Here is a 72,089-nt window from a genome sequence, read left to right on the forward strand (position 1 = left end):
CCTGGCTCGCTGCTCTCAACCATCTTCACAACCAAACGGAAAAACAATTTATCCGTAGAAGGTGGAAATTAGATGTCACTTAGGTGTCATTTGCCACGCGGCGGCGCCTTCGAAAACGCACCCCTTGACATATTCACGACGGTGGATTCCACAGCGTCATAGCGGTCGGCCCGTCGTCGGTCGTTGGAGTCGGTGCCAAACTGCCCCCAAGGCAGGAAGGCAACAATCCACAGCAGGTTCCGCGTCTCCGATAACAATAGCATCCGAGGAGATTCAACCGCAGAATTACTTACCGGGGAAAGCCGGTCCAACACTACCGACGTTTTTGTAAGCCACTTGGTGGGCCTGCCCACGGTACTACTTTCGGATTTCTGGATGGTGTCAATGCTGCTGTGGTGTAGTCGAAGACAGGTTTTTGATTACGTTTTTATCACTTGACTGCCTGCGGAGATTCGCCAATTGTCATCAAGAAGCTGCTGTCTGTAGCGGCGCAAAGGGAGAGGCGTGGAATGAGTCAGACAAACACACGCTTACCTTTAATTTATCCGCGTTCGTCTCGCAGAAGGGAAATATGTTTGATTGATTAAAATCCTCCCCAGAAAGCGGCAACACGTGCCCTCGGGGAAAGCGAAGTTTCGGAGATGCTTTTATGATCCACAATGAAGTCTCAAATGACGTTGATGATTACGGTGTCACCACACAGCACTCTACCTTCACACGATGAATGAATGTGATGAAAATAACAGTGTAATAACAGTCAATTACCAGCCTATTATACGTCTCTTGATACTTCACAAACAGTGGAAGAATATTGGCAAGAAAGTTGGAAACTGTCGGTACATCGGAGCCGGAAGCGGGCGTCCTTCAGAGAGAAAGAAAGTATAATAATTTCCGGCTTATTTAAAGTTTGTGAACAATTTTTGTTCCATTCCGTGAACTCAGCGCTCCACCTTTCACACAACGCCAACGAGTTCGAGAAGTTCGAGAAGCACATTACGAAAGTGATTGTGGTAATGGCGGAAGCATTAAATCAGGCATGGCGCTTTTCAGCGGCGATCTTCAAAGAGAGTGCGGAAGAAATTGCTGGCATAAAAGGGCGGCTTACCCATAACCCTAATCCGGGCGGAGGTATCACGTGTAGTTCTACTCGCGACAAAGTTTTTCTCTTGGGATAACTTCTCCGTGCTTTGTACCTTCGGAAGGGAGCGAATTTCTTTTGCTGATTTTTGCTATGGCCATGGCCATGGAGATGGAGAATCTCTAACGATGTGTAACGATACTCTCGTCCTGTGTGGCAGCAGATTCGGCATTCGGCAGACGATGTCGTTCAACCGGTCGTCGTTTACCGCTGCCATCCCAGGTTCCCAGGTCGAAAGTGATTTCGAAGTTTGGGGGGAAAAGGTCTTTCGCAAACAGAAGCGCAAAACTGTAGAGGCGAATGTGTGAGACACTCTACTACACGATGCTTCCGGTAATAGAAGTTCAATAAAAACAACATCGTTCACTTTTGTATGAGTTTTTCCTGTTTCCCCCGCATTCTTTTTGTTTGGGCAACCGGTAGTCTTTTGCTTTGTTGGTGAAATGCTTTCACTATGCTTTTACAATGGGCAAAAGGAAGTGTTTCTAGTTGACGATGCGCTTTATAGGAATTCGCCAATCAGAACGAATGCTCTCTGGCGGTTGAGCTTGTTCATCCATTCATAACCGTGATATTGATGTTCATTGTTTTTGATATATTTCCGGTCTTTTCGTTATTTTTTTATTACTTCTTATTTATTCATTTTCATCAAACAACTTAGATATTGATATTACAATGTTTTCTTAGGTTAAATATTATTTGTACGGTACATATTTATTTTCAGCTGTTTTTTGTTCATTGTTGTGTCAATTATTTATATCGCAGTGCTGATTGTATATACGCTTCGTGCGATTGATAGGGGCGTTGTTTACATAATTTGTTTTAGATGTTTTCATTAAAAAAAAGTAACGTGTTTTTAGTTGATGGCCAGGTACACAGAAATTAAGTTTTTCTAGTAATTCAGCTGTACTCGTTGCGAAATTAAGTAAATAACAAATGAAAGCATTGCTAATTTACGGCGTTCATTTAGTGCTCGAATGTTTATGAGCATGCAGCGTGCTTCATATGAAGGAAGTGGAAATGAGGTCCTGTTCAGTTTACGAAGTTCAAATAAGAGGAACCGTTTCTTGACTGACTCAATGCGACTCATGTTCGATATTATACGGGTTCCAAACGATTTTACAGTATTCCAGAATAGGCCTTATATTGGGCTGTCAAAAAAGTCCTGCGGTATTTCCGCAAGGTGTCGTTGTAAGCGCGTAGTTCTAGTTGTATTCATTGTATCGAGTCATACTATAGCTTGTTGGAAAGGTATTTTTGCGCGCTATAATATAGTCCTTGACAGTGTTTTGTTTGGTTAAGTCGTTCGTGAGTTATAGTGTCGCAAATATGGAGCAAAATAAAGAGAAAATCCGACATATTCTACAGTACTACTATGACAAAGGCAAAAATGCATCTCAAGCTGCCAATAAAATTTGTGCAGTTTATGGACCCGATACAGTTTCCATTTCCACCGCACAACGATGGTTTCAACGTTTTCGTTCTGGTGTAGAGGTCGTCGAAGATGCGCCACGCTCCGGAAGGCCTGTCGTCGAAAATTGCGACAAAAACGCTGATTTAGCAGAGAAAGACCGACATAGTAGCAGCCGTAGCATCGGCCAAGAGCTGGGGATAAGTCATCAAACCGTTATTAACCAATTGAAGAAGCTTGGATTCACAAAGAAGCTCGATGTATGGGTGCCACACACGTTGACGCAAAAAAACATCTTTGACCGTATCGACGCATGTGAATCGCTGCTGAATCGCAACAAAATCGACCCGTTTCGGAAGCGGATGGTGACTGGCAATGAAAAGTGGATCACTTACGACAACGTGAAGCGCAAACGGTCGTGGTCGAAGCCCGCTGAAGCGGCTCAGACGGTGGCCAAGCCCTCATTAACGGCCAGGAAGGTTCTGCTGTGTGTTTGGTGGGATTGTCAAGGAATAATCTATTATGAGCTGCTTCCCTATGGCCAAACGCTCAATTCGGACCTGTACTGCCCACAACTGGACCGCTTGAAGGTAGCACTCATGAAGAAGAGGCCATCTTTGATAAACAGAGGCCGCATTGTCTTCCATCAGGACAACGCCAGGCCACACACTTCTTTGATGACGCGCCAGAAGCTCCGGGAGCTCAGATGGGAGGTTCTTTTGCATCCGCCGTATAGTCTGGACCTTGCACCAAGTGACTACCACCTGTTTTTGTCCATGGCGAACGAGCTAGGTAGTCAGAAGTTAGCCACAAAAGAGGCCTGTGAAAATTGGCTATCCGAGTTTTTTGCCAATAAGGAAGCGAGCTTCTATAACAGGGATATTATGAAGTTGGCATCTCGTTGGGAACAAGTCATCGAACACAACGGCGCATATTTGACTTAAAACAGATTAAAACAATTATTTATAAAAAATGGAAATCCAAAATGACCGTCACCACAAGATGGCGCCATGTATATTTTGACGTAGGACTACGTCTAACCGGAAGATATAGGGGGTGAAATGGAAATCTAGGCACTGAACAAGTAGGAAAAAATGCAAGATTTGGAACGCTTATAACTCGAGCATTTCTCAATAGATCGCAAAGGTTTTTGCATCAATTGATAGGAAATATATCTACGCATTTATCATAACGAATAACATTTCATTTTTCTTGAGATAAATAATTGAATAATTGTGAAATATCAAGCATTGTCAAAATGCACTATGTGCCCATTTTTGATTGGTCCATTTTGTGCTCCTCAAATCGTACCGACCAAAACGGGCAACCAGAGCAGCAGCGAAATAGAATGAAGCACGATTGGAAAGGAAAAAGAAAAAAATGAACAAAACATTGGTCGCAGTCTCACACATGCGTAATTCTCGAGCCAGCCAGTCAGCTTAAAAATCCCCGCTTCGCTGCCGTAACGATCATTCTTTGTGTGAACACCGACTGGACAACATCGTTGCTGGACGAGCTGGACGGCGAGGGATCGAGTGCCTTTCTCAAGGCAAGAGGGTGGAGGTGGTAGCGCTGGAGTAGAGTAGAGTAGAGTTTTCAAAGGGCCTTTCTCAAGGCTAGAGACGAATGAACTGCAAAAGTTTAAAGTCTCTATAATACAATACCTTCCTTCCTTCCTTCCGTAACGATCATTCTCATTCAAACCGTACACCACATCGGCTCGCATCACAACACATCAACAAACCAACCCAAGCAGCCATGACATGGTAAAGGAGGAAAAGTGAAGGGAAAGGCAAAATCCCGCTCGAACCGTGTTGATCTGGAGTTCCCCGCAAGGGTAGCTAGGCCGAGTGCGTTAGTACCAGTGCACCAGTCCACCTAGCCGGCGTTATATAGTTTCGGCCGCCGAAGTGATCGAGTTAGCTGCCAAAGCTGCTCGCGATAAGAAAACCCGCATTCGGAACAGAACACATTCGGTTCGGTGGACATCAAGACAACAGGCAGTTGCAGCGAGTGGCGAGTGGCAAACGCAAAACGGCAGCTGGTAGCAGAAGAAAAAAGTTTGTTCTTTATACAAACTGCTTTGGTGGCAAATCCAGAACAAGGCGGCATCGCGGGCGTTCGAAATGGTTTTTTTCAAAACCACGAGTACTAAGTTTTCTAAATTGGAACCATTCCATAAAACAAGGCGCTTTTCAGGGCCATTAAACCTTCCAAAAAGCTGTAACACTGTCATCGCAAATGTTCAATTACAGGTTAAAATTACCTCCAATCCGATACTGAGTGGTGGTAATGCGACGTGCCATTGAATGTAATTTACTGTAAAATATGTCACAAGCTGGATGGGAAGAAATTTTCCAACTGTGAAAGCTGTGGCGAGTGGAAAATGCAATCGCTAAACAGAAAGGTTTAGCCGAACAAGATGGGTATATCGAGTGATAACAAAACAATAAACTCTTTAGATTGAAGATAATTTTGTGATCCTGAAAAGGACCCTTTTTAGCCTTCATGTGAATCCAACGAACGAACAAATCGTAATGAATGTATTTTTTTGCCATCGCTCCCTTTTAACGCTCATTCGTTCGTCTCGTTGGACTCGCCCCTCTGGCTGAGTCTGCCGATTTGTCTCTATCCTGTGAGTGTGTACCGCTAGAGTATAAAACATTCGGACCCCAAAAAAATATCTTTTTTCTTTCAAACCGTAAACCCGTGTGGTTGTACGGCATCGGCATCGTGAACGTAACAAAGGAGGACAAGTTAAGGGAAAGGCAAAGTCTCACTCGAACCGTGCAGGTCTCCAGTTCCCTGTTGGTCGCATTCACTGATTGCTCCGCAAGGGTAACTAGGCCGAACGGATTGGTGCCGAAGCACAAGTATACATAACAGCGATTATAGAGTTTCGGCCGTCGGAGTGCTCGAGTTGGCTTGCAAAGCTGCTCACGACAATCAGAAAACCCGCATCAAGAACAGAGCAGCTTCGGTTCGGCGCTCATCAAGGCAACAATTAGTTTCAGTGAGTGGCAAAGTGTTTCTCCGGCACGTCGCATTAAATGTAATTTAATGAACAATATGTCACAAGCTGGATGGGAAGAAATTTTCCAACTGTGAAAGCTGTGGCGAGTGGCAAACGCAACAGCTAAACAGGAAGTTTTAACCGAACAAGATGGGAATATCGAGTGATAACAAAAACACAACACCAAAGGTTCTTCTCAGAACCATCAACATATTCATAAAGAGTAAACAGTAAACTAATCCATTTTTCAGGTAGATAGGCAGGTATTCACGTAGGAGAAGAAAATAAAACAATATATTTAAAATATATATTTAACAAAAGCTGTCCCCTTTGTATAGTCCTACGTCACTCCGGTTATGTCCCCGACATTACCCACCCGTCTTTTTTCCAGAGTTTTTTAATGACAGTAGAATTAAAGGTGTCTTCCAGATTTCAGATCAATCAGTTAACATGAACGGGGTCAATTTTCTATAAATGTGGGACAACCCTACAAACATTCAAACATACATACGAACAGGTCAAGCTGAATGAAACTATTTAAAAAATAATAAGTTATTTGGGGACTGCGCCCTTCTTGGATTTGGATTTTTCGTGATCTGCTATGTTCTACTAGTCGAGCACTTTCATTTGATACCTATATTGATGAGGTTTTGAAAAAATATATTATATAGCGGCGGCCTTTTTGGATCTTCTTTTTTAATCAATAACTATGTTCTACTAGTCAAGCACTTTCATTTGATAACCACATTGAAGCGGTTCTGAGAAAATATGTAATCCGTCATTTTGTACCGGCCGCCATCTTGAATTTTTAAGATCATGGAATACGCAGTTTTATAATGACACCAGAGATAAAGATGTGTTCCAAATTTCAGATCAATCGGTCAACGGTAAGGGGGTTAAATTTCTATTAATGTGGTACAGCGCTATAGACAAAGTTACAAAGTTGCAAAGTCACAAACATACAAACAAGTCCAAGTTAGATAAAACCGTTTAATAAATAAGTGCAAATCATAATTATATTACGTTTACCGAGAGAAAATTGGTTTTTTTATGATTCGATTATTCTAGGATTCGATTATCCGGAGTAAAAAAAACCAATAATCCGGATAATCGAGTCCGACCTGTATTGCAATATAAGATCAATATGAGTGTGCAAATCAAGAAACACATTAAAACTTTTCGCATACTCTGCCACATACACGGTGCAGACCGAGATAGGTATAGATTCACGTTAAGCTCACTTTTTTCATCATGGAAGAGGAGAGGCGCAAAAATTATGCACAGTCACTTAGAAATTCCATTGTGTAATGTCCGCAAGTACGCTTGCTAAAGTGTTTAAGTTAGTTAGAAATAACGTGTGGCGCGTACTAAAAAAGAATAAAGAAACATTGGCGCAATTCGGAAGCCTTAAACCAAACGTAGGAATGGAGCTGTCGACCGGCACCTGCGTAGGAATGTCCTAAGGGTCATCAATAACATGCCCAATATTGTTAAACGGAGCGAAGAATCTGTGTCCGGGGAAGATTTTGACCCCTATCGAGCCAACAGGAAACCTAACCGATCCCTTAAGCAGGATAGAATTCGTGCCCGGAAGCTGGTGACCAATCTCGACGGGGGTTGCTCATGAACAAAGAAAGCTGCGTGAAGGTAGACTTTGATCAAACCTCAGGACAAAATTGGTGCATGGAAACGGCTAGAGAAGATGTTACTGCACCATAGAAGTTGTTTTTGCTGATAAATTCGCATGAAAATGCATTGTCAGGCCATGCATGCAGTTTCGACCATAAAACTAAAGTTTTTATCGTAAATAAGACACTAAACTTGGCTGTGTACAATAAGGAGTATCTTCAGAATCGAATCTTTACATTCATCCGGTCTCACGAGCATCTCGTGTTGTTTGGCTAGATCTGCCAGATGGGGACGATAGAGGAGAATGAACCTTGTTGTTTTAAGCCTTTTCAATAGAAAAAAATATAAGAGGTTGTGTTCAAGACACGACCGCATTGTTGACGTAGAACTACGCTGTAGTTTGATTAAAGTCGCTTGTTTATAACTGCGGATATTATTTTATTATGCTACGAAAATTTTAAAATGACCATTCTACCAGTTTGGTCGCCCTGAAATATTTTTACAAAATTTTAATTGTAGAATCATTTGACGATAATTGTTTGATAATTCATTCTTGTGTTCGCAGAACAACACATGCTCGAGATAAGCGCAGCTGTCATCCTTAGTGGAGAAAGTTTCGCTACTGGCAAGCGAAACCAAATCACAAACAAAATTCCAGAACGACTTTACTTTCTTGGTGACTAAATAAGCGAAATAAACTCTATCTGCACGCGAACCCTAATAAATTAATGACTTATTATAACTCATTGAATAACTTGGTATTCCCCAAATAATTTTTTGGTGCACCTGCTTCACCGTAGCGTCAATTCAATGCATTGATGCAATGTCAAAGGCACCAACGAAGCCTTCATGATGACAGAAAACAAACAATGTTAACTGCTTGGAAAAAGGTTGAATATCTGCCTCAGCAGAGATCTATCACTAATACCCTAGCGTAAATAATTCCCTCCCGCTATATCCCCTCCTTGTTTATATTTTTCATTACAAATGGGGTTTCAGCGTAGCGAAGATGCATTATTATTACGTACGGGTTATGAAGCACGCACGTACGCACGCAAATATCCGTATATCGATGGCTTGAAGCAACTAAATATACACACACTTTTCTCTGTTTTGCGCTCTTCTCTACAGAAGCCCTTTCTGTTAATATTGCCTGTCTAGATTAGCTCAGCTTTCATCATTTTTTTCATTTTTTTCAGTTTTCCTGTCGTCATGCGAAATCAAATCACTGACAAAACTCCAGAACATTTATTTTCGTGGTGAGCTGACGACAGCCTAGCTTGATGATTCCCCATACAATTGTGTAACTCAAAACATTAATGCAATGGCGTCAGTTTGATGCAATGATTGCTATGCCAGAGTCATCAGCGAGTGAGTAATTTGGTCACGTCCACAGTTCAGTCCGAAACGAAGACATGTGATGGCGCAAAACAAGGTAGAACAAGCGATGTTCATTGTTTCGTATCTAGAACGATACTGAAAGTTTGACTTTCCTTCCTTTCCTTGTTGAATTAAAGAGACTTTAAACTTCTTCAGTTCATTCGTCTCTAGCCTTCAAAAAGGCCCTTGGAAAACTCTACTCTTTCCTCATATTACTGCTCCACCCCCATTGCCTTGAGAAAATCATTCGATTCCTCATCGTCCAGATCGCCCAGCAACGATGTTGTTCAGTCGGTGATCTCACGAAGAATGAAGTTTGCCTCAGCAAGATCCACTGTTTATACTCTAGGCAAATATTCCCCTTCGTTCTGCTTGTCGAAGTTCACGGAGATTTCCCCTTCGCTGCTTGTCGATAAGTTACTCGTTATTGACAGCTCTGTTCGAAAAAGCACACAAATGGACAGAACAAATGTATGAGGAAATGCTTCCAATTTTCATCAATTTAAACCATACACAGAGTATTGGATTGTAATGTATAGCAAATCAAGCAAATCTTAGGGAATTTCCGATTCGTTTGGTATGTAAATCGCCAAAATTCGTTCGCGGCAAAAATAGTTATTAACGTTAACCTTATTTCATAAAAACGTGACCTGTTTTCTGATTTGGCACCCTTAATGAAAGACGTAGTTCTACGTCAAAAAATCAATCAATGGAGACGAATGAATCGAAAGTTTTGAATGCTCCGTCAAGAAAGAAAAGAAGAAGTAAAACTATCGGAATTGTCATAATTCACCACTAGCGGTCAGATGGCGGTGTCTCTCGAGGCTTTCTAAATAACCTTACTCGATCTTGAGCTCAAATTTTCCTGAACTCAACCTCGAGCGAATTAATATGTCGCGCCACGGGTTGAAGTCAGTAGCGTCAAGGTGCTCAACTGCAGCGTATGTTTTTTCAAAATCAACATGAACAAATACTCTAAAGAAGTGCTACGTCAAGTATCAGGTTATAATAACACCAAACAGCCTAATTAGCTTAGTTCCGTGTTTCTAAAATTCATCTTCGGCAGAAAAAAATGCTTTTTCCTGTACTGAAGGGTATGCTGAATTTAAAATATAACATAAAAGCACCTTTTTCCAAAGCTTTAAAATGTTTTTATGTTATGTATGTATGTATCTGCAAGTCTGTTTCACACGACTACGCTATCCACATAGCAACTGGTGCTGTCGAATAAATGCGTGATAATATTACACCTCATTATAAAATAAAGCTGGAAAGTGTTTTCTGAGAGTAAAAAGGAGAACATAAACGTGAATATTCATCCTTCTTGGTCTGGCCCGTGTAAGTGGCAAAGTATGCGAGAAGCTTTAACACGTTGAGATCCGCGTCGGTCCCTAGGGGCCAACGTTGAGCTTTTCAGTTGAAAAGTGCTGACTGACTGGGACTGACAGTTACAAAATAAGAAAAAAATGGCTAGTTTTCTGATGTTTTACAAAATGTGACTATCTTCTAGTCGAATTTCTAACTATTTTCTATTTAAACAATAAGTATCTTTGGGAGTAGGGACCGAACAAGGCATCTTCCCATTACGCCAAGAAGACGTTGGTGTACCTCGAGGAAAGATACCGTACGTACCCAAGGAACGGAACTCGACCAACTTGCCCCAGTGCCGTCCGGTCGGAAATTTTTTCGGTTCCCTCAGTGGCCAGGTGTACAATTGGCGGGCCACGGATACCAACCAGCTGACCACGAGGATCCGGAATTGCATCTGGAAGATGGACGAACAATTCCAAAGTTTTAGAAGGACCTTGGAGAAGATTATGCTAGGGAATGTTAGAAGATTCTTCTTCAATGGCACTAACGTTCCTAGTGGAACTTCGCCTTCTCAACGTAGAATTACTTGCGTCGTTTTTATTAGTACGTGGGTGAGATTTCTATTGCAAATAATACGCCTTGAATGTATTCTTAGTGGCAATCTCTAGAATATGCGTGACCACAGTGCAAGTCGAAAGAAATTTCTTTGACGAAACATCTCTCGGCCAGAGCGGGAATCGAACCCGAACTCCCGGTGTAATATGTATGTGCCAGTTTGACGCCAACCACTCGACCACGGAGCACTCTTAGAAAATTATATTCAATGAAAAATAAATTATCTATGAAACGTACAATATTCAGTTTAATTCTCTCGTTTGAAAATAGAAAAAATAAACTAAATAATTCCTCAAAATTACGTAGCAAAATTCAAAAAAACACAAATCCAAAAAAAATATCAACAAACAAACTTCAAAATCGTTTTACGATTCATTCTTAGCCAACTGACATCAGTTTTGCTCGCAACTTGATGAGCCTAAGTCAGCCATCCCGGATAGAAGCCTCGAATAAGAAAATAATAGAATCGTTCAGTTCTACCAGGTAATGTCAGGCCTCATGTCTCGCGCCTTTTCGAGTTGAATTTGCAACCACAGCCGTTTTATTCACCAGATGTATCGCCTCCAGTTTATCAACCGTGAAAATCTTTGCGACATTATTTTAAGGAAACTGGAAGTGGGTTATATCTGTGATATAACCGTAAGGTGGACGTAGGACTAACGTTGGCTTAGCAATCAATAAGCAACAAGCATATAACTCTTAGACATTTTATCTCTCGAATGAAGTGATTATCATACCACTTCGTTTAGCCGGAAAATAATTATTGACGCTCATTATCGGAAAGGATTCGATAATAGAACTGGTGTTTTCATGAAACAATGCGGCTCCGCTTAGTCCGACTGCAGAAAAGAAATGGAACTGGGAGAGAAGAGCATAATCCATAGGCGTGTGAGCGTGACCTTCCCCGGCTCACATCGTAATAACAAGCGTCAGCTTATATACGAATTTGTGTGATTTCAATAATCTGTTTTCAGAGCATTTTTTTGACTATCGAAACAAATTTTCGGTCAAAAATTAACAAACATATAACTCTTGTACATTTTGTCTTTCGGATGAAGTGATTATCATACCACTCCGTTCGGCCGTCAAAGAGGTATTAACGTTCAAAACATTGCACTCCAAGCGTCATTCTCTCGTTTTCGAAACTTTGAACTTACACCCTGGTATAGAAATGAAAGACGAAGCCCTACGTCAAACCTTCACTAGCTTTCCGATGACAAACCTAACCAAATCTGGGAAGGCGAAAATATCGAGCTGCGAATTGCGGAAGTTTGTGAAACAAAACGATGCACTGAAATATACTTTGCTTTTGTATTTTCTCATAAAAATCGGCCAACAAAGACTCTTCTATAGCACGCGGATGCTAAGTAAACTTAGAGCCCACTGAACACAATGCTTCAATTTTGAGTAATTCGAAATGAAATCGAAAAATGACAAAACATGAGTATTTTTGATTCGAATGAAAGTGTGTATTCCGTTTGGGTTAGAGGAAATAAGAGTTTTCCACAGCAATTGGGAATTTTTTGACTCAAGCGTAACCTTTGAAAAGGGCGTATCGATTTGACTAAGAGAAAGCTTTGATAATTTATATCTCAAAAACTATGAGTCGTACCGAAATAGTGTCTTAGAAAGAGTTATAGAGTATTGTTGGCTTAATTTGAAAAAAATATACACTGAGAAGAAATTTTTTTTTTATTTACAAAATAAAATTTTAATTTGCGACATCAAAAAATATGTATTTTTTATATTTTGTTCAATTTTTTCATATAAAATAGAACTAATGTAGAAAATTTAAAAAATGAGCCCAAGATGGTAAAACAATTTTTGACGAAATATGTGGAACATCGAATTTTTAGGAATTTTCGAAACTTCGAACAAATTATGAATTCTGATGTGATTTAAAACAAAAAAGGTTATTATCAATCTTCTTCTAAATACAACCATTCTCGAGATATTTAAAAAAATACTTCTAATTTATAATCTTGTTTATAGTAAATAATCTCTTTTAATATATTTGTCGTGTTGTACCGTCATGTTCACGAAATTTTATGAATTTTCTTATAATTTCCAACATTTTTTTTGATTGATTGAAGTTTGTATTGAGATAAAAAAGATTTTTTAGTTTCGCTACGTTTTGTATTAACCCACATGTCTTCGAATGTTTCGTAACGTAACTCCTAAACATATGTCTTTACCATAACGATGTATTTGGAAAAGTTGTTGGAAATTAAAAGCGTTTCGAAAATTCCTAAAAATTCGATGTTCCACAAAGTTCGTCAAACATAGTTTTACCATCTCGGGCCCATTTTAGAAATTTTCTACATGACTTCTATTTTGTATGAAAAAATTGAAAAAAAAATAAAAAAATACATATTTTTTGATATTGCAAATTAAAATTTTTTTTTGTAAATAAAAAAAAGAGTACTAATTTTTCTTCTCAGTGTATATATTTTTTCAAATTAAGCCAACAATACTCTATAACTCTTTCTAACACACTATTTCGGTGCGACTCATATTTTATGAGATATAAATCATCAAAGATTTCTCTTCCTCAAATCGATACGCCCTTTTCAAAAGTTACGCTTGAGTCAAAAAATCAACCTTAATGATGTATTTGGAAAAGTTGTTGGAAATTATAAGCAAATTCATAATATTTCATGAACATGACGGTATAACATGACAAACATATCAAAAGGGATTATCTATATATATAAAAATCTCGTGTCACGGTGTTTGCTACCGAACTCCTCCGAAACGGCTCGACCGATTTTGATGAAATTATACTCAAAATACTTGGTAGGTATGAGAGTAGGTTGTAAACTATATATGATACCGGTAGGATACCGATAACCATACATTTAATACCGAATAGGGTGACTCTATGCAGAAAAAAAAGCTGGATTTTTTTTTTCAAAAATTTGACCACATATAACCTTAAATTTTGACTCCAATTCCCTATTTTTAATTGCGATTTTATTATTTTTGTGTCAAAAATATTCTAATAATTTAACCGTTGTTCGTTTTTTCAACAGAAAGAATTCATTTAAGTTGTTCAATGACTGATGGCGTAACGCCCGCTTCATTGAACATCCATCTACAAATACACAAGTAACATCAATTCATCTAAAGCAGGGAGCATCTCCGACGAGCTGGAAGCCTTTTTGAATGAGCACAATGAGTTATCGAAATTCTTCAAATCACATTTGCTCGGATTACAAAATGACAATTACGCTATTGCCATCAACCCTGATAAAACATCAGCTGGAGAGCACGTGTGTAGATCCAAAGCACAAGCGCTGCTGGAATCATGATAACACGGTGACACGAGAAATTTAATGCGAAGAAAAAACAATAATCTGGAATTGCGTTCATACGACCGTTCATACGACCCTCGCTATGTTCTTCTTCAATGGCACTAACGTTCCCAAGGTGGCAAACCTTGGGACGTAGTACTACTTGCGTCATTTTTATTAGTAAATAGTTGAGATTTCTATGACGAACAATACGCCTTGAATGTATTCTGGAGTGGCAAGCTCAAGAATACGCGTGACTATAGTGCAAATCAGAAGGGTTTCTTTAACGAAAAATTTCTTGCATAAACATTAGACCAACGAGACCCCGTCACAGATACTTAATTCATTATGAACATCATTTCTCATTTTGATTGAATATTTATAAACATGCGACGAAACAAACAGAGGGCGCGCTCGATGGATTTTTATGTTTGTGATTATGATGGTGATTTGACATGGTCAAGAAACGCCAATTCAAGATATCGTAAGCTGTGCCAACAATTTATGGTCGATATATACGCGAAGGTAGAGATTGAGCGACTGCAATTCTTACTACACAATCAACAAAAGTGGTGCGAGGAATAATACATTCACTTGCGAGAAACTATCATGAGCAACGCCGACACAGCTTTAGTTATAGCCAGACCAAAGCGCAATGCACTGTCATGACATTGCGCGTGTGTTCAAACACAAAATGAAGTTCGATCGTATTCGTCCCCACATACTGTTGGTTGTATTCTGTTGAATGGAAAAAGCGCAATTTTGCATTCTGTTCAAGCTCAAGTCCAATTGAGTTGAGCAAACTTGCCACGCAATTCGACGTAAACAACATTGGTCTCCATGTTCCATTTCTATGAAGCAAAAATAGTAATGGTTTTTCAGGGGGAATAAACACGCAAAATTTAGCATTCAAACACATTCAAAACAAATTTAGCATCCAAACGAAATCGAATAATAATTTTCATTCAAATTTCAACAATTTAGAATTATTTCCGGAATTATGCCGATCAGATAGAGAATAAATTGAACCACAAATACGGAAGACTTATTTTGACCATTGTTTCGCGACAAGGCGACCGAATTTAAGAGTGTAAAAGTCGATTTCGATTGAATTGTAAAATCCGATCACTCATATGCATATATGAATATTGAGTTCTACAAATCGGTGAAGAGTAATAAAAACATCCATGAATAAAGGAAGCAATATGGCTGTGTTTCAAACTTAGATTACCGATGTGAATACTCCTCGATTGAACGACAACGATAAAATAAAGCGATTCCTAACAGTTCGATTAATCAGCTCCATTGAAGTTAGCTGGCGTATCGCTGTTTTCCAATTTATGAACGAGACCAAGCTGTTATAAACTAAGCCATGTTGAAAATCACATGCACGTATTTTCTAACAAGGAGACAGCAATAAATATTGATTTTCTATATTTCATTTTTTCTACTTTACGACAAACTTATATTACTTTTTTCAGTTGACGTTTAACTTTTGAAAGATCAAACATGTCAGTTACGTTAATGAAATACACCAAGAAACATCATATAACCTTCCGTTCAAATCATTTAATTCGTTTTTTTATCGGTCACATCCGATTTATTTTAAAGATCGTTAAAATATTCAAACACACTTACAATACATTAGTGTGTTTTATTCAACACTCAAAATATTCACTAGAAATAATTTATTTGGCAGAACAACGTTTGCCCGGTCAGCTAGTTTACTATAAAAAAGACAATAAATTAGAAATATTTTTTTAAATATTTCGAGAATGGCTACATTTAGAAGGAGATTGATAATAACCTTTTTTGTTTTAAATCACATCAGGATTCATAATTTGTGGCTAAAAATGATTGTTAACATACAAAAATTCGAAGTTTCGAAAATTCCTAAAAACTCGATGTTCCACAAAATGGTTTTACCATCTTGGGCCCATTTTTGTAATTTTCTGCATGACTTCTATATTGTTTGAATAAATTAAAAAAAAATTAAAAAATATGTATTTTGTATACTGCAAATTGAGTTTTTATTTTGTAAATAAAAAAAAGAGTACTAATTTTTTTTCTTAGTGTTTTTTCTTAGTGTAATTTTTTTCATATTGAACCATCAATACTGTATAACTCTTTTTAAGACACTATTTCGGAACGACTCATAGTTTTCGAGATATAAATTATCAAAGATTTCTCTTACGCAAATCGATACGCCCTTGTCAAAAGTTACGCTTGAGTCAAAAAATTCCCAATTGCTGTGGAAAACTCATATTTCCTCCAACCCAAACGGAAAACACACTTTCATTGGAATCAAAAATACAAGTTTTTAAAATCTGCATTTTCAGGACGATTTCATTTGGAATTGCTGTTTTGGAAGATTCGGAAGTTTCTAAAATCGAATGTGAGAAGAAGCTACACAGATCTAATAATCCGTTTACCAAATTAAAACTCATCACTCAAACAACCAAAGATCCTCGAAAACTCAGAACATTTGTGAGAAAGTACACTTCACACACATTTGATATCCAGTATGATCCTCGAACTCGCATTGCTAAACTATCTTGAATATATCCACATTGGATATCCAGGTCACGACATTTCCCCATGTTTTATGGGGATTATCTTGTCCTACCAAATTAATTTGCATATGTTTTGTTATTTTTTTTCCTGCTCTCCCACTTGCTCTACCTAGCCAAGGAGTTGGGGATCCACAGTGCGGCCGAAACAGTGCGCCAAGCCGTTGAAATGGATTCAACCACGCAAATTTATGTATGGCTTTTAGATTGCGATCGACATAATTTAGTCCACCGCTAAATTGTTAGTGAGTGGCTTCTGGTTTCGTGGCCATTTGACGGCGGGATTGGGTTCCGTTGGTCACATGCTACGTTCCGGCTTGAAATGAGTGGAAAGTAGTGAGATGGTTACGATAGTGAGAAATAAAAGATACGGAATTACACAATAAAACACACAAATTTAGAGCCTCGTAAAAATGGCATAAGATTGTAAGAGTCCGAGTCCGAGTCTAATCAAGTCGCTCGTGTGTGCATAATGTGTGTCTGCGGTTGGAAGGATAATTCCTTGGATTATATTATCACAAACCAAACTGGCGACTGGGTTACGCTAGTTCATATTTTGTACGGTGGCGAGGTCGAAGGGAGTCGTTTTCGCTTTCTCTCCAGGGAAGTCAGTCGCAATAAAAATCAAATCAAATCAATTCAAACGAGTTCGAGAAGCGATTCAGATATGTTGCGTGAAACGGTGTGAATTAGGCTGGGCGATTTTCCTTCACTCCTCTTTGAATGCTCGATTGCAAATAAATCATCTTAAAATTGAGCATGACAAAACTATTACTCTTGTAAACACCCAGTAAAACGCGTGTGCAACGTTGGTGAGATGAAATTGTAAAATCAGCAGTAATCATTCAACCGCTTTTTTTTATTTTGACTCACAATCCTCTCCTATTTCACCAACCTAACTTCCTGTTTGAGATCTGACAGGGTTAGCCAGAACAGAGGGGGAATCCAATAACGACCCTTTCAAGGTGTTAAATCAGTCTAGGCAAAATAAAACCTCCAACCGCCACCTGAACGCACGATAGCTGGCACCATTTGCGCGGCATGTCTGTTGAAATTAATCCCCGATGGATTTCACGCTCTAGACAAAACTTTTTGTCCCGACCGAAGGGGGTGAGACGGCTTCGATTTAAGGCAGTCTATTTAGTGAACCGGAGGAGAAAAAGGAACCTCCGTTGTGATTTAGGTACTAACCGATTCGTTTCGTCGACAAAACGATTTCCAAACTCTCGAACGGTGAATACTGCAAAAAACTATTTGCCTCTTTAGTACCGAATTTACTGCCACTTATTCGAACTATCGACTTCATGGGGATGCACTTTGTGCAGCACCGAGCCGAGGGAAGAAAAATAGCATCTTTTTTCCGGGGCGATCTGTTGCATCAGAGAGCCACAGCCAGCCCCCGGTAGAGCATAGCAAAAGTCATAAAGAAGTCAAATAAAATCGGGTCCCACTCGTGGGGCTTCCAACGTTGCATCCAGCACAAACTTGGAGTCGGAGTTAAAAAGCTTTTAGGTGAATATTTCCCAACCGGCGCTCTCTCTCTCTCACACACAGGATGAGGAGCAAATTTTCTGATAAATTCCTAGCATGCAGGAATTCGTGGCAAAATCATTCGCCAAGCTTTGCTTTTTTTTTTCTGTTTTCACCGGATAGACTGTGAAAAATATCGTTTAAATGCCGTGGTTCAATCGAAGCTAAACTTGAACGGAACAAGCGCAAAGCGAAAGGGGAACAGGAATGGAATGGTGAAATGTGGAAATCGGATGAACAAAAAAGTCCTTCCTTCCGATGTTGAAACTGTGAACAAACCAGTTGAAAAGCCGGATTGTGTGTGGGTGGATGTGTATACGGATCTGTATTTCAAGCCGGAGAGTCGAAATAAATATGTAAAACTTTAAATTGGTTTTCGCCACCAAACACCTGGGTGCTAAGAGAGTTCGAATCTCTGATTTAACGTATGTGGTCTCCGATGTTTGGGTGGGACTAGCTGACAATTACTGCCAGCGCGAGATGGGATCGAGAGGGGACATATGGCGTATGTTCGGAGTTTGATAACGAAACGCTCGGAGTTCAAACGTATTCCGAAATAGGGTTGTAGGAATGAACGACAGTTGGCCTTTACATTACAATATGTGTATCGCCGGTGTGCTTATTTTAAAGAATCATCACTTCACGTGGTAAAAGCTGAGCATGATTGAAATTCGTGCCGTCCAATAACTCTTGAAATAAAAGCAAATAAAATTCAGTTTGCTTACCAAATTGTAACTATATATTGGGTTGGGGAAAAAGAAATGTCGTATACTGTCAATATATGGCAACACTTAAACATATCTTGTGTTGTACTCATCGCATCGAGTCATACTATACGGCTATTTAAAGACGACAATCTGTGCTACAAGTGTCCTTTTGACAGTATTGTGATTGTCCTTTTCAGTCTCAAGTTATAGCGCGTCAAAGATGGAGTCCACCAAGCAAGAAATTCGCCATATTTTACGTTTTTACCTCGCAGGCGGTAAAACTGCAACGAAGGCGGCCGAAAAAAATCCGTGTAGTTTATGGACCCGATACTGTAACGATTCGCACAGCACAGCGTTGGTTTGATCGATTTCGTTCTAGGTATAGACCATAAAACCGTTTGGAACCATTTGCAGAAGATTGGGATCCAAAAAAGCTGGATACATGCCACCCGAATTGACGCAAAACATTTTTTTAGACCGAAACAACGCCTGCGATGCACTGCTGAAACGGAACGAACTCGACGACATTTTTGAAGAAGATGGTAACTGGTGATGAAAAGTGGATCACGTACGACAACCCAAAGCGAAAAAAGTCGTGGTCGAAGCGCGGTGAGCCGGCCCAAACCATCGCCAAGCCCGGATTGACGGCCAGAAAGGTTTTGTTGTGTGTTTGGTGGGATTGGAAGGGAATCATCCACTATGAGCTGCTCAACTATGGCCAGACCCTCAACTCGGTTCTCTACTGTGAGCAACTTGACCGTTTGAAGCAGGCGATTGAACAGAAGCGGACAGAAATGATCAATAGGAATGGTGTTGTTTTCCACCAGGACAACGCTCACACATCTTTGGATTTTATCGAGGCACTCTTCTCGATAGATTTGTTGGTTGATTGTCAGATCGCTTGGATGACTTGTCGCTGGAGTAGTAATTATCATTTCCTGAATATGCGTATTGGACAGCGGAAAATAGCTTTCGTCGTCCAGAACGAAAGACGTCCCGTGGTATTTTTTGGTCATCCACCGACACTGTGATTTAACCGTCTCAATCTGCTCTTCCGTGTACTCCGGCGACCTCGTCTTCTTCCTTCCATCTTGAGGGTCCGATGGATCAATACGTGGGAGCAGCCATATTTCCGACCGGCGTCACGCAGGCTGGTTGCGTCCTTGTTGTTAAACAGCTTCTTTAACGATGTCTTCCTCTGCTTCGTCATTATCGTTACCGGACGACCACTTCCGACCTTCCGCTCTACGTTCAGGGAACTCAGGATACGATATACCGTACTGACATGTGGGTGAAGATACCAATAAAAAGATACCAATAACTTTTAATTACAACTGACATTTTTTGTAGCCGATGATAAGACAGTTTTATCATTTAAATTAGAAGCACACCATCCTACGAGAATATTCTGAAATGGTGGAGTGTTGGAATTGACCTATCTGGTCATGGGAACCATTTGAAATTTCAAGAAATTCACGAAAATGGACAAGTCCTAAGGCTAATATTTTTCGGAGGCGATAGAATGTCAATTTTATCATTTGAATTAGAAGCATACTATCCTCCGAGAATATTCTGAGATGGTGGAATGTTGGAATTGACCCATCTGGTCATGGGAACCATTTGAAATTTCAAGAAATTTACGATAATGGACAAGTCCTAAAGCTAATATTTTTTGGAGGCGATAGAATGTCGATTTTATCATTTGAATTAGAAGCATACCATCCTCCGAGAATATTCTGAGATGATGGAGTGTTGGAATTGACCCATCTGGTCATGGGAACCATTTGAAATTTCAAGAAATTTACGATAATGGACAAGTCCTAAGGCTAATATTTTTTGGAGGCGATAGAATGTCGATTTTATCATTTGAATTAGAAGCATACCATCCTACGAGAATATTCTGAGATGGTGGAGTGTTGGAATTGACCCATCTGGTCATGGGAACCATTTGAAATTTCAAGAAATTTACGATAATGGACAAGTCCTAAGGTTAATATTTTTTGGAGGCGATAGAATGTCGATTTTATCATTTGAATTAGAAGCATACCATCCTACGAGAATATTCTGAGATGGTGGAGTGTTGGAATTGACCCATCTGGTCATGGGAACCATTTTAAATTTCAAGAAATTTACGACAATGGACAAGTCCTAAGGCTAATATTTTTTGGAGGCGATAGAATGTCGATTTTATCATTTGAATTAGAAGCATACCATCCTACGAGAATATTCTGAGATGGTGGAGTGTTGGAATTGACCCATCTGGTCATGGGAACCATTTTAAATTTCAAGAAATTTACGATAATGGACAAGTCCTAAGGCTAATATTTTTCGGAGGCGATAGAATGTCAATTTTATCATTTGAATTAGAAGCATACTATCCTCTGAGAATATTCTGAGATGGTGGAATGTTGGAATTGACCCATCTGGTCATGGGAACCATTTTAAATTTCAAGAAATTTACGATAATGGACAAGTCCTAAGGCTAATATTTTTTGGAAGCGATAGAATGTCGATTTTATCATTTGAATTAGAAGCATACCATCCTACGAGAATATTCTGAGATGGTGGAGTGTTGGAATTGACCCATCTGGTCATGGGAATAATTTGAAATTTCAAGAAATTCACGAAAATGGACAAGTCCTAAGGCTAATATTTTTTGGAGGCGATAGAATGTCGATTTTATCATTTGAATTAGAAGCATACCATCCTACGAGAATATTCTGAGATGGTGGAGTGTTGGAATTGACCCATCTGGTCATGGGAACCATTTGAAATTTCAAGAAATTTACGATAATGGACAAGTCCTAAAGCTAATATTTTTTGGAGGCGATAGAATGTCGATTTTATCATTTGAATTAGAAGCATACCATCCTACGAGAATATTCTGAGATGGTGGAGTGTTGGAATTGACCCATCTGGTCATGGGAACCATTTTAAATTTCAAGAAATTTACGATAATGGACAAGTCCTAAGGCTAATATTTTTCGGAGGCGATAGAATGTCAATTTTATCATTTGAATTAGAAGCATACTATCCTCCGAGAATATTTTGAGATGGTGGAGTGTTGGAATTGACCCATCTGGTCATGGGAACCATTTGAAATTTCAAGAAATTTACGATAATGGACAAGTCCTAAGGCTAATATTTTTTGGAGGCGATAGAATGTCGATTTTATCATTTGAATTAGAAGCATACCATCCTACGAGAATATTCTGAGATGGTGGAGTGTTGGAATTGACCCATCTGGTCATGGGAACCATTTTAAATTTCAAGAAATTTACGACAATGAACAAGTCCTAAGGCTAATATTTTTTGGAGGCGATAGAATTTCGATTTTATCATTTGAATTAGAAGCATACCATCCTACGAGAATATTCTGAGATGGTGGAGTGATGGAATTGACCCATCTGGTCATGGGAACCATTTTAAATTTCAAGAAATTTACGATAATGGACAAGTCCTAAGGCTAATATTTTTCGGAGGCGATAGAATGTCAATTTTATCATTTGAATTAGAAGCATACCATCCTATGAGAATATTTTGAGATGGTGGAGTGTTGGAATTGACTCATCTGGTCATGGGAACCATTTGAAATTTCAAGAAATTCACAAAAATGGACAAGTCCTAAGGCTGATATTTTTTGGAGGCGATGGAATGACATTTTTTTCATTTTAATTAGACACACGAGTCTTTCCATTAGTCATCAAACCGGCATCTACTGCTAAAATAATCGTTTTTGAATTTGAATGGCGGCTTCAAAAATTGATCGTTCATAACAAGAAAGTCAGCTTAAGTCGACCAATTAATTTGCTTCGATGGCTAATGAATCGCGGCTTAAATGTAAATCAGCTTACATCTCTGGACCAAATATTACATCGGTCAATGAAAAAATATTCAAAAAGAAAATAATTTTTTGGGTCGAATAAACTAAGTTTCTCTAAAATTTAGCCGATCAATATTATAGTCCAGTTCTAGATTTTCTTAGTCGAGCCGGATAGGCGCCGATTCCAAAACGTGATTAACCCATTCCAAAATATTGTTTCATGTTTTATTGTAAAATCTCATCATATTCTCACAAAAAAGTGCTTAAAAAATTAAGAATATTTGAGAAAATATATGAGGAAACGAATTTTTGATCGGTTGAGCAACCTACAACATGGGATAGTCTAGTATTTTCGGAAATGCTAGTCGATATTAATTTTCAGTTCGCGAAATCGATGCATCGAGAACACTTCTTAACCATGACTCGAGACTCCCGGCTTAAATTTACGAAAAAAAAGTTGAAATCGACTATTATCGAGTGATATTAATCATTCGACTTTGTTCCGATTTTCTGAATAAGAAACCTCCTCAGATCAGTCTCGTTCAGACGACTTGAAGCTGAAGTATTTTTATTATAAGTAAACGTATGCTTTCAAGTGATATAAATCTTACAATAGGGTTTTCTTTGCGACTCCTTGGTAGTCAGAGGTAATACCTAACCCACTGAGTAATGGAATTCAAGTTCTCCTCTCAGATTGAGCCTAGAGAAAAATATCTTGTTCTGCAAATTGTTATTAATTTAAATCTTATTTCGCCATACTTTTTCCCGTGAGTATTCACTTTAAATGAATAGAAGACGTCCTACAATCAGTAGATCAATTAGGCGTAATTATATAAAAAAAAACTGTATTGATTTTTTCCTGGATCTAACCGCGTTGTCATCACTTCTGGTAATGATCGATTGTTCATTTTCATTCCTTTTTCTCCACTTCTGTCATACATATACATCTACTACTGAATCCACTGAACGCGAATTTAGCCTTCGTAACTTCCGTGAGCAACCACTTGCAACTTATTTAACACTAGATTTACCAGACCAGTCATTTTGACTGGTCGTGCAATTTCAATTTAAAATTCCTACGACATATTACATTTGCTTTCCGAAATGATGTTATGACTTTTGTAGCTATAAGTAGAAAAAACATTTTATAAACTTAATGTTACTTAATATTTATTACTAACAAATATATTTTTTTGTTATTGACATTTAAACCAGTACCAGTCAAACTGACTGGTGCATGTTTCTATGAAGAAATGTATGAGAGCGTTTTAATTTCAACATATTTTGACAGCAATTGTCAGCCCCTGAAAATGTTCTGCATATTTAGAAAATGCAACCAGCATACCTCTGGAATGTTCAGATGTGGAAAGTGAATTATACGACAGCGGCGATGATTTGTTAGATAGAAAAATTGATTCTCAAGGAAGTGATGATAACAGTGCTATTATCGAGAGTAGTGATGAGGAAATTCCTGATGATGACAATATAGATGAGCCAAGCGACAGTGGTTGCGTAAAAATTCCAATCAAGCGTACCAAATCAGCAAACTGAAATTGCTTTAGACGGAACTATTTGAACGAGAATTGAAGAAGGAGGTGTTGCTGGTAGATTACTAGTTCATAGTAATTTCAAAGATGTACACGGTCCAACAGCACATGCTGAAAGAAATATTATGAACGGGAATCTAAGTAGTGCGTTCCAATTACTGATTGATAACCATATTTTGGAACATATACGAATTTGTACAGAGTTAGAAGCCTCTCGAGTTTTGGAAAAAAGTGGACAATTACACAAGAAAAATTGAAGGCATCTCTTGCAATATTGTGCGCGCGTGGGGCGTACGAAGGAAATAGCTTCAAACAGGGGATGAACTTATATTACCGGGGATAAGCAACTTTTTCCATCGGAGGCCAGATGCAGATTTACTCAGTATTTTCCAAACAAACCCCATAAATTTAGCATAAAATTCTAATTGGCGTCTGATGTAGAGACGAAATATGTGATAAATGGCTTTCCTTATTTAGGAAAAAGCGAGACTCGAAATGCATCAATCCCCCTATGCAAATTTGTCGTAATGAAATTTCTTGAACCGTATACCATGAAGGAGCGTAAAACTGATATTTTTTACAAGTATTCCTTTGGCGTTAAAATTAAGATCTCAAAATACTTCGTTGCTTGGAACGATACGCGCTTCTATTGGCAACCAGACATATTTTGGCGTCGATGTCACTGATCGAATGGAAATCAGGTTCCAGAAGGTGACCACTTCAACTGTTTTTCAATAATTTAGTTTCAGCCGGAAGAAATAGCTGGATATTGAACAAAACATAACAGGAGAAAATATCTCACGAGAAGACTTTCTGTTTCAATTAGCAAAAGAACTTGCTTCAGAATATCAGACTTCAAGGCAAATACCACACGAAGCTGATATACCAACTACAAATGGCACTGTTTCTGTACGCAAATGGTGTCAAATAGAATATTTTAATAACAATAAGACTACAAATATTTGCAATAAATGCAAAAAAAGTCTATGTAGAAAGTGTATACACTGCAAAATCTATTGTGAGCAACAAACTGTAAACAATTAAGTGTTTTGTTATTTGACAATGTCTATTAGTCCATTTATCTATCACAATTAATATTGTTCAACTTATTTTCGCCATTTGATAAGTAATAGTACAGACTGGAACCACAATATTCATTTTTTCTTATACACCAGTCATTTTGACTGGTGCTGGTAGAAATAGGTATATATAAATAGCTGGTAAATCTAGTGTTAACACGGGGTCGTTTCCATACTAGGCGGTACAGGATAGTCCCGATCTTCTGAACAGACTTGAATGAACTAAAAACATCCGTAGCCGATCGAGTCAACTAGAAAAATAAGCTAGCGGCGGTCGCCGTTGGCCCCATTTTTCTTGTTGAAAAAAACCGGCGTCGACATTTTCAAATATGGCGTCGACCGCCGAAATTTTTGACGACAGAAGTGTCTGTCTCCTGGTCTGCTATACATTTTCTGTAGGCGTTAAGATCAACACTGAAAAATATTTCGACATAAAAAAGCGCAAAATAAAAAAAATACTAAGTCAGCGCTATTATCTTAAGTCACCAAAGTGAAGTTGTGTACTCTAGCTTCTTCTTCTTCTTGGATGGCACTACCGTTCCAGTGAAACTTTTGCCTTCTCAACGCAGCATTACTTGCGTCATTTTTATTAGTAGTGCTTGGTTGAGATTTCTATGCCGAATAACACGCCTTGAATGTACTCTGGAGGGGCAAGCTCTAGAATACGCGTGACCACAGTGCAAGCCGGAAGAATTTTCTTTCACGAAAAATCCCCCGACCAGAACGGGAATCGAACCCGAACCCCCGGCATGATAGTGTGGGACGCTAACCACTCGGCCACGGGAGCACGTACTCTAGCGCCGAATCGTAATGAAAATATTCGGTGGCGGAGTTGCGCCGTGGCGAATTTTCGTTCGGCAATGAAACGATTGCGATGAGTTGTGATGATATTGAAAGTGGAATACAGCTGGAATCCGACGAATGCATGGAAATTGAGGTAGGTTCAGTTTGTATTAATCTATGACTTCAGTAAAAATTTTATTACGACAAAATTAATTCATAATAAAAATTGCGCTTTTTTCTGTGTGGCATTCATACCCCTGAGTTCACTTTTTAAAAACATGAATAGAAACTATTGCTACATGTTCTTTAAATGTATTATTAAAAGAGCTTCTGAATGTTTCCACCAGAACCCAATGATAAATGGGTCTGAAAAGTTGAACGAATTGGTATGAAAATATGGAGAAATTTGCGTTAGTGATACTAAAGCCTATGATCATAACGCGAAATCCAACAGTCACATAATTTCCGTTGTTTCCTATTATAAGAAGAGATGTCGACCAGGAATATCATTTCATAATCAAAAGGGATGAAACACGGTACGTGGAATGGATTCAACGGATAAAAATTGAAAATCATCCGGCTAAGCAGTTTAAATTTCAGCATGTCGATATTCTACTAAGTAATTATCATCAATTTTCACGTATTATTTTTTTCAGAAACAAAACGTTTAACTAAACTATTAATTTGTATGGCTCGAACCTTGGCGATGGTAATTGAGGACAGGTTAAAAACTCTCAAGCCATTATTGTTCACCTGTTCAACACAAACGAGCAGCAATTCATTTAATCCTCGACGACCAAACGATTTTCTCCGGCAGCGAAATTGAAAATATCGACAGATCAAGAAATCATGTCTATATATTTTTTATCTGCTTCTATAGAAATTTCCCACCCTAATTAAAATAAACATTAGAGAAAATCAATTTGAGTATTTTATGCGTCTGAATAAACCACAAAAACGTAAACATCGATTAAATTTTCTTCTACGCTTCATCTGATTCGCTACTCAAAAGTGTCGTTTGACTGACCGATGAAAAAACACTTTCGTACGAAAACGAGGATAGGGCAATTCGTTCGAACGAACGATGTTCGAATGTTCGAACGGATAGATTTCTTTCGTACGAAACCAAGGATACGAATGAGGCATTCTTTCGAACGTTTTGTGTTCGTTCGAAAACAAGAATAAGGGTGTTTATTTTTTTGGTTCGTTAAGTTAGTGTATAGAATAATATTAGGTGATTAATAGCAGTAATAGACGATAATATCTACTGTTTGCGCCACGCGGAGCGAGCGCATACGTGTTGCGACATGACCTGTCATTCCATTGCATCACCCAGAGACGTGCGAAAGTGAGATGAAAGCAGTATCAACACAACAAACGAATATCACCCGAGCTATCCGAGCGAAGCCGACAGGACAAATACCCCACCAGAGCAGAACATGATCCATTCCACGACGATCCATTTCGTTTGGAACACTAATTTTCCGTACACCAGCCGAAACAATTTCTATCCTTTTCATTCAATCGCATCACCGAGAGACGTGCGAAAGTGAGATGAAAGCAGTATCAACACAACAAACTAATATCACCCGAGCTAACCGAGCGAAGCCGACAGGACAAACACCCCACCAATTTCAGGGAGTATAAAAGTAGCAGAGCAGCATATGATCCATCTTTATAAGTTTTTATTCACCACGTGTATTTAGAAACCATTAGAGAAAGTTATAGTGAAAATTTGGACTTTGAAAACTAGTGTCGTTTTTTCCTACAGTAAATTTAGTCAGACCCTTTCCAACCGGAGTACTATAAGGATTGAGAAATGTGTACTGTGAAGATGGCATCCTCTTATAAAATTAATTTAGAGATGTGTTTAGAAGCGGTTAACAGTTTAATTTCAACCAAGTGCCTAGAATATGATTTCAAGTTAAATTTTAAGAACATGCAAGTAATTTTGGAGCGTATGGGATTAGATAAAACGAACTATCCTAGTATGAAGGTAATCAAAAGCCTTCTAATGAAACATCGAAAATCCGTAAAACGGTTTGCTCCTGAGATTACTTTGCAGAATTGTTGGGATGCAGCGAATGATTTGATCGCTAGAGAAGAGTTGGATGAGCTATTCGAATTGAATTCTAAGAATCTGAAAGAAATTCTTGTAGAAATGGGATTAAACGAAAAATGCGCACCTAACTTAAAAAAAGTTAGGAATAACTTCGCTTGTAATCCAACATATAAGAAGTATCGTGCAGAACGAATAGTGAGAACCCTTATAATTGTTATAAGCTTCCTGAAATTAATAAAACTATTTTGAAATTTTCAATGTGAAATCATTTCCGCAGAATATTGAACATTCAATTGCCGCTGAAAGTCATAACGTAAGTGTAAAATATCAAATTGCTTTGAAATAGTCACGCCATACAGTAACTTCAAATTTTTATAGATCGATAATTTCAAAGAATGTTCTTTTGAGAATGAAAGTGCCTGCTTGCCACAAGACTGCGTTGGAGTTCATGAAGTAAGATGACATTTCTATTTATTAATTCATGTATTAATAGTTGTTATTTAGCAGCTTTTATTAAATAAAACAGATCATATGTCCGAAACAAACTCATCTCCTTCACGTGTCGAAACAAGAACATTATCATTTGTATCATTTGACACAAACGATTTCGAGGAATTGGCCGACTCTCAAAGTACTACTTTTGACGGCGTTGATAATACGGGAAAAGATAACGAAGTAAGATGACATTTCCAATTAATTATTCATGTATTAATATGTATTATTCTTCAGCAACCTCCATTCGGATTTTTATTGAAAGGAACAGATTTATCGCGTGTCGAAATAAAATCATTATCCGTCGAGTTTCCTGCAAAAGTATGTAAGAAAGGAATGGAACTTAATGCTCCAGAAATTGAATGTCGCATTTTTGAAACATCAGTAAGTCAAATGCAAGAGAGATCAACGAACGACATGCAAGACTCGATTGTTTCATTTGATACCAATGATCTTGAAGGATCGACCAAATCACAAGATACTACTTATAGCAGTGATGTAGATGTAACTGAACTTGTGTTCAATACAACGGACTTTGAAAACCTACGAAAAGAGATAAAAGAAAAAGGCAACAGTAACAGGATCAAATACAATGTCAAGGTTGCGGAATGTGGGGCAACTGCCACAAAAAGACTTTATAGTGGTGCTTCAATTTACGAGTGTTCTTTTTACATCAACAAGAAGAACATTGAAATGTGTAAACATTATGATCAACATAATATAATGCAAAGCAAAACCAAGGTTGGCGATGCTAAATATAAGCAACAAAAGCATAGAAGGCCTTTTATAGTGGCCTTAGAAGATTTGTTAAAAATCAAATATGAAGAATTCAATATCTATTGTATAATCAATATAAATTCTCATAATTGCAACAAATCTGGCTGGCTATTTTATGGTGTCTGCGCTCACAAGACCTGCAGATCTTATCGTTTCAAAATTGTTTCTGTTACGGATGGTGATAACATATATAAAGTCGATGTCTATGTTAATGTCGCTATGACCCTGATACACGGGGAAAACCTGAAAGCGGCATATTGCAAAGGAGTAAAAAGAAACATAAATATGAAAAAACTGCAGCTCCAAAAACCACTTGAATTACGAACTAAGTTGATCAACGAAAAGAAAAAAAGGGAACCATTCGAGAAGGTAGACATTGTCAGCAAAAATGTATTGAAAAAAATTAGCAGTGAAGCTAAATCGAAGCTTAACAGGGATATTGATGATTTTCAAGATTTGATAAAAATGTCTGAGGATAACGGATCTTATATCAAAAATGTGTTTAGAAAGCCCTTTGGTGTAATTTGTTTTAATACAAAAATGTTCAAAGAGCTGAGAAAAAACAAGACTTACAGTCCTATTTTCTACATGGATGGTACTGGATCGGTTGTACGATATTCAAAAGCTGAGAAGCGTGTTCAAATATATGTTTTGGTCGCATACAATTACCGGTCAAATTTTAGTGTACCCGTAACAACCTTTGTGACTGAAAGCCAAAAAACAGTAGACTTCCACAATTGGTTGAATATATTTCGTGCTTCGTACGAGTCAGGCAGCTCTATGAATAAATTGAATAAAATAGCGAGAATTGTTAGTGTTGATTGGAGCTGGTCACTGATTGGTGGATTGATACGGGCTCTTAATAATCAACACCATACACTACCAGAGTATATCCGAGATTGTTATAAAGTTTGCATAAGAGAACTCAATCTCAATTTCACTATCATTCATTTATGCTACAGTCATTTCATGAATGTAGTTTCTAAGGACTTGAAATCTGCTCCAATCAACATAAAACATAAGTTCATGGACTGTATGCGATTGGCTGTACGTGCTACAAACTTAGTGGACTTAATCGATCTGTTTATCATTATGACATGCATTTTTGGATCTGCAAATGAGAACCGAATGCTTGAGACATCACTAAAAGAACTAGATGCAAAAATTAATGATAGAACAAGCTTCGATTCAGAAAGCGCTGGTAAATTTGATTATACTGGCATCGGTGAACCAGAAATTCTAAAAAAAGATGAGGACAAAATCTTCTTGGGATCGCCTTTTTATGCGTTGTTAAAAGAAACATTTGAAACAACATTAAAACAAATAGATGATCTCAGCCAAGGATCACAGAACCCACTGTATTTCAAAGGATTCTTGGAAGATGTCGCCTTGAAAAAATACATGCCTGTGGTTTGTTTGTGGTCAAATATAATAGTATCTCAAATTGACTCGAATCCGGATACTATTTCAAACGCAAGGGTTGAAAGCTTCTTCCGAACATTGAAACACAATGTTATGAAAGGTCAGCTCTACGAAAGAATAACACATTTTCTTCGAAAACTACAATCGTATATTGAATCTCTGTTCCACTTTTCCGACTTTGACATTGAAGATATATACGCTACTGATAAAGGAATAAGTAATGCTAAAAAACGTCAAGATGATAGAATCGCAGAATATGACAGATTTGTCGGAAACGTAGAAGACATAGAGGACGAATGGCATAGTCCATACTTTCAAAAAGATGCTTCAACCCACTTGTTCAAGAAGAAAAAGAAGCAGGAAACTAACAGCTTAAACACACAACTTGAACAATCAACACAGAAGCACCCAGATTCAAAGGAAAACAGTGATAACAACAGAAAAAGATCATTAGAAGAAGATTTAGAAACTACCTGTAATCTGTCCTCTATTCATCAATTCATTGACAAAGGATTTGAATTTCCAGTTACCACCAAATGGTATTTCGGTGAGTTTCCTTCAGAATATGAGAGCATAGGAGTAAGTAGTATGATTGTAAGCTCAGAAATGCTTCAAACGCTCGATGCACATACATATATGGATGGAGAAACCTTAGATGCGATAATTGCAGTGGCCATAAAAGAATGTGAGGTCGAAAGCGTAAAATTGGTATCAACTTACATGTCGAGAAACTTGTTTGATACAACTCAACTAAAAGAAGTATTGGATAGGAAACGAGATTATGTTTTACCAGTTCTAACCAATACATCGGGAGTATGGGTGGTTCCTTTGAATGTTAGAGCTGGGCAAGCACCCACCAAGCAAGTTGGAAGAGGGAACCATTGGGTTCTCTTCATTGCTGATTTTATGAATAGAGAAACTTTTTATTTAGATCCTCTCGAAACAGCATCCCCATATTTGAAGGACGTACAAGAAGAATTTTTGAAGGCAGTAAGCTCTATTCGGAGACTTAAAAATCAACCATTTGATTCAACCAATTGGCAAAGCGGCTCGAAAAATATTGCGCACGACAAGCAAAACGACGACTACAACTGTGGTGTATATGTAGCTAAATATGCACAAAACTTTCTTTTGAAGAAACCGTTGACCGGGCTAGGAAACATGGATTCTGAGAGGAAACAAATCAAAATAAAACTCCTAAATACAGCAGTAATAAAAATTTGTTTATACTGCAGCAGCTTGAAATCACTAATTTTGTCATGTCAATCATGTGGACGGAGGTGTTGCAGTAGATGAGCCCCAAATATGGTGCTAAAAATTCCATCTACAAAACAATGTGAAATATGTTCGAAAATTAAAATGATATAATTTTTAAGTCTCATCAATAAATTTTTATATTACCTTTTAACTTGAAGTATTTTTATTTGTCCAGTTTGAGTCCTTTCAGAAACGAGATAGAATCCTGTCGTCTAAGTCAAAAATGAAAAAATTGTCATTCCATCGGCTACAAAAAATAGTTGCCATAAACCTCAACCATTCGCGTGGATTTTTTTTTAAATTTTAAATGGTTCCTATGATCAGATAGGTCAATTCCAACACTCCACCATCTCAAAATATTTTCGGAGGATAGTATGCTTCTAATTCAAATGATAAAATTGACATTCTATCGCCTCCAAAAAATATTAGCCTTAGGACTTGTCCATTATCGTAAATTTCTTGAAATTTTAAATGGTTCCCATGACCAGATGGGTCAATTCCAACATTCCACCATCTCAGAATATTCTCGTAGGATGGTATGCTTCTAATTCAAATGATAAAATCGACATTCTATCGCCTCCAAAAAATATTAGCCTTAGGACTTGTCCATTATCGTAAATTTCTTGAAATTTAAAATGGTTCCCATGATCAGATGGGTCAATTCCAACACTCCACCATCTCAGAATATTCTCGGAGGATAGTATGCTTCTAATTCAAATGATAAAATTGACATTCTATCGCCTCCGAAAAATATTAGCCTTAGGACTTGTCCATTATCGTAAATTTCTTGAAATTTAAAATGGTTCCCATGATCAGATGGGTCAATTCCAACACTCCACCATCTCAGAATATTCTCGTAGGATGGTATGCTTCTAATTCAAATGATAAAATCGACATTCTATCGCCTCCAAAAAATATTAGCCTTAGGACTTGTCCATTATCGTAAATTTCTTGAAATTTAAAATGGTTCCCATGACCAGATGGGTCAATTCCAACATTCCACCATCTCAGAATATTCTCGGAGGATGGTATGCTTCTAATTCAAATGATAAAATTGACATTCTATCGCCTCCGAAAAATATTAGCCTTAGGACTTGTCCATTATCGTAAATTTCTTGAAATTTAAAATGGTTCCCATGACCAGATGGGTCAATTCCAACATTCCACCATCTCAGAATATTCTCGGAGGATAGTATGCTTCTAATTCAAATGATAAAATTGACATTCTATCGCCTCCGAAAAATATTAGCCTTAGGACTTGTCCATTTTCGTGAATTTCTTGAAATTTCAAATGGTTCCCATGACCAGATAGGTCAATTCCAACACTCCACCATCTCAGAATATTCTCGTAGGATGGTGTGCTTCTAATTTAAATGATAAAACTGTCTTATCATCGGCTACAAAAAATGTCAGTTGTAATTAAAAGTTATTGGTATCTTTTTATTGGTATCTTCACCCACATCGTACTGACAGGTACATTTTCTTCCTTAAAATGTGCCACCGTGAACTTTTTTCCTTGCTGGAAATGCGTTTCGCAGAACCGTACAATGCGTTCGCGGAGCACGTGCTGTTTCTAGGGAGCCCAAAGAGCAATTTTCTTGGAGAAAGAAAATTCTACGCTCTTTATTTGAGTTACTGAAAGGTATTGAAAAAAATCTAATTTTTTATTTAACACCCGTTATTGCACTTACCGTATAGTCCGGACCTGGCTCCAAGCGATTATCATCTCTTCCGGTCCATGCAAAACGCTCTTGATGATACTAAGTTGGCCTGAAAAAAGGCTTGCGAAAACTGATTGTCTGAGTTTTTTGCTAATAAGAAGGGGGGGGGGGGGTTATAAGGTGGGATAATGAAGTTGCCTTCTAAATGGCAACAAGTTTACGAACAAAACGGCGCAAATTTGACTTAAATTGGATAATTTTAAGTATGTTAAATAAAGCGTCAAATTTCGATCAGAAATACCACATTTCTTTTTCCCCAACCCAATATGTTACGTTCGAAACGTAGTACGAGAATTTCTCGAGTTTTGTTTGTAGTTGGACAAAAACTTATTTTAATACACAATGACAAATGCGAATTTACGGGGCAAAAGTGCGCATTTATTGAATTGTACTTCTGAGATAACTTGTAACCAGTGCACAACGGGCTAGGAGATGTAATTAAGTGGAAATTAGCTTTTAGAGCTTGACAGTTATTCTCTAGAAAAAACTGTCTTAGACAAAGTTGTTAATCATGATAGAGCGTTCGTTTTTATGTTGTCAAAAATCCATAATTGTCGATGGAATAAAAAATCTAACTTTCTTATCTTTATGGACAGAAGTAAACATAGTTCGACAATGTTGAAGCTCCAATTATTTGAGACATCTTTGTAGAACAAAGTTTTTCTCTATATCTTGAAATAACCGTTATAGCGCCTTTTTTCTAAGTTACGTTAGGTTCACCACGAAAAAACTGTTTTTTTGCTCTAAATCTTATATTTGAAATTTTACATGCAAATTGTCTTCGAAAGACTGTTAGAGCTTACTAATACAAACGATGCAGAACTTGTCAATATCTCAACTTTACTTGAAGTTATTGATATTTCTTCCCAAAAACCACGCTCTTTTCATTTGTTTGTCATTCTTTCTGGAGCGAACATAAGGAATTTGAAAGAACAGATTTCACTCTATATAATATGTGATTTTCGGTACTATGTTATTTTTTGTGTTTGATTAAATTAAAATTGAAATCATGAGTTTTTGGATAAAAACCCATCAACATTGAGCAGGATTGAGATATTGACATGTTCTACATCGCAAAATGTTGGTGTTGATAAGCTTTAAAAGTCGTACGAATACTATTTTGATGTAGAACTTTAAATATAAAAGTTAGAGTAAAAAAACCCGTTTTTTTCATAGTTACCCTAATGCAACTCAGATAGAAGGCGCCAAAAAAAACTTTGTGGGAGATATTTATTGTTTAGACAAAAACTGTCTTAGATAAAGTTGTTACATATGATAGAGCGCTCATTTCTATGTTATCAAAAATAGGGTGACCAAAATTGTCGATGAAATGAAAAATCTAACTTTCTTATCTTTAAAGATAGATATAAACATAGTTCAACAATGTTGTAGCCCCAGTTATTTTAAACAACTTTGTAGAACAAAGCTTTTTTCTATCTTTTAAAATAATCGATTTAACGCTTTTCTTTGTGTTGCATTAGGGTGACCATTGGAAAACGTGTTTTTTCTGCTTTAACTTTTATATTTAAAATTCTACATCAAAACTGTCTTCGTACGACTTTTAGAGTTTATCGATACCAACATTTTGCGAATCAGAACTTGTCTATAGTTTAACCCTACTCAAAGTTATTGATGGTTTCTTACCCAAAAACTTATGATTACAATTTTAATTTACTCAAACACAAAAAATAACATAGTTTTGAAAATCATACATCATGTAGAGTGAAATATGCTCTTTCAAATGCCGCTAATAAACTTTGTTCACGTTTGCCCCAGAAAGAATGACAAACAAATAAAAAGAGCATGTTTTTTGGGAAGAAATATCAATAACTTTGAGTAAAGCTGAGATATTGACAAGTTCTGCATCGAAAAATGTTTGTATTAGTAAGCTCTTAAAGTCTTTTGAAGACAGTTTGCATGTTAAATTTCAAATATAAAAGTTAGAGCAAAAAAAAAACAGTTTTATTTCATGGGGACCCTAACGTAACTCAGAAAAAAGGCGCTATATCGGTTATTTCAATAGATAGAGGAAAACTTTGTTCTACAAAGATGTCTCAAATAATTGTAGCTACAACATTGTCAAACTATGTTTACCTCTGTCTATAAAGATAAGAAAGCTAGATTTTTTATTTCATCGACAATTATAGTCACCCTATTTTTGACAACATAAAAACGAGCGCTCTATCATGAGTAACAACTTTGTCTAAGACAGTTTTTGTCTAGAGAATAACTGTCAAGCTCTAAATGCAAATTTCCACTTAAATGCATCTCCTGGACCATTGTGCAGTGTTGCCACATTTTTATCTGTACCAGAAGGGTAAAAAATCTTTCTCATCTGTACTTTTTCTTCAAAAAATCTGTACCATCGGAAATATTCATCGTAGAGAAAAATCATGAAGTATGAAGAAATATCCATTTATTTACTAGAAAATATTATATTTACTTACTTACTTTATATCCAGATTTACTTGATACAAATACTAGTACTTACGTATTAACGCTACCGGAGCGCAATTTTTATTATGAATTGATTTTTTCATAATGAAATTTATTCAGAGGTCAATGTAAGGGGAGCGAAGTTCTCATCTAAAGGCAGGTTTAGAGTTTCCATGAATGTGGACATGAACAGGTGGTGAAAAGGTACGATTATTTCACGGTGAACATTGCGAACAAACATCTTTAAAAAACTATGGATGGGTTATACCTATGATAAAACCGCAAGGTTGACATAGGACAGCCCGTTGACTTAGTAATCAATTGTATTTCTTCAATTAGCAATAATCCCTCGGATGTTCCTCACTGGCCATATCGCCGCTGCGCAACCAAACCAGAAAATAGGTCATGATTTGATGTTAACGTGAATATGTTTTTTGACATAGGACTACGTCTTACATTAAGGGTGCCAAATCAGAAAACAGGTCACGTTTTTATGAAATAAAGTTGACGTTAATAACTATTTTTGCCGCGAACGGATTTTAATGATTTGAATATCAATCGAAACGGAATTTTTCTAAGATTTGTTTGATATGCTATACATCACAATCCCATAGTCTGTATATGGTTTAAATTGATGAAAATTTAAAGCATTCCCATTTCCCCATACATTTGTTCTGTCCATTTGTGTGCTTTCCCGAACAGAGCTGTCAAAAACGTGCAATTTATGCAGCCGCTAGAAAAGAAACAGCGAAGGGTAAGAAACTTGCACAGTAAGTGAGATGTCGCTAGCGTATAATTATTGCATCTCCTCTGAGGAAAATTCTCAGAGTCTTTTTGTTCTCGAAACAACAAAGGTCGCTTATTCTGCTCGTTTTGTGTTTTATGTGCTGTGAACGCTAGCGAACATTTCACTTCAAGTACATCTGGCATTGCAATTAATACAACCATCCGAGCCATGGCAAAGCAGGTGAAACAAGAGAAGAGTGCAAGCTAGCTTTGTTGACGGTTTTGACCGAGAATGGAGAAACGATTTTTTATAAACGGTTATTCTCGCGATGTTTCATTTTTATCGCTACAACTGTGTGCATCTGTTAGACGCGTGTTTGATGCTTGTTAAATGGCGATGCACAGAAGATGCCGATGACGGTTAAATACTCAGTACAATTCTTCTCGAAATGATTCTACAAAACCACGCCAGCCAGGGTCCCGAAACTTTTTACTTAAGAGTTATTTATGAAATTCCGACGTATTATCAAATAATATCCGAGATGATAAATCAACAAATTAAAAAAAAAAGATTGTGTAGTCCTACGTTCTAAGCGGTCGTGTCTTGGATACAACCCCTCGAATTTTTTTGCTACGACCGAATTTTGATGATATGCACAGTAAGCGAGTCAGAATTTCTCCAAGATTTGTTTGTCATGCCGTATATTACGATTCCACAATCTGTAAACGAAGTAAACTAAAGAAAATTGGAAGCATTCCTATTTTTCCATATTTTTATTGTATCCATTTGTGTGCTTACCTACCCGTTCGTCAATAACGAGTAATCTTATACATCGATTTAAAATTTTCGAGCTGCCGCCACGATGTTCAATCAAATCTTTTGATTCTAAAATTGCGTTCATCGTGTCGTTGCTGAGCTGATTTCATTTCATTTCTCATTTCTGCTTTGATTATATTCCGAAAAAAAACACTCGACGGTTGCCAATAAGTAACTGTAAATAAGTGCTGTAAACAGAGCCGAATTTATCGTGAATATTTTTTCTCATGTTGTATATTACACATTAGCCATTTTCAGGCGTAAGAGTATTCCTATCCATCGATAAACGTTTGTTTTATATATTATACAGTAGCCGTTTAGACGTATGAATATTCCTATTCTATCGATACATAACACATGTCGCCTTTTTCGGCGTAAGAATATTTCTATTGTTCGAATGCTAACATTGGGACTGTTGATATGAGGTTTCATTGTTGTGTTATTAATAGTGTCAATTACCGTTGCAGCAGACCGAAAATGTGAGCGGTCAAGGACTGGGATTACTGTCACATGATAATTGTTGCGTGGGCATAGTAGCTAGAATAACACACGGAGATGGTCAGTTGAGGGGCCCTGAGTTATGAGCTCAAAATTGTTCGCTTAGTAGCGGACACGCTTTTTCGGCATAGAAATTCGTTCTCGATATTGTAAATTCGTAAAATCCTAGAAACGCTTCTAATACAACGCAGGAAGAGAAAGCAGGAAAACAACAGAAGCATGAATAAGGCACAAATCTGTTGTTCACATCAAGCTTAACAGATAGGGGAAATGAGGGCATAGTGGTCACCCTAAGGAATATGCCATATGCCCATTCCCAGCGTCCACATACCGCTTCAATTCCCGTTTCTCGAAGAATATTATAGTTCAACTCATTGTTGTTCAAGATAGCAAACGGCTTTTACTATGAAAATTCAAAATAGTACACTTTTCATCATTAGAAAAAAATGTGAAAATCGAAACATTTTTGCCGGGTGTTCGGGTCCGATTCCCGGTCTGGCCGGGGGATTTTTCGTCAAAGAAATTTCCTTCGACTTGCACTGTGGTCACAAGTATTTAAGAGCTTGCCCCTCGGAATACATTCAAGGCGTGTTATTTGGCTTAAGAAATCTCAACTAAGGATTAATAAATGACGCTAGTTAATGCATATGTTGAAACGACAAAAGTTCCACAGGGAACGTAAACGCCATTCAAGAAAATGCGTGATTTTATTGTAACTTAAGAAAACAGATTCTAATTTCCATATATGGTCTCAGCCTTTGCGTACGATGTTGGCAGATCAATGTCTAGAGTGAAACTAAGACAGAGAAAGTCACCGTTAAATAATTTATAATTCTCGCCTGATCCAATGTTACATGCTTTCTTCTTGGATGGCACTAACGTTCCAGTGGAACTTTTGCCTTCTCAACGTAGCATTACTTGCGTCAATATTGTTCAGTAGTGCTTGGTTGAGATTTCTATGCCGTCTAATACGCCTTGAATGTACTCTGGAGTGGCAAGCTCTAGAATACGCGTGACCTCAGTGCAAGTCGGAAGAATTTTCTTTGACGAAAAATCTCCCGGCTAGAACGGGAATCGAACCTGAATCCCCGGCATGTTGATGTGGGACGCTAACCATTCGGCCACGGGAGCACATGCTTTCTATCTTTGTTTATTTTATAGAGGCTTTAAACTTGAAAGTTCGCAACGTGATTTTTGTGGAACTGACCTCATATAAGCTAACTCAAGTAACAAACGCATTCTTTTCTAACAAAACATATTCTGTTGGGTTCCTGGTTATTCCGGAATATTCAGAAACAGCCGCCGACAAGAAAACAGCCGCATGGCGAGAACAGAAGAACCACAAGATATTCCCTGTCCTCCATCTAACATCATCCGTTGGGTGAAACATTAAGGTTCGCCTAAGTTGGAATACAGCCTGGAGAAACATTCATTCCATTCATCCACACAAAATTAAAAACACAACTCCAAACATCAAAACCTGGTTCTCATCCAGCTCCGATTTGGTCACACTTTCATTACTCACTCCTTAATCGCTAAACAGAATAACCCTTATTTTCCTGTAATGCTATTTCTGTTTGCCATTTTTGTTGAATTGTTAACATACCAAAGATGCTGAAGGCCGGCACAATATTGGTCAAAATCCAAAAGACATTCTCAACCGAGACGAATCTATAGAAAATAATTTGATAATGTTTCTGAAAGAAACCTACTTCTTGTATAAAATTTAATTTAACTGTCGAAGATGAATGAAACAAAAAGTTTAAAGTTGCCATAAACAAAAAAGAAAAAAAAAGAAAATGAAACGAATACTTCAGACACGACTCATCTCGCGAGAGCGAGGCTCGAAAATGGCTTCTCTCAAGGACAATAGCTAAGCGTTGACGTTTAGTTTTCGAAATTGACAAACCAACCAATCGCATACTTCATAGCAAATCCTTCTATTTCTATTCAACCAACGCATAGTTCATTGTATAGAATGATTGCTCTGAGTTACGTGAGCAATCGGTAAAGCAGCAATATTTCCGAATTGATCCCATGGTGGCTTAACATATGAAGTTGACTGATCGCTTCCCACAGTGTCACTAACAGAAAATGGCGCAGTCAGGTACTTTTAATCTCCGTGACATGTTGCATCATCATCGCTACATTCATTGAATCGTTCATTCCGTGAGTATGCAGAGCATTTTGCACTTTTGGTACAATTTACGATGAAGTGCTCCTCCAATTAACTTCAAAATTTGGTCAATTGACTAGGAAAGCCGACGGGGAAACAAGAACAACAAGAACGTTATAGGAATAAAATTAAAGGTGGTTGATAAGTTTAATTAGTTTAGTTCACAAAATTTTCAAAAAACATAAAGAATTCCATTTGCCATCTAGACACACTAAGATAAGAATTTACTCTCATCAATATTTACTCTTTTCTTTAATTGCCCGTAGAACTGCATTTAATTTGCATTTGCGTTAGGATAACCATGAAGAAACGGGTTTTTACTCTAACTTTTATATTTAAAATCCTACATCAAAATTGTCTTCGTACGAGCTCTAAAATTATCAATACCAACATTTTACGATGCAGAATTTGTCAATATCTTAGTCCTGCTCAAAGTTATTGAAAAGTTTTCACCCAAAAACTCATGATTTCAATTTTAATTTGCTCAAACACAAAATATAACACAGCTTTGAAAACCACATATTTCATAGAGTGAAATTTGTTCTATCAAATTCCGTCAACAAACATTTTCTATGTTTGCCCCAGAAAGAATGACAAACAAATGAAAAAAATCGTATTTTTGAGAAGAAATATCAATAAATTTGAGTGAAGTTGAGATATTGACAAGATCTGCATCGACAAATATTTGTTTTTGTAAGTTCTAAAAGCCTTTCGAAAGCAGTTTGTATGTAGAATTTGAAATATAAAAGTTAGAGCAAAATTTTAAAAAAAATTTCATGGTGTCCCTAACGCAACATAAAAAAGGTAAATCGGTTATTTCATTAGATAGAAAAAACTTTGTTCTACAAAGACGACTTATAACAGGAGCTACAACATTGTCTATGTCTATGGTGTCTATGTGTACTTCATTGTCAACTATGTGTTTACCTCCATCTATGAAGATAAGAAAGTTAGATTTTTTATTTCATCGACAATTTTGGTCACCCTATTTTTGATAACATAAAATTGAGCGCTCTATCATATGTAACAGCTTTGTCGAAGACAGTTTTTGTTCAGAGAATAACTGTCGAGTTGTAAATGCTAATTTCCACATTTTTCAAATTTTTATTTTTCGATTACATTGATTACATTGAAAAAGGCCTCAATTCTCCCAATTGTTTCCAGTTACGCTCAACAGAAAAAATATTGGGCAATTGTCAAGTGGAAATTGGCGATGCTGCAGACATGAAGAGATCGTGGAACGAAATGGCCGCTGTGTTTGCCCTACAGAGAGTCCAAATTTTTGATGGAGGGTTTTCGAAGAAAAATACGAAAATTAATTAAAACTGTAACGGATTTTTTTTTTCAATTAAAAATAATAAAAGAATAATAATAAATTATCTGCATTTTGATACCAAAATATTGTTTGAACCTTTAACCAATCTTAGTTTTGTGATTCAGGATTCTAAATGAATTAGGCTTTTACATTATATCCGTCCTATATGAGGATTGAAAATATCGCAGGTATATGTTGAGTGTTCTGTTTGCTGATATAGTTATAGTGTTGATTTAGGGCTATTACTTAGATTTTATTGGTTACTTGGGAAGTTCATCATCCGCTTCAAGCAATGATGACCTCAGAAGCTGATATTCGGTTCGAGCTGTTCCGTAAGTAGTAACAACTTTACCATGATTCTAGCGTGGGGTTAGCAAGGCATTTCGCGCCACTTGATCCCACTTCTCTACCGATTTACCGATTTTTCACAGCAGACAAATTTAGAATGTTTACAATTTTACAACGCTTACCCATGAAGAATCTTTATTGAGATCGTTGCGATTCGAGGAAGTAATTTAAGGCTGAAACGCAGAACTAACTTCAACTAGATTTGCGTGTTCCAATTTTCCTATGGTTTCGTAAACAATATCAATGACGGATGAACATGAGATTCTCTTCCGAGGACAGCTGCTTCTGGATATATCAGCTACTAAGCCTAAAACATTGCACTTCAAATAAATCACAATCTCTCTTTTTTTAAATCCCATTTGTTTATTTATTTAGGCTCATTAGCATAGTAGCTGTAACAGAGCCGGATTTTAATCGTGTACATGTTACATCTATGAATTATACATTACACAGTAGCCTTTTTCAGTCGTAAGATTATTCCTTCTATACCATTGCATTATGTGGGCCTTAGAATGCAAGGGGTGTAAGTGACTTGATCGATTTCTCTTCATCAACTTTTTCTTCAGTTAATAACTCAACTGCAAAAAAAGTTCCAATTTAAGTTCGCTATAGAATCCGATAGATGAGGTTCTGACCTATCTTCCACATTGTCAAATACAACTGGGAATGTATTTGCAGCTAAGTTATGACCAGAAGAGCGAGTCGATGTAGAGAAATCGATCAAATCACTTATACCCCTTTCATTCTAAGCCCCTCATATGATACATTACACAGTAGCCATTTTTAGGCGCAGGGGGGTATGATGGTGGTGGTTGATTTGTATAGTTGCATTATGAATTTAGTATTTCTGTTGATGGGAACCCCTTCTACGTGCTATTCTAGAATATTTAAACCATCCTATGACAATGAATACTGATCAAAAGTGAAATAGGGAAACAAAAGTCACGAGAGGGTTGTGTCTGAGACACGACCGCATAGTTAACGTAGGATTCCGTTTGACTATCTATTGATTTTGTATATGTTCGAAGAATTAAACTCTTTGATACTGATTTGGTGGCCCTGAAAAGGGTCGTTTTGTTCGGTTGTTGAGTATTGTTTGTTCACTCCACCAGTGTTTACCGAGACAACCGAGTGATGATAACAGAATGATGGTAATTAGTCGTTAGATGGTGCGTATCAGATAGAAGATACCGAAGTGGAATGAAATGTAATGTGAACCGCCCTCTGTGACCCTACACGAGATGCCTCCTGTGTTATGTATGGATAAAATAAAGAAACAAAACTCATCTATGTTATATAAGATAATTATCAATCCCGAACACATTTATCAATGTCAAATCTCATCATCATCAGAAAACATATTTGACATGAAAAAGGTAATTTTTTAATTTTTTTTTACTTTCTGAGTTTTTATTCAACCCAACGCGAATTATAATTGGACTAACTAAATGAACACAACAAAACAGACAGCTCAAACCGAACGACCCGTTCTCGAGCGGGAACACTCCTTGATTTTTATTTATGAAAATTGAAATAAACCTTTTCATATATCAAGTCATTTTTAACATAACTGCTACAATATACAATTTCACACATCCACTTGTGCTAAATTTTTCACAATACACAATCGGTCATTGATATGAAATTTCACGAAGCAACCACCATTAAAGTTCCAAATTTAAATTTTATTTGCTAAAATTAATCGTATCACTCACCTTACTTGAAATATAAAAAAGCCCCCGACTTGCATATATTTACAATGCCGATTTCTCCCGAGCATCTTGGTTTAGATGTCTCTGTTAGGGAACCACCGTATGTGACGTCAATTTCGACCAATCAGAAGTGGGTATTTACGTTAGGATAGGGGTTGAGATTTTCAAATTGTTTGATGGTTAGGTTTATGACATATATTTATTTATTCAATATAAAAAATTGTTATGGAGTGCTGAAATTGATTGACGCAAAAATTTTATCAATCCATCATGAAATGACTGAGCAATAAGCGTTTGAAAATGGACAATTTTCACGATGTGCTCGATTTTCGATTTTCGATTTGTACCCCAATATGTTCCCGAAAGACGTAACCCTACGTCAAAAACCGAAAATCAAACAAATTCCGAAATTCCGCGTGTGGATGTAATTTTTGCGGCTTCGATATTAAGCCTTTTGAGTGGTTTAACCCTTTCACGACCACGGGGACGCCGATGTCCCAAGCAAAAATCATGAATTAATTCAATATTTACGTAACCATTGTAAATTACTTTTTTATTTTAATATTTCGGAATGTACCTTTTTATTATTTTTTACTGGCAATACATAATATCTAACACCGTTTATTGTCTATGGTCACCGGAACGTCAGAGTTCTTTTGGCGCGAATGATCAGCTGTTTGGAATAAATAATTGATATTGTAGCAGTGCTTTTCAAGTTTTTACAGTGTCAAATTATCGTTACCTGGTAAGTAAATTGTTATTCTAAATATTCCGTAGTAATGTATTTGTGTTGTATTCTGTGATAAATCGTTATAGAGATTATGGGACACGGATGTCCCTGTCGGCGTAAAGGAATACTTTTTATACGGAATTTCATAACTTTTTGGCCTGGTGATTTATACCAAAATGCTATCATTTTCTTATTCATATTGTTGCAGAATATGTTTCGTAAGGGACGTGGAGTTTTTGAGCTTCGAGAAAATGAAATTCATCAAATTTTGATGGGTGACAATAGCGATGAGGAAGATGACTTAGTGCTTGATGAAGAAGACCAAAGACTTCTAACACAGGATGATGACCAAGGGGTATTTGATGTCGAGATTGAAGGAACGACGACTCTTCAACGGCAAGAATCACCTGAACCTTCAACATCTCGACAGGAAATCGTCACTGAAGCACATTCCAACCTTCAACCGGTTTTCAATTGGAATCCGAGAACATACCACCCAAATGTTTTTCCTGACGTGGAATATGAATTCGGAAAGGTGAAAATCTGTCAAGAAGTTGAAGCCGATACATTGACTCCTTTTGACATTTTCCGTTTAGTAACTAATTTCGACATTTTAGTTGAACGTATAGTATCCGAGTCAGTACAATACGCTCACCAAAATGGACGGGAGTTCACTATCAAAATCGATGAAATGAAAGCATTTCTTGGTGTGAATCTGGTTATGGGCTATCATATCTTGCCATCATTGAGAGATTACTGGTCTACAGAACCAGACATGGCGGTACCATTCATTTCAAATGTTATGCCAAGAACGCGATTCGAAGAAATACGCAGAAATCTACATTTCTGTAACAATGACGATGTAAGAGACATAAACAGCCCTAACTATGATCGAGCATACAAAATCCGGCCAGTTATGGATCACTTGAATACTTCATTTCAAAACGCTCTCAATAACACGAAAAAACAATCCATCGACGAGCATATGATCAAATTCAAGGGTCACAACGTAATGAAGCAATACATAAAAAATAAACCAGTAAGATGGGGTTTCAAATTATGGTGCAGATGTGATGCAGAAACGGGTTACTTATTTGAATTTGATTTATATACCGGTAAACGAACTTCAGGGACTGAGTATGGATTAGGTGAATCAGTAGTGCTGAAACTTACGACAAAGCTGGACGGCTTGGGATGTGAAATTTACATTGACAATTTGTTCAACTCACCTTTGTTGCAGTACAGACTGATTGACCAGAATATCAAGGCATGTGGGACTGTTCGAATTAACCGAAAACATCTTCCGAAAACTGCACCAGTGGATAAAAAAATGAAGCGTGGGGACATTTACACCACAAGTTTTCAAGGCATATCGTATGTGAAATGGATGGATAATAAAGCGGTACATTTCTTGACCAACTTTCTGTCACCTGTAGAAACTGATACCGTGAAACGGCGACAGGCTGGCTCAGCAGATAAAATTGACGTGAGATGTCCTAAAATTGTGTCACACTATAACAAAAATATGGGTGGAGTGGACCTAATGGACCAACTAAAAGTGTGCTATGAAATAGATCGGAGATCAAAAATAAAGTATTATCTTCGCCTATTCTTTGATCTGTTAGATATATCGATCAATAATGCACATACCGTCTACACTAAGCTTCATGAACAAAAAAAAATTGAAGGATCTCTGTTGTCGACCTTGCAATTCAGACAAGTTGTTGCTCGGAGTTTGATAAATGGTTTTACCAACAGACAAAGAGGCCTTCCAACTGCAAGAAGTAGTGTAGTACGCAAAGCAGTGAAACGACAATTACCATCGCACCCAATGGAAAAGTCGAATGCCAGAAAGAGGTGCGTACATTGTGCCAAGTACAAAAAAGAAAACCGCACAAATAATACTTGTATTTTGTGTAAAGTGCACCTTTGCTACACTAACAACAGGAATTGTTTCGCCGAGTACCACAAATAACTTGCCCTATTTTATTTATATTATCTATAAATAAGTAAATAAAAGTATACTGAGTAACAAATGTACATTATTTATAACAAAACACTCTTACCAACAAGTAAACCAAAATTTAGATGTTTCAGTAGAAAGTAACCCTTAGCGAACATAGGGACATATTTGTCCCATAAATTTCCAAAAAAAATGTAAAAGTTTTTGGAATTTTTAGTATAAATTATGTTTTTAGGGTGCCTATTAATTCATTACATCTAGGTAAATTGATTTAATAATGTACCGTAACCTTATGGTCCTGAAAGGGTTAAGAGCAAATTTGAATTCGCTGATGGTTATATTAGGCTGTCAAAAAAGTCCTGCGGTATTTCCGCGAGGTGTCGTTGTAAGCGCGTAGTTCTAGTTGTATTCATTGTATCGAGTCATACTATAGCTTGTTGGAAAGGTATTTTTGCGCGTTTTGTTTTGTTTGGTTAAGCCGTTCGTGAGTTATAGTGTAAAAACTCAAACCAATAAAATTTGTGCAGTTTATGGACCCGATACAGTTTCCATTTCCACCGCACAACGATGTTTTCGACGTTTTCGTTCTGGTGTAGAGATCGTCGAAGATGCGCCACGCTCCGGAAGGCCTGTCGTCGAAAATTGCGACAAAATCGCTGAATTAGCCGAGAAAGACCGGCATAGTAGCAGCCGTAGCATCGGCCAAGAGCTCGGGATAAGTCATCAAACCGTTATTAACCATTTGAAGAAGCTTGGATTCACATAGAAGCTCGATGTATGGGTGCCACACACGTTGACGCAAAAAAACATCTTTGACCGTATCGACGCATGTGAATCGCTGCTGAATCGCAACAAAATCGACCCGTTTCTGAAGCGGATGGTGACTGGCGATGAAAAGTGGATCACTTACGACAACGTGAAGCGCAAACGGTCGTGGTCGAAGCCCGCTGAAGCGGCTCAGACGGTGGCCAAGCCCTCATTAACGGCCAGGAAGGTTCTGCTGTGTGTTTGGTGGGATTGTCAAGGAATAATCTATTATGAGCTGCTTCCCTATGGCCAAACGCTCAATTCGGACCTGTACTGCCAACAACTGGACCGCTTGAAGGTAGCACTCATGAAGAAGAGGCCATCTTTGATAAACAGAGGCCGCATTGTCTTCCATCAGGACAACGCCAGGCCACACACTTCTTTGGTGACGCGCCAGAAGCTCCGGGAGCTCGGATGGGAGGTTCTTTTGCATCCGCCGTATAGTCCGGACCTTGCACCAAGTGACTACCACCTGTTTTTGTCCATGGCGAACGAGCTAGGTAGTCAGAAGTCAGAAGAAGAAGGCCTGTGAAAATTGGCTATCCGAGTTTTTTGCCAATAAGGAAGCGAGCTTCTATAACAGGGGTATTATGAAGTTGGCATCTCGTTGGGAACAAGACATCGAACAAAACGGCGCATATTTGACTTAAAACAGATGATTGTAACTAATTTTATGAACAAATGAAAATTCAAAAAAAAATACCGCAGGACTCTTTTGACAGCCTAATATTTATTATTAGGTACATTTTGTCTCATATTCCGAACACTTAAGCTATGATGGCCATTAAACAGAGTTTCGTTACTCAAAATTGTACCCTTTCTCGAAATTAATTTGATTTTTGGATACAATAGAGCCTTCTTTTTTATTCGACTACAATAAAATTGATTTACAAATACATATTTATGGTGAAAAACTAAAAATATATTTAGTCACTTTTGTCTCAAATTCCGAACAGCAAAAATGCATTTTTTTTTTAAATCATAACTTTAAATCTACTGGACCGATTCATATGATCGATATATCATATTAAAGTAAATAAACTAGTCTTTATTGGAATAATATTATGCTCGCAAAAAAATTTGTTTTATTTTGTAATTGAAGTGAAGTGTTTGCAATTTGAATCATGAGTAGAAACTTGATTCATATTCCGAACACTACTTCAATATTAATTTTAATGAAGATTTCTGCATAAAATATCATTTTATTTATATTTATTTTGTAGATGTAGATGTAGATGTAGATTCTTACCATTCCTAGCACTTAACATGAAAACAACAAACAAAAAAGTTGAGAAAACTACAAAAACTGAAAAATGAACAATGTTTGTTTTTTACGGAATTTGCAAACGCAATCATTTTATCATTGGTTTTGACTGTCACTTTTTGCAAATGTTTAATATTATAAATTATAGACTGTTTCTATACCTGTAAATGATATCAAAATTAATCTTATAAAGGGTGTGTCACATCAAATTGCATCACGGAAAAAACGCTGTAGAAATTCGCCCAGTAGACCGATCCTTTTGAAAATTTTAGACAGTAAAATAAAAACTATTAAACAACTTTTGGCATTTTTATTCATACTTCGAGCCCAAGCCCGTATGCTCACACCTTCCTCTTTACCCCGTCCATAAGGCTCTGTACAACGCCAGGTTGTAGTTTTTTTTGAACAGAAATCCATTTTCTCTTGAAGTCCGCCTCCGATTTGACAACTTTTGGGTTCTTCCGGAGGGCCTGCTTCATAATCGCCCAATATTTCTCTATTGGGCGAAGCTCCGGCGCGTTGGGCGGGTTCATTTCCTTTGGCACGAAGGTGACCCCGTTGGCTTCGTACCACTCCAACACGTCCTTTGAATAGTGGCACGAAGCGAGATCCGGCCAGAAGATGGTCGGGCCCTCGTGCTTCAATAGTGGTAGTAAGCGCTTCTGTAGGCACTCCTTAAGGTAAATCTGCACGTTTACCGTGCCGGTCATCACGAAGGGGGCGCTCCGCTTTCCGCAAGAGCAGATCGCTTGCCACACCATGTACTTTTTGGCAAACTTGGATAGTTTCTGCTTGCGAATCTCCTCCGGAACGCTGAATTTGTCCTCTGCGGAGAAGAACAACAGGCCCGGCAGCTGACGAAAGTCCGCTTTGACGTAGGTTTCGTCGTCCATTACCAGGCAATGCGGCTTCGTCAGCATTTCGGTGTACAGCTTCCGGGCTCGCGTCTTCCCCACCATGTTTTTCCTTTCGTCGCGGTTAGGAGCCTTCTGAACCTTGTATGTACGTAGGCCCTCCCGCTGCTTGGTCCGCTGGACGAATGAACTTGACAAATTCAGCTTATTGGCGACATCCCGGACCGAACTTCTCGGATCACGTCTAAACTGCTTAACTACGCGCTTGTGATCTTTTTCACTGACGGAGCATCCATTTTTGCCGTTCTTCACCTTCCGGTCGATGGTTAGGTTCTCGAAGTATCGTTTTAGTACTCTGCTGACCGTGGATTGGACGATTCCCAGCATCTTACCGATGTCCCGATGTGACAACTCCGGATTCTCGAAATGAGTGTACTGGATTAATTCACGACGCTCTTTTTCGTTCGACGACATTTTTCCAAATTTACGAAAAATTGACAGTGAAGCATGGCCAACGTGAGCTATACACTCTTATCTGATTATAAGCGAAAGCTGAAGATATAATTCCTAAAAATTAAATTTCTACAGCGTTTTTTCCGTGATGTAATTTGATGTGACACACCCTTTACCTCAAAGAATGTCTGTGTTTCCATTAGTAAATTATTTATAACATATAAGTTTAGTAAATATACATTTGAAAATGAAGTGTTCGGAATTTGAGACTGTTCGGAATATGAGACAAAACGGTATGAACGAAAAGGAAATTCATTCGTAAGTGTAATTCATATTGAAATAATTGCACTGGTGGGGTTGAAATGGACAGTCACATCCAAGTTCACATTCAATGCATAAGGGAAAGTGAAGGGAAGAATATTGAACTCTTTTTTATATTGTTTTCTCTTTTTGTTCTATTTCATTTACTGGACGCACAAACACTGAGAGAGTGCCAAATTATTCCTCTCGCGATCGATAAAGTTCTACGCTTCATATATTATTTACCTGTCCGTATTCCCCCCACTACATGTCACTACATGATAGTCAGCTGACTATCTGACTGACTATATCCGTATTCAGTTAGTAATGACTTTTGACTTCTTCACGCAGTTTCTCCGCCAAAACGACTAAACAGTCAGTCGGGCGTTTAGTCGCTATCTCCCTCTACCGACTCGACTATATCATTTCATTCTTCCCAGTCAAATTGTCCTCATTGCATTTTGAAGTGACTTCCCCCAAAACTTTCTTTCTTTCTTTCTTTGTTTTTATGAGGTTTTAAACTTTGCAGTTCATACGCCTTTAAAAATATGTTTCTCCCCGACGGGGAATTGAACCCCGGTCTCCCGCGTGACAGGCGGGGATACTGACCACTATACTATCGAGGATGTCCCCCAAAACGAATTCGTTCCTCTCTTTCTCTTTCCCATTTCTTCTTTCCCATGTTCCCTCTATCTCTATAAAAACGCAAAAATGGTCAATTGAGGGCCCTGAGTTTTGAACTTACGATCGATCACTTAGTAAGCGCAACCAATGTGGCTACGAAAACCCCCACAACAGTCTCTCTTGTCTCTTGTAAAAGTGAGTTTATTAAACCATCTCGAATAATCAACTAAACCAATGTTAACAATAACGCATGGTTACTGAAATGTTCCTTTGCTAACAAGGAGTCAGTCTAAATTATCTTTACACTTCAGTTCACCGATGATACAATACAAGTGAAGCGCAGGACCAAAATAACCATACGCGTAACAAGAAATTAAAATAGTAAATTTGTCCTGAAAAATCTGAAGTAACTGTCGAAATTCTTCTATATTTCGAGATGGTTCACTATTGCCAATATCATGGCGTATGTTAACTATCAACATAAATTAAAAGCTAAGCAGGTTTTGGTCTAATTTTCAAAAAAGTTACCTTGATGTCTCAGCATGCAGATGCTACCGTAATTCACCCATTTAACGATCAATTGCCCTGAAAGGAAAACAACTTAAGCTTCCGCACATTATGAAGGTGAAGGCTTCTCCAATGAACCTCTTAACGACTTCATTGCTAAGTGGTCTTCTGAGCGCAGCGGAAGCATTCACAATGCCCCCTCCAAAGCAGGTCTTTCCCTATCTACCCGGATGCCTTTGTACATTTGTTCAACATTTAACGGTGGTCTTTTTCTCTGCACCTTCGACCCGGGCCAGAAATGAGCAAATAACCTCACACTTGAGCCGTTTCACGACAGGGCAGCAAAAAAAAAAAACAGGAAAAAATACAAAACATTTCTTCTGGAAACTGGAATGTCCCTTCCCCCCCTTGGCTAGGTGGGAAATTGAGAAACCAGCGGTTAAACGAGGAGAAGAATCAATTTTCACGCACCAACAGACCGCTGTCATTCCAACATCGGAAGTAAGTCATCGCCCCGACCAATAGGCCATCAAATCGGAAGGAAGGAGGACTTGTTTAAATTTAAAGTCCTTTTTTTCTCTCCCGTTTTCTCGTTCTCGATTTCACTGTCGGCTCCTGTAATTCACCTAATCATGCTTCCATGTCATCTTCCACGGGAGGGGGTGGGGCGAGCTTTTCCTCTTCGGTGCCCTGCGTGAAAAAAGGGAGAGTTTCGAAAACTCATCAATTGGACTCACGTCGTCCTGGGAAGAAATTAAATTAATTTTTTCTTCACTTCTCAGGACCGGTCTGGTCTGCTGTTATCGATTGACACTTTCCCGGCACCTTTTTTACCTCTCTTTTGGCACAATTTAGGCGTTTGTCAGGAGGAAATTGATGGTTAACACGAGGGGCGATCGTTAAAATGTGCCATTGACAGGTCCGAGCGCTGTGGGCGGAAGTGATGAGCAGGCAAAAAACTACGAGTCAGGTTTTATCTAATTTTAAAGGTATCTGTCCTTGGTTGCTAGTGTTCTGTAGGAACCAATTCATCTTGACGATTCCATGGATATAAATTTAAACAATATACAGTTCGAAGTATAAACAACCAATTTATCCTTTATCGTCAAAGCAGTAACAAAAATTATCCGCCGAAATCTCACCCCTAAAATGCACAGCTCCACGGTGATAGACGCTGATTAACATATTAATTAGAAAAACCACATTCCCCGCTGCATACGAAAACACACATCCTAACAGTTCATTTGAACAAGCCACAGCACGACACTAATTCCGCCGAATCCCCACCAAAGAAAAACGACCGTATCTTTAATCTAAAATAATTTTCTATTATACAGCCGATTTGTAATTTATATACCTCTGTTGGTATCCCCATGGCAAGCGAGGGGGCAGGATCACGAATATGTTACATGTGTTCCTCTCCATTGCGTTCATTTGCGACTTCGCAACCAGCCGCCGACCTTGTGATCTTCCCAGAATCCCGTAACTACACACACATCTCGCTCGATGTGACGATGCTCACATTCGCCGAATCGCAAGAGTCGGGATGTTTCACGGTTTGTTGCGGGGGGCGAAAATGGAATTCCGAATTAGGGGAGATTATACGCGAGATATATTTTAATATTATTATTTAATCTCCATGTATTATTATTTTCGTTTCTACGCGGAGGCGACAGTGGCGGCTGGAGTTATGTGAATTCATGCGATAGAAATGGCACTGGTTTCCTAAAAAGATGTACCAAAACGCACCTTAGATGTTTCCGGATAGGGTTAAATATTTTAATAGATCGAAAGACCCTTAATAATACAGGGTTTTCCAACTTTAAATTCCGAAAGTAAATTGAAATAAAACACATTTAGAATTCGAATTTCGATGAAACTTTTATTTCAAAGTAAAGTTTGGTTTATGCCATTATGTGTGAAATACAACATCATTCAAATGTCCACCTAGGGCTTCCTCGCACACCTTGATCCGGAACAGGTAATTTTCGATGACTTTTCGGCACATATGGGGCGGTATCTCGGTCATAACTTCACGAATGTTGTCTTTCAAATGTTCAAGAGATTGCGGAGAGTTGGCATAGACACGGTTTTTCCCACAAAAAAAGTCTAGCGGGTTCAAATCGCATGATCTGGACGGCCAATTGGCGTCACCAAAACGCGAAATTATGCGTCCCTCAAATTTCGTTCGCAATATGGCCATGTTCTGTCGTGTTGTGTGGCACGTGGCGCCGTCCTGCTGAAACCACATGTCATCCGTATCCATATCTTCAATTTGTGGCAAAAAAAAAATCGGTTAACATGCGGCCATAGCGCTCACCATTCACAGTTACCGTCTCGCCGTCCTCATTTTCAAAGAAATACGGCCCGATGACTCCACCAGACCATAATGCGCACCAAACAGTGACCTTTGGCGGATGCAATGGCCTCTCAACAATCACGTGTGGATTTTCGGAGCCCCATATACGGAAATTTTGGGTGTTCACATAGCCACCGAGCTCGAAATGTGCCTCATCGCTGAAGAAAATTTGATGCGAAAATTTAGCATTTTGCTGGTGTTGTTCGTTCACCATGGAATGCGTCGGGCATACGTCGATTGGGTAATCGACGTATGGCCGACGCATTCCATGGTCACCACGCTCTAATTTTTGTACCAAATGCAAAATTCGCCACAATGATGTGTTTGACAAGCCCAATTGCTGAGCACGCCGTGGAATCGAAACATTCGGGTCATCCTCCACACTGGCAGCAACAGCAGCAATATTTTCGGCCGAACGCACATTACGATGATGCACAGGTTTCACAATATCCGCTACGGATCCAGTTTATTTACGCACTACATTAGCGATTGTGTGCTCTGTAGGCCGTCCATGACGACCAAAATCCGTCGCCGTAATGCTCGAAAAACATTTGCCGGTTTTTCATCATTTTTATAGTTTCACAAAATTAACACGTTGTGCGATGCTAAAACGGTCCATATTGTAAAATGGCAGACATTCAACTAACGATATGACGCTTTGGTTGACAGCTATGTCAAACGGTTGTCAGCGCAGGGCTGTATACTTTTGGAAGCCCGAAATGGAAAACCCTGTATGTTACTTACTTGCTTGCTTACTTACAAACTTGTTGTTTCGCAAAAAAATTGTTCCATTCCTCGTCTGAAAATGGCTTTTTATTTATAATTAAGAGACAAATCAATTAGTTGTTTTATACCGAGACGGCGTCATCTTCGAAGTCCAAACATCCCTTGAAGACCCTCAACGTCTTAACGTAGAATTACCTAAAAATTTCATTTATTTTTTGAATAACATTATGAGATTTCTATGCCAACTAACACATTTTGACCATCTTTGACCTAGAACTGCGTCTTTCAGTAATGATGCAAAAAAAAACATTATGATGTTTCTATGAACTATCCAAACGTATTTTGATGATTTTCATATCAATCGAATCGCAGATAAACTTTTTTTTTTCGTTTATTGTGTCCTTCGCACATAGCAGAAATAAAGTTTCTCTGTGTTGAGTATGTTGAGGGTAACACTTTTGAAATGACCAAGAAAAGGCAATATTCTGAAAAAAATGAATGTATCAATATGATGACAGTAAACTCAAGCAATGATAAATGCAACATCTACTTGTGAATTCGAATGTTTTCGTTCAAAAATGGTGATTTCTAAAACCGGACAAACCATGATCATTTTTTGGACAAACCATGATCAGAGGTGGTCAAACCATGAATCCTCTTTAAGGAAAATCGTTAAAAAACATAAAAATTTGTATAATTTTAACACCTTATGGTAGTATTAGCAACTAGAGACTTGGGGCTTTTCAACAAACCCAAACTCGTATCGATTATGTGTGATTTTCATGAAGAGAAATGGATTTGCATTTACTAGTTGCGTAAAAACACCCCAAGTCGGACAAACCAAGATCATTTGCCCTATTTATATCTGGCATCTATATTATGTGTTCCGAGAATGTAGGAAAAAAGAGCGCGGACTGGAGAATTAAAGCACGAATACTGGGAGAATACGCTCACCACAGAAACGGTTTTTTTTCTTCGCTGATGGCATGAAGTGATTAGATTGAAGGAATCTCTCATTCTGACAAGCTGTTTCTGTGAGCTTTATAGTCTCTGACAGCCGGGTGCTATGATTGATGCTAGGATCGTTAGCAAAATCTCAAGCAGAACTGTCAGTGGGATACCCAATTCATATGAAAACAAAGGGAAAATGTCAGTGGGATACCCGATATGTTGGCTCCTGTCAGTTCAATGGGGGTTCTCTAAAGACGTCACCCGGCTGGTCTCTGAGAGAATTATTCTTCTGCTGGGCCATTTGACACTGTATGATTGGAAAAAAAAACATAATTAGGGCGCCTTACAAAATAAAATTCATAGCACTTTTGTTATTCAGTATCTAAAATACAGAACGATTACAAATGACTGAGGGTTAACTAATCTACGTACTGACGTAGCTGTTACCTTAATTTTCAAGAACACGGTCAAGATAAATCCATTCTCGCTTAGGGGGTGTGTATTACACACTTCTCCAATAACACTGCGAATCAGGCGCGGGCATTGTGAAGAGAGGAAATAAGCCTGTTTGTTTGTTGTCTGTTTGCAACTTGTCGATATAAAAGAAGCCATTCCCGATTTCTAATATATCTTTAGAGGCGAATGAACTGAAAAGTTTAAAGCCTCTTTAATCCAACATCATCATCATTCTAATATATGCAGAGACGAATGAACTCTCAGAGTTTATCGTCAACTGATTCTACAATGAAAAAACCGTTCCAGAGATTATTCTACTAAGCAGTTGTTTCTAAAATTTCACAGCATTATAGAATAATATCCGAAGGTAAAAACAAGCGACTTATAAAAAATAATCGTATCTTGGACACAACCTCCTATAATTTTTTTCATCATTTTGACGTGGGACTACGTCTAACCGGAGTATATGGGGGGTAAAATGAAAACCTAAACACAGAACATGCTGGAAAAAATGAAAGATTCCGAATGCTTAAAACTCGAACATTTCTTACTAGATCGGAAAGATGTTTGTATCAATTGATAGGGAATATTTCTACGCTTCTATCGCAATTAATAAAATGTTATTTTTCATTAGATAAACAATTGAATAACTATAACTGCCTAATTTTGATTGGCCCGATCTACGGATTCCCTAACACAGACTTCAAATCCATGTAGCGTGGGGAAATCGGCATTGCAAATACGTGAATGTCGGGGGAATTTTTGTTCCGACTGAAAAGTGTTTCACTAACACAGACTTCAGAACCAAGGTGTTTGAGGAAATTGGCATAGCAAATTCATGCAAGTAGAGATGTCCAAATTTTTCGTTTATTCGATTATCGATCAATCGTGGGGCCGTTTTAAAATATTCGATTCATTCGAATAATTGTCTTTCAGTATTCGATTAATCGAGCGAATACTTATTTCTTGTAACCAAAATGAACAGACATTTATAATTATTATGATGATTTATTATTATTATGATTATTATGATTATGATGTCATAATTTTAAAAGTTACATTAAATATAATTTTAAAATAAACATGGTGCAGTACGAGGGTCACTATTTATATTTCGGGAATTGGCAACACTGATGTCATGTGAGTCCATCTGACGGTTCCATCGTAAAGTTTGACATTTTTGACGATATACGTACTCAGAACATTTTGTCATACGGACGCTATTTGTTTATTTTATATTTAGTTGAAAGTTTGGTCTCGGCAAAAAAATGGAACTGAATCGTGAACATTTTCGTGCGATGATTTTTTACGACTTTCGACGTGGATTATCACAACAAGAGTGCGTCAATCAACTTAATTTGACTTTTGGCGATGAAGCTTCATCAAAAACCACTGTGTATCGCTGGTATAGTTAATTCAATCGTGGTCGTAGTTCGCTGTCCGACGAGTTTCGTGAAGGTCGTCCAAAATCGACTGTAGTGCCAGAAAACATCGATGCTGTGCACGAAATGATTAAGCAAGATCGTCATGTAATCTATTGTGAGATTGAGGCATCCCTAAGCATTAGTTCCATCAGCATATATGCGATTTTACATGAACACTTAGTTGTGCGAAAATTATGTTCACGTTGGATCCCACATAATTTGACAATCGCTCAAAAAAAAAGGCTCGTGTCGATTGGAATAAATGCTTTGAAAATTGGTTTAAGCGCATGCAAAAGTGTATCGATAATCGTGGCGAGTACTTTGAAAAACAATAAAAATATATTCGCAGCTTAACTATTTGTTTTTGTTCCTATTCCCGAAATATAAATAGTGACCCTCGTATAATGCTTTTTGAATGAAATGGCATTTTAGTAAGTAATGATAAATTTACCATTTCCATTTACCATCGGATGATTGAAAAAAGAGCACACTATAAAAATGATGCGCAATATTTTATTGCACCAACATACATTTTATTTTAAAATTACCTGTTCTGCGAATGTTGTTGAAATAGAAGATTTGTTTGAAAATTTCAGCTGGGTCCTATAACTACTAGTTCATTAGAAGTATATGTATAGAATCATTGACCACTAGAAAAATATACCATTCCTTAGCACTCTGAGTTTGAATATTACCACGTTAGTACAGGAGCTTAGACCACCTCCTTCAATTCCTTTTACTCCTGCAGACGCTAAGTTCTTCTTCCCAGACTCCTCTACCGCCAGAGAATTATTTTTATGCTTCAATCGTAAATGGTTTAGCATATTCGATGAATTTCAACAAAACACCATGACGGTCAAACACATTTTTCATTGTATTTAAAAAAAAAATTGTTCCCTTTTCCATTAATCGTGATTGCTGTGATAATTATTCGATGTATTCATATTTTTATTTTCCATTATTCGATACAAAATTATTCGATTTTAATTTCAGATATTCGATTATTTAAATTAATCGAACGATTAACCGACGTCTCTACATGCAAGTCAGTGGCATTTTGATCCTACTGAAATGTGTTTGCCTAGCACAGACTTCAAAACCAAGATGTCTGGGAAAATCGGCTCTGCAAATAAATGCAAGCTTCGAGTACTTTTGTACTCGCTTGCCTTTGTGCAAACTAGAATATGTTTCCTTAACACGGTCTCCTAAACTTAGGAACCTGGGAAAATCGTGCAGACACTAGAGACGAATGAACTTTCAAGTTTAAATCCTTTTTAGTATAAAAAGTAGAAGTTGAAGTTTTTGATTCATGCAAGCCGGGGGTACTTCTGCACCCGCATTTTTTTGCATTCCGCAAAGTGTTTTCCTAGCACGGTTTACAAATGCGGGTACGAACACAACGTTTTGGCTCGGTTATTCATTATTGCATTGAAGGATATGCTTTCATATCTTCTGCTCCCTAAATTTCTACGCTTACCATTTGATGATTAGACAAAATGTTGTTAACCATTTGCTGCGATAACGCCTATTGATTAAATAACATGCGTTCGACATACATGTCAAAATCGGAACTGAGTGCCTGAAGTTCATCAAATCAAGCAAATTCGCGGTTCGAGAAGTACGTATATTTGAGAGATGCAAACTTCAGAAGGAAACGTACAATAGAATAATCGTTTGATAATTCTTCTGTTCACATATTTTGTCCTAGGCATCATACCAACCGTATAAGGACTGTCATTAAATAAACTTGTAACGAGGAACATTATCTATCACAATGCATGACTTGACCGTACATGGCATTATACAAATCACAAAGCAAATATAATGAATTTAACTGAATTCGGGAATTGTTACATTCCATCAAAAATTTAATTAATACAAACAAATGATTGCTAAACTAAGGTAGTCCCACGTCAACCTTGCGGTTATATCGTAGATATAACCCACCCATTTTTTGATATAGGATCTGTACGGTACAGGGTACAGATTTTCGTCAAAAAGTACAGATTGGTACATATATTTTCCGCGTGTTCAATTTCTTACATTCGAACAAAGCAACATTAAGATACATGACGACTTTCACGCCTTACGAACTTTGTATAAGCACTATAAAACACACGAAGGACTTGCAAATGTGAATGTAGTATTTGTAGTAAATTAATTAGTTTTTTTGATGCTATAGAACAACGCTGTAGAACAACAAATATTTTCGATGGTACAGATTTTTGGACGAAAAACTACAGATGAGACAGATTTTTAACCCCTCTGGTACAGATTAAAATGTGGCAACACTGGTCCTACCTCCGCCTTGCGGTCATATCACAGATATAACCCACTTCTAGTTTTTTTTAAATGTTTTTGCTGGGCGAGCACTTGTGTGAATTGAGGACTGTGATCGGGTCGGATTTGTAACTTTTTCCGATCGGTTATTCCAATTTTCGTACATTCGAACATTGTTTTTGGGTTAGAAGTGGCTTCAAAGAGCAGCACATTACAAACGGGATGTGGAGAAGATATTTTCCCGTGTTGAGTTCTTCGGTGAAAAACTGATGGTGAATATTTGTTGTACTAAAGAGATCATTCTTGAATTTGTACGATGTTTGCTCCCGCCGACTTCAATTTTATGAAGTATTCGTAATTCAAATTCATTATCTATATATATAAAAATGGATTTCTGCCTGTCTGTCTGTCTGAATCTTATGGACTCGGAAACTACTGAACCGATCAACATGAAAATTGGTATGCAGGGGTTTTTGAGGCCGGGGAAGGTTTTCATGATAATTTGAGACCCCTCCCCCATCTCTAAGGGAGGGCTGCCATACATTTTACACATAAATTTTCACATTATTCGAAAACTAATCAAGCAAATGAAACCAAATTAGGTATATTGAGGTTTTAGGGTGCAATAAATGTTTCTATGGTGGTTAGACACTCCATCCCCCCTCTCTAAGGGGGGGCTGCCATATAAATGAAACACAAATTTCTGCATTACTCGAGATTTATTCAAGCAAATGAAACCAAATTAGGCATATTGAGGTTTTAGGCTGCAATAAATGTTTCTATGGTGGTTACACTCTCCTTCCCCCTCTCTAAGGGGGGAAGGGGGGGGTCTGCCATACAACTGAAACACAAATTTCTGAATTACTCGAGAATTAATCAAGCAAACGAAACCAAATTTACCATGCGGAGGTCTAAGAATGCAATAAATGTTTCTATGGTGGTACGACACTCCTCCCCCCTCTCTTAGGGTCGGCTGTCATACAAATTGCGAACAAATTTCTGCATAACTCGAAAACTAATCAAGCAAGCCAAATTTGGCATATGAAGATTTTAGGGGGCACGAAATGTTTATATGGTGAATAGACACTCCTCCCCCCCTCTAAGGGGGAAGAGGGGAGGGGTCTGTCTTTTTTATATCATGTTTTCTGTATCAAATATTTATTTTATGTAACGGAGAAACATGTTATTTGCAAGTGGTTGAAAAATGTTGAACGAGAATTGTGTCTGAAAATAATCTGATATTATAATGATGAGTTTTGGTAGAAGTACTAAGAATTTTCTAGTAATAGGTAAATTCAACGGGGTCGATTAGAAGATCAATCAATGAACAGTTCTGCGATTGGACTCATGAACTCGCGCTTAGTAAGAAAACGTGAATGTTTGACTGTATTGATAACAAAAAACTAATTTTGAGCGAGACGAAGTTTGCCGGGTCAGCTAGTTTTTTATGTTTCTGTTACAGCTTCATTTGTGTTTATTTTACAACAGAATGCACTTGGATACCTTTACAAATCATGCTTGATTCCTTTGATTGTTATGATGCGATTTGTAGCAGTTTGTTGCACATATATTTTACCCGAAATTGAATCCTTTATTCCATATCATGTGAACGGAATAGTCCTAACCCTTACCACGGACTTCCTCCAGGTTCGTTCGCAAAAGTTACTGATTCAATTAGAATGAACTTTTGTTTGCAACAATTTAAATTGTTCTCAAAACCAGATGTGATATCATAATATATCACACGTACACGATTTCCTCCAGAACCACTTCCTGTGGCAAACATTATTCGCAGGAGCACACGAACACCGTCTTCCACCGTCGTCGATTTGGTGTTTGCTTATTCGTAGCGAACAACGGAAGTGGATTATACTATAGGAATGTAGATAAACGTGTAGTTGGCAGCATAAAGGTAATCTCCAATACCACCGATTTGCTGTTATACACCGGAATATTTGAGTAAGACAAAGTTTTAGTTTAGTCACATCATAACCTTTCCCCCTTTATCCATCGAGAACAGCAAACAGATTGGTTGAGATAGAGGAATTAGATCGATAATCTCACAGAATCCGGAAATTTAATATGCCGCACAATTGGAAGTTATTGATTTGTTCACTACCAGAAGCTCAAATCATTACGACGAAATTAAACAATAAAATGTCAGAACACAACAATGAAATTCACGAGTACCACGGTTGTTTACCACATCCTAAACCGGGTCCGACTTCTCGGTGTTAGGAATAATAAAATTAACATCAAAATTCATTCATAAATTAAACGCAATAAAATTCAAACTTGCTCACTCTCATCCCTCGTCTGACAGCCGGACGTAAAAAAGTTTGAAAAGTCCGACAGCATAATTTATGTTCAAAATTTAACAGCTCACCCACACATCGGCTCCTCCCCCATCCATTCTCTGGCTCCCACCGAATGGTGCTAGCACCCGTGGCGCAGTTAACCACTTCATGTTATGGGTAGACACCTTTTCTCACCCACACCGTTTCCACCGGAATTTGTCTGGTTGGTGTTTACCCATCACCCAGTGGTCACCGCGGAGGGAGCATTCGAATGCCGCTCTCGGTGGAAGCATCAAAGCATAAATGTATTAACGGCGGTTTCACAACGGATTTCGCTGAAAACAGAAGCGGTGCACATGTTGCCACACCGTTCGATGCTTAGAATGATTTCATAGGGTTAAAGATGAAATCTGGCCTTAAGCGGTGCGTGATTAAAGTAACAGAAACACCGAACTTGATTATGTACTAAAAATGAATAAATCAAACTATCTAATCATGAGTTGTGCATTGCCATTTCTGTTCACTGTTTCCTTCCCGTTGAAAACTGAGACCAGTGCGGTGGTCGTCAAGCTGATGCTGGATCTGTGGATGTGGGTATCCACACCAAACTCTCGCCGTTTTGCGCTCATTGTTATTCATACAACATAAACATATGCAATTCAAACAACACCAGCAAAGCGGGCAGAGTAAGTGCCGGCAAACATTAAATCAGGTGTTGTTCGTCGCTGTGAAAGTTTGTCAAAAATTAGTCCAGCAAGGATTATGTCCCCCGTGACTGCCCCCTCCAACCCTTCCACCACAAACGGAAATACACACTCACTCGCAGCGAAGTCCTGGACGCCAGGAGAGTAGTGCTACAAGGTAAACAGTAGTTTGTTTATAGTAAACATTAGCCAGGAGTGAAGCGCTAGTTACAATATTTAAGCAAACGATTTATGTACACAAAACGTCACGCTCCAATCGATGTCAGGATGGTTTGTTTTGGTGCGCTTGGAATCCTCTCAGAGGGCTCTCCAAACCGCCACCGTAGATATGGTTTACGTTTGCCAAATAGTCATCACGTTTGAAGCGTTTCAGCCCCTTTCGGGACTGTCGATTCACTGCGAGTCATTTAAGCTACAGCATGTATTCTTTACGTTGTATTCGGTTGCAGAAATAATAATTTTTTATCTCTTGAAATGCGTAGTATATTTGCGTAGTCGTAATCATAGTGTTAAAGTTGATTAGGTTTGAGGGAATCATATTTGAATTACAATTTTAAGCGAACATTCTATTAAGTTAGATATGATATATGGTATTATTCTGGTGGAACACGACGTTTTTCCTATTGGGTAGTTCGTCCAGTAGTACTTGTTGAAATTTCTCGATTCCCCAGTTGCTTGGTAGAAGGGCTCAACCCCTTCCCGTATTATTTAATACGTCACACATCAAGTGATTTCATTAGCCTGCTGAGCATTCTAGCGCCCTATGTTTTTATTTATTTATTTATTTTCAAATCCGTAATCGTACTCCACCATGCAGATCTCCTTTGCCTTTTTTTGAAAGTCGAAAACAAGCTTTCGGAACATTCTATTTAGATAAAATTATAGTGTCATATGAGAGTTTGCTATCTGTTATCAGAATAATGGTTTTTATTTCTCTAAAAATGGCGAATGTATGTGCCAATGTATGAAAATGAGTCAAACTCATTATTGTACGCTGGTTGAAATCTCTACTCGATTTCGGAGGCGTTGGCCAACTTCCTAATTTCATCATTATTATGGTATCCCTTGTTCATTGCAACTATCTTTAGGTGTCTTTAGCCTTATCTACGAGTCTTTGATGTATTCAGAAGGTATATTTATCAATTTTTTCATAAGTTGGTTTTTAAAATCATTATTTTTAGAAATTTAACTGTTTCTAAATTTCCTACACAGATAACTTCCTTAGTTTTGACGTAGGACTACGTCTAACCGGAAGATATAGGGGGTGAAATGGAAAGGCACTGAACAAGTAGGAAGAAATGCAAGATTTGGAACGCTTATAACTCGAGCATTTCTCAATAGATCGGAAAGGTTTTTGCATCAATTGATACGAAATATATCACGCATCTATCATAACGAATAACATTTCATTTTTCTTGAGATAAATAATTGAATAATTGTGAAATATCAAGCATTGTCAAAATGCACTATGTGCCCATTTTTGATTGGTCCATTTTGTGCTCCTCAAATCATACCGACCAAAACGGGCAACCAGAGCAGCAGCGAAATAGAATGAAGCACGATTGGAAAGGAAAAAGAAAAAAATGAACGAAACATTGGTCGCAGTCTCACACATGCGTAATTCTCGAGCCAGCCAGTCAGCTTAAAAATCCCCGCTCCGCTGCCGTAACGATCATTCTCATTCAAACCGTACACCACATCGGTTCGCATCACAACACATCAACAAACCAACCCAAGCAGCCATGTCTGGACATGGTAAAGGAGGAAAAGTGAAGGGAAAGCGTGTTGATCTGGAGTTCCCCGCAAGGGTAGCTAGGCCGAGCGCGTTAGTACCAGTGCACCAGTCCACCTAGCCGGCGTTATATAGTTTCGGCCGCCGAAGTGATCGAGTTAGCTGGCAAAGCTGCTCGCGACGATAAGAAAACCCGCATTCGGAACAGAACACATTCGGTTCGGTGGACATCAAGACAACAGGCAGTTGCAGCGAGTAGCGAGTGCCAAACGCAATCGCAAAACGGCATCAGGTAGCAGAAGAAAAAAGTTTGTTCTTTATACAAACTGCTTTGGTGGCAAATCCAGAACAAGGCGGCATCGAGGGCGTTCGAAATGGTTTTTTTCAAAACCACGAGTACTAAGTTTTCTGAATTGGAACCATTCCATAAAACAAGGCGCTTTTCAGGGCCAATAAACCTTCAAAAAAGAGTTTAGGAAATACAGTTCAATGCTTTCTAAAACAATATCCAAAATAATAATAAAACACAAATTGATTTTTTCATAATTTGTTTGCCAGGATATGATGAGTATGTGAATTTGGCAGTTGTTCTGAGCTTATTGATTTTCACCAATTCTTAAATTGCTTCCAGATTGAAAGTACAGTAATTTACACTTATCTCGACATTTAGCTAATTGGACGGACCTGCAGTGCGACATATTTAGTTGGACATTTTTGTTAACATAGAGTTCGGGGTCCAAATTATGACCCCACATTGAAAGTCGACACTGTACCACTGTCATCGCAAATGTTCAATTACAGGTTAAAATTACCTCCAATCCGACACTGAGTGGTGGTAATGCGACGTGCCATTGAATGTAATTTGCTGTAAAATATGTCACAAGCTGGATGGGAAGAAATTTTCCAACTGTGAAAGCTGTGGCGAGTGGCAAAAAACAATCGCCGAACAAGATGGGGATATCGAGTGATAACAAAACAATAAACTCTTTAGATTGAAGATAATTTTGTGATCCTGAAAAGGACCCTTTTTAGCCTGCATGTGAATCCAACGAGCGAACAAATCGTAATGAATGTATTTTTTTGCCATCGCTCCCTTTTAACGCTCATTCGTTCGTCTCGTTGGACTCGCACCTCTGGCTGAGTCTGCCGATTTGTCTCTATCCTGTGAGTGTGAAACCGCTAGAGTATAAAACACGTGGACCCCAAAAAAAAAACAGGAAGTGGGTTATAACCGCAAGGGTGACGTAGGACTATCGTTGATTTAGAGATCATTTGTTTGAAGTTGAATCTAAATCCTTTCTGAATGAATGAATATTTGGGGGACTTCGAAAACGAGAGCGTTACGTTGGAGGTACAAGGTTTTATGCATCCAATATTGGATCCAAAAAACCTTGTTCTGAAGAATAATCTTCAGAAGCTTTTCTGCTAACTGCACTTGATTGACAAATCACAAAACCAAATCTATGTGGTTGAAGTATTATATGGATAGAAAACATTAAAATAAACTCTTTCGCTTGAATGTAATTTTCAATTCAAAGGGGAACTGGCAGATTATTCTCCAGCAACGATCACTTCTTTCCAGGTTTCTTCCCGATAACCAGCGAACGAAAAGAGTTGCGCGCGTGTATGTGTGTGTGTGTGGCGGCTGCTTCGATGTCTTCCCGGGGAACCGTTTTTCGATGCTGATACTCTCTTGGTCACCTCCTTCTGATCGATCGGCTTTTCTGCGCTCCTTCACAGCTAAAACAAACTGGTTACGTTTCAGGTCAGGTCAGGCCAGGTAATGAATCCCTCGATCCAGCGCCGTCCAACTCGTCCAGCACGTTCAGATCGTTCAGTAATGATGTTTGTAGTAAACGGTTGCTTCCGCTCTTGACCGAGTCTGTCAAACGAATCCCGTTACTATCTTTCTTCCTCTACGACTCTCCCGCTCTCACGAACACATATATCGTTCTCTATGTGTAGATGTACTAGAACCAGATACTCGGTGCAGGGTTAATTATACACAAGGTGTCATATACAGTCAGGTGCAATATACTACAATGTTGTCGTGTCGATGTCCTCAGGAAAAATTAATGCGTTTTACCACCAGAATATCGCTTAAGTATGCTTTTTGTACGTGATTGAATCGAGAGAAGGTGTGGTTTACGATGGCAGTTTGGAAGGCAAACTAGAGGGGAATGACCTCTCTGAGTTTGAAACTTTCGGCGACTGAGCAATAATCGATTGAAAATTATATAATTTTCGCGATACGAAACATTTTCCGTTGCGCACGCATACAATATTGGGTACAAAAATATCCTACTGATAGGGAAGAACGATGTTCAGAAGCTTTCCTGCTAATTACACTTGATTGAAAAATTACAAAATCAAATGTATTTGGTTGCTGTGTTATATGAATAGAAAACATTAAAATAAACTCTTTCGCATGAATGTATTTTTCAATTCCCAGGGGAACTGGCAGATTATTTTTCAGCAATGATTAGATCCTTCCGGAATTTTCCTCGATATTCGATGCCCACCAGTGGTTAATGCTGACTCGATAACCCCTTGTTAATAGCACTTGATTGAAAAATATTTGGTCACAGTGTTACATAGATAGAAAACATTAAAATAAACTCCTTCGCATGAATGTATTTTTCAATTCCCAGGGGAACTGGCAGATTATTTCAGCAACGATTAGATCTTTCCGGAATTTTCTCGATGCTGAATGGCATGCAACCGAAGAGTTTCGCGCGTGTATGTGTGTGTGGCGGCTGCTCCGATGCCTTCACGGGGAACCGTTTGTAGCATCACTCACCTTCTGATGGATTCCCTTCTGGCCTAAGGTGCACAAACAGGCTCTTGGTGACAGCGTTCATCCGCGCTTTCATAATAAAAGAAGAGCTTCACCACAACAGCGACAACATGCTCCAATCGCTGTTCATTTATAACTGAGTGGGTTTACTAGCGGCGCTCGCTTATATACCGATTAGTGATTTCAATAGCCTGTTTTGAATGCAATTTTAAGGCTATTGAAACAAGTTTTTGGATGAAAAAGTAACAAGTATATAACGCGTAGACATTTTATCTTTCGAATGAAGTGTTTATCATACCATTTCGTTCAGTTGTTTAAGAGCTATAAACGCTCAAAATCTCGGTCTCCGGCGTAACGCTTTCGTTTTCGAAAGTTTGATTTTACACCCCGGTATAGAAATGAAAGACGTAGTCCTACGTCAATATCTTATTTTCTTTCAAACCGTAACCGTGTGGTTGTACGGCATCGGCATCCTGGACGTAACAAAGGAGGACAAGTTAAGGGAAAGGCAAAGTCTCACTCGAACCGTGCAGGTCTCCAGTTCCCTGTTGGTCGCATTCACTGATTGCTCCGCAAGGGTGACTAGGCCGAACGGATTGGTGCCGGAGCACCAGTATACCTAACAGCGATTATAGAGTTTCGGCCGTCGGAGTGCTCGAGTTGGCTTGCAAAGCTGCTCACGACAATCAGAAAACCCGCATCAAGAACAAAGCAGCTTCGGTTCGGCGCTCATCAAGGCAACAATTAGTTTCAGTGAGTGGCAAAGTGTTTCTCTGGAACGTCACATTAAATGTAATTTACTGAACAACATGTCACAAGCTGGATGGGAAGAAATTTTCCAACTGTGAAAGCTGTGGCGAGTGGCAAACGCAATAGCTAAACAGGAAGGTTTAACCGAACAAGATGGGAATATCGAGTGATAACAAAAACACAACACCAAAGGTTCTTTTCAGAACCATCAACATGTTCATAAAGAGTAAACAGTAAACTAATCCATTTTTCAGGTAGATAGGTAGGTATTCACGTAGGAGAAGAAAATAAAACTATATATTTAAAATATATATTTAACAAAAGCTGTCCCCTTTGTATAGTCCTACGTCACTCCGGTTATGTCCCCGACAGTACCCACCCGTCTTTTTTTATCTGGGATTGATGTCGGAAGAAAATAATGGGGGACATCACGTTGTACAAAACTTTGTGCACCAACCTTTCAAATACTCTACTAATACAACACAGTATAGTAACGCCACGATAATTCTCCACTTTTTTGTAGTTGCCAGACTTGTGAATGGGAACAATGTAGGCAGCTTTCCAGGCTTCCAGAAAGGGCATTTCACGAAGTGACTGGTTAAACAAGAGGGTAATCGGTGCCGCTAATTCCCTCGAGCAGTTCCTCAGCAGTAGGGGAGGTATGCCATCCGTCCCGCAATTCCACAATTTCATTTTCGGTGAACTGGATTACTGGCAGGTCGATGTTGTATGCAGGAATGTGAGCAAAACAACCGCGTCTTGGTACCGGTGACTCTTTGCTAAACACGCTCCCGAAGAACATAGCGAAGAGGTTCGCGGCTTCTGCGATTGTGTTGGCTTGGATACCATTGAAGTTGACGCTACGAGGGATTCGAGTGGATGTTTGCCTTCTTCACAAAATCCCAGAAGCACGATGGGTTTTGTTTTACGCTAGTCTGAATCCTGGCAATGTAGTTGCTGTAACTGTCGAACAACACTGTTTCGTATTGCAGTTCGACATTTCGAAGATAGTTCCGATCGCTTACATACTTCGAATTGAAGAAGCGGTGAAGAGCTTTCCTAAGAATGTTGCGCAGGTTCCGGAGTTCGGTGGTCCACCACGGTTTGCTAGACATTGATCTGAATGAACGTTTTCTGCGAGGCACATTGTCATCAAGCACTGCATAGAACTTGTCATAGAATGCTGATAACAGTTTGCTGTAAGAAGTCCCAATTGATAGCGCTCAGAACCGTTTTTAACTGCGCGAAATTGCATAGGTTGAAGTCATAGGAAGGATTATCGTATAACTCGGTGTGCATAATTAGATCGTCGCTGTCCTCGTCGAATAGTATAACAAAAGGTGCATGGTGATTGTCCACTGACAACAGAGGTGAGCCGGGTTCGATTACGTCTAACTGCTCTGGAAGGCTCACAAATGCTAGATCAAGAAGCCTGCCGTTCGCGTTCAGGTATTGGTTGACTTGTTGCAGTCCAATAGCAATGTTATTCAAGTACCCACGAGTGAGACTCGATGTAGTACGGGAAAGGGTTAAGACTGACGCGAAAACCAACGTTTCGATTTGGCCATCATCAGTGGTGGCACGAGTTTTTTGGACTAGATAATAATTGGTAGACTATGACATTTCAAACTTAGATTCTGGCTCTATTCGATCTAGTAAACAAATCAACAAAGGGTGTTTTTTTTGGTAGCCTTGAAAAAAGCCGATGGTTTGTGTGTTTTGTAGAAACAGCTGAAGGTAGTTGATTTGATTTGCACTCGTTACCTAAATTTAAGCCTGTTGAAGCCAGAGTTGAAACGTGCTGGGCATCCAATTGCTCAATGAAGGATAATCTTCGGTCATGAAATCAAGCGTAATGGAGCCAAAGGGTAGCCTTGAAAACCATTCAAACTTTTATAATTTTTTGAAACTAACTTCAACCTTAAGAAAGGCTCTTGATTGTTTGCTGATTGGAACGAGATAGGAATAGAAATTACACCCAGGTTTTTTAAGCGGATTTTAGTATTGACGAGGTTTTTGACGCGGATTTTCTAATAAAAAACAGGAAGTGGGTTATATCTATGGTATAACCGCAAGGGTGACGTAGGACTATCGTTGATTTAGAGATCATTTGTTTGAAGTTGAATCTAAATCCATTCTGAATGAATGAATAAATGAATATGTGGGGGACTTCGAAAACGAGAGCGTTACGTTGGAGGCACAAGGTTCTATGCATCCAATATAGGATACGAAAAACCTTGTTCTGAAGAATAATCTTCAGAAGCTTTCCTGCTAACTGTACTTGATTGACAAATCACAAACCCAAATGTATTATATGGATATTTTATGGATAGAAAACATTAAAATAAACTCTTTCGCTTGAATGTAATTTTCAATTCCAAGGGAAACTGGCAGATTAGTTTTCCAGTAACGATTAGATATTTCCACATTTTCCTCGATACTGGAAGCCCACCAGTGGTTAATACTAACTCGATAACCACCTGTTAATAGTACTTGATTGAAAAATATTTGGTCACAGTGTTACATGGATAGAAAACATTCAAATAAACTCTTTCACATGAATGTATTTTTAAATTCCCAGATGAACTGGCAGATTATTTTCAGTAACGATTAGATATTTCCACATTTTCCTCGATACTGGAAGCCCACCAGTGGTTAATGCTAACTCGATAACCATCTGTTAATAGCACTTGATTGAAACATATTTGGTCACAGTGTTACATGGATAGAAAACATTCAAATAAACTCTTTCACATGAATGTATTTTTAAATTCCCAGAGGAACTGGCAGATTATTTTTCAGCAATGATTAGATCTTTCCGGAACTTTCTCGATGCTGAATGGCATCCAAACGGAAAGAATTCTGCGCGTGTATGTGTCGATCCTTCGCCGTCCACCTCCTCCTGCACGTTAGGCAACGATGTTGTCTTGTCGATGTCCTCACGAAAAATGAATGTGTCTCACCACCAGAATATCGCTTAAGTATGCTTTTTGTGTGTGATTGAATCGAGAGAAGGTGTGGTTTACGATGGCAATTTGGAAGGCAAACTAGAGGGGAATGAACTCTCTGAGCTCTAAACTTTCGGCGACTGAGCAATAATCGATTGCGTACGCATACAATATTGGATACGGAAATATCCTACTGATGGGGAAGGATAATCTTCAGAAGCTTTCCTGCTAATTACACTTGGTTGAAAAATTACAAAATCAAATGTATTTGATCGCTGTGTTATATGGTTAGAAAACATTAAAATAAACTCTTTCACATGAATGTATTTTTAAATTCCCAGATGAATTGGCAGATTATTTTCAGTAACGATTAGATATTTCCACATTTTCTCGATACTGGAAGCCCACCAGTGGTTAATACTAATTCGATAACCACCTGTTAATAGCACTTGATTGAAACATATTTGGTCACAGTGTTACATGGATAGAAAAAATTCAAATAAACTCTTTCACATGAATCTATTTTTAAATTCCCAGAAGAACTGGCAGATTATTTTCAGTAAAGATTATATATTTCCACATTTTCCTCGATACTGGAAGCCCACCAGTGATTAATGCTAACTCGATAACCATCTGTTAATAGCACTTGATTGAAACATATTTGGTCACAGTGTTACATTGATAGAAAACATTCAAATAAACTCTTTCACGTGAATGTATTTTTAAATTCCCAGAGGAACTGGCAGATTATTTTTCAGCAATGATTAGATCTTACCGGAACTTTCTCGATGCTGAATGGCATCCAAACAGCAAGAATTCTGCGCGTGTATGTGTCGATCCTTCGCCGTCCATCTCCTCCAGCACGTTAGGCAACGATGTTGTCTTGTCGATGTCCTCACGAAAAATGAATGTATCTCACCACCAGAATATCGCTTAAGTATGCTTTTTGTGTGTGATTGAATCGAGAGAAGGTGTGGTTTACGATGGCAATTTGGAAGGCAAACTAGAGGGGAATGAACTCTCTGAGCTCTAAACTTTCGGCGACTGAGCAATAATCGATTGCGTACGCATACAATATTGGATACGGAAATATCCTACTGATGGGGAAGGATAATCTTCAGAAGCTTTCCTGCTAATTACACTTGGTTGAAAAATTACAAAATCAAATGTATTTGATCGCTGTGTTATATGGTTAGAAAACATTAAAATAAACTCTTTCACATGAATGTATTTTTAAATTCCCAGATGAATTGGCAGATTATTTTCAGTAACGATTAGATATTTCCACATTTTCTCGATACTGGAAGCCCACCAGTGGTTAATACTAATTCGATAACCACCTGTTAATAGCACTTGATTGAAACATATTTGGTCACAGTGTTACATGGATAGAAAAAATTCAAATAAACTCTTTCACATGAATGTATTTTTAAATTCCCAGAGGAACTGGCAGATTATTTTCAGTAAAGATTAGATATTTCCACATTTTCCTCGATACTGGAAGCCCACCAGTGATTAATGCTAACTCGATAACCATCTGTTAATAGCACTTGATTGAAACATATTTGGTCACAG

General features: G+C 38.1%; 1 protein-coding gene and 1 non-coding gene across 2 annotated transcripts; one reads left to right on the forward strand and one right to left on the reverse strand.

Moving 5' to 3' along the window:
* The first annotated feature begins 28,100 nt into the window (after positions 1 to 28,100).
* On the forward strand, positions 28,101 to 31,878 carry LOC129761447 (uncharacterized). The gene is made up of 2 exons (XM_055759167.1): positions 28,101 to 28,566; positions 28,621 to 31,878. Exons 1-2 carry the CDS (start codon positions 28,423 to 28,425, stop codon positions 31,876 to 31,878), a joined length of 3,402 nt encoding a protein of 1,133 aa, XP_055615142.1. The 5' UTR covers positions 28,101 to 28,422.
* Positions 31,879 to 50,513: 18,635 nt separating this feature from the next.
* Trnad-guc (transfer RNA aspartic acid (anticodon GUC)) lies at positions 50,514 to 50,585 on the reverse strand. Its single transcript has one exon. It is a non-coding gene; the product is annotated as a tRNA-Asp (tRNA).
* Positions 50,586 to 72,089: the final 21,504 nt, after the last annotated feature.

This window comes from Toxorhynchites rutilus, chromosome 1 (assembly GCF_029784135.1).
Source record: "Toxorhynchites rutilus septentrionalis strain SRP chromosome 1, ASM2978413v1, whole genome shotgun sequence".
Taxonomy (NCBI): domain Eukaryota; kingdom Metazoa; phylum Arthropoda; class Insecta; order Diptera; family Culicidae; genus Toxorhynchites; species Toxorhynchites rutilus.

Bases quoted from the DNA above. Each gene is read 5' to 3' on its own strand.
- LOC129761447 (XM_055759167.1), top strand. From the start codon at position 28,423: ATGTCCGAAACAAACTCATCTCCTTCACGTGTCGAAACAAGAACATTA. The intron at 28,567-28,620 runs GTAAGATGACAT...ATTATTCTTCAG, and splicing joins ATACGGGAAAAGATAACGAA to CAACCTCCATTCGGATTTTT.